Source organism: Equus przewalskii, chromosome 20 (genome assembly GCF_037783145.1).
Source record: "Equus przewalskii isolate Varuska chromosome 20, EquPr2, whole genome shotgun sequence".
In the NCBI taxonomy this organism is placed as follows: Eukaryota; Metazoa; Chordata; class Mammalia; order Perissodactyla; family Equidae; genus Equus; species Equus przewalskii.
In genome coordinates, this window is record NC_091850.1 from 50,673,346 (window position 1) to 50,745,434 (window position 72,089).

Consider the following 72,089-nt stretch of genomic DNA (forward strand, 5'->3'; position numbering starts at 1 on the left):
TTTTCTTAAGTAAAAGCTCTAAGAAAAGGGGGTGAGGGGGATATCTTTTTCCTTGTTTTCAACAGGGAGAATTAAGCCTCTTATCTTTAATTTGTACTGCCCTTACATTGAGGGAGTGGTAGGGACAACAGTTCAACAAACATATTTTAAGAGTGTTTAAAAGTTAAATTGGAACCAAGTCTTTTATACATTTCATATATTTAAGATCTACTGTTTGCTCTTGTAGAAGTTTCAAAAATAAATAGCATACAATTTATTTGTTTCCAGAGTCTGAAAATAATTATAATGGAAAGTACTAGAGTAGAGCAGATCTTGAACAGACTGAGCCCATTTTTGACGGGGCCATTCTACGAATCAACCACTAATACCTGACCAATAAAATATTATACTATAAAAAGCATACAAAAGAACTCTTAAACAATCCCTCTGTCAAGCAGATACGAAAGACATCTGTAATTCAAGCTCAAAACCGTGAAACTGAATTCTGTTTGGGTTCGTATTAGGGTAAGGATTAGGTGAACTTCCAAGTTTAGGGTATCCGTGAATTTGTTTGAGTAACTGAGCTCAAGTCACATCCCTGCTCTTCAGCTGTTACTGTGAATACTGATTCCCCACGGGCTTTGAAATGCACCGCTAGAAAGTTATGATTTATTATTCAGAAGGCCAGCAGTGCCCTTTGCCTGTTAGGTTTATGAAATGCAAATTACAGATTCAGAAAAAATATGACAGTGACTGAAAATAAAGTACAGAACAATGGTTACCATTACTGGAAATACCTTAAAAGTCAGCACATCGAGGAAGATTAGAGAGGAGGAGGATTTGTTCTTTTAAAATGAAACTTTCTCAATGCTAAGCCCCGTGTGGAACTTTTTCTACCTTCATTTGAAGGAAGAATTTCACAATTAATAGTACTTGCATGAAAGCAGCTTTGAGCTTTTAGAAGAGAACAGAACTGTTTCAAAGCAGGGTCTGCTGCTTGGAAATACAATATTGCCTCAGTAAAATGAGTGTCCCCAGCTGGGCGTGGGCATCAGCCAGGGTCAAAAAGAAGAGTGATCATTCATTAAGATTTTCTCACTAAAAATCCATTTTTAAATCATTCTCTTAGCAATCTTATCTAAAATGTAAATCTGTGATTATCTTCTCTTCAAAAGCTAAATGGTCCACTTCACTTTGTCTTGTCTGAGCCTGAACTATGCCAATACTTTTTTCTCTTCCAAAGGGATGGAGAGCCCTCAGAAATCAGTGGGAGGTCTTGAGGATGCTGAGTCTGGGTGGAAACCATGGAGTTCAATTTACCTGTCATAATGAGGTTTTTTGTTTTTAATTTCAAATCTCAGTATAGGTAGCTTAAGAAATCCTCATGGAATATAATTCATGTATTGCAACTTTTGTGCTATTTATATTTACATAAACACATTCCTAACAGTATATAGCAAAAGATATTTTTTTCCAGAATTAAAGTACATTTTAAAATACTATTCTTTATGCTTACTTCTCTGAGAAGTATTAGTACCGATTAATTAGCCCTAATGAAAGAAAATGTTTCCATGCATATATAGTGCCAGAATAAGTAATGAGCAGAATAGACGCTATTCTCTCTATATCACAATCTGTTAATTCTACTGAACAGGTGCTCAAGCACCACTTTCCTCCAAAATACTTTGGGAAAAATTTACGATTATTTGTTAAAAACATAAAATGCTTAAAAAATGTCTATTCACTCAAAGCAATCAAAAAAGTTAGTGTTGAGTTGGATTCTGTTTCTCAAGAGCAGGAGACAAGTTCTCTCATTTTCCGCCTTAAATCTTTGTATAAGTGAATGTTTGGAAATGTCTCTGCCGACAGAGTAGAGCAGCCTGGCATATAGTAACCTGGCAGTGTCTGGGGTCTACCACCACTCCTGGGGGAGTACAGATTTCGTGGAACATCTTCCTCAGGTGCGCGTGCCAAGAATGTTAGGATCTCAACTCTTATCTCTAGAGTTCAGTGTTCTCACCCGAAATATAAACTGTAGACCCAATGAACATTGAGTAAATGTAAGCCTCTCATGCTGAGAGGCTCCACACACATTATTCAACTTTGTGGGTCTTCCTTCTGGCTCTGTCATTACTCGTTAGCTCTTCTTCCTACTGGTAGAATCGTAAAGAAAAAAGAAAATCCTAATGATTTTTTTCTACCCTTATGCTTTAGTAAAGTGTTGTTTTGACTCACTGTAATCAGAATAGAAAAAAACAGAGGTATTTTTCCCCTCAGGTCACTCTTCCTATTTATTATTTTGCTTTCTGTTTGTTTGTTACAATAGGTGGTAAGTTTATATGGACACAATTCATAAGATACTGGGTGCAGTGAAAAATCTCACTTGTTGGGGTTGGCCCAGTGGCGTAATGGTTAAATTTGTGTGCTCTGCTTTGGTGGCCTGGGGTTCGCAGGTTCCAATCCTGGGTGTGGACCTACATACTGCTCATCAAGTCATGCTGTGGTGGCCTCCTACATACAAAATAGAGGAAGACTGGCACAGGTGTTAGCTCAGGGCCAATGTTCCTCAGGGGAAAAAAAAAAGATGGCAGGAGATGTTAGCTCAGGGCCAATCTTCTTCACCAAAAAAATAAGGAAAAAAAAAAAAAGAAAAATCTCGCTTCTGCTCTTATTTCCCAGCCTTGATGTTCCTTTCCCTGAAGACAACTTGTGTAACTGGTTTCTCAGCATCCCTCAAAGGTGTCCTCAAATGATTTTGGGAGTGAGGTGGATGTGATTTTTACAGGACAACTGAGTCACTGAGTGAGGCAGCATCATCTTGGGGGAAAGCTGGCCATCGAGTTAGTGGTGCTGGAAGAGAGTCCAGACATTCGTTTCACAAACGAGCAAATTGAAGCCTGGAGAATTTAAAAAAAACAAAAACTCTTGTCCAATGTTGCAGAAGATGCAAGCATTTACCAGCCAGGATTTGAACACAGGTCACGCGATTCCAAGGGTGACACGCTTTCTTACCACTACACGAAACTGAATTAATTAAACAAATTTATCAAAATCTTAAACGTAACCACTATCAATACTTCTATCATTTGCCATTACCATGAGTTATCAAGGTTGACCAGGTAAAGGAAGTGGAATTGAGTCCATTTTAACTTAAATGTGGCAATTTACTTGATAAGCAGATTCTCTGACTGTATAAATATATCTATTCATGCCAAACGAATTTATGGTTTACTCAAAAATCTATATAAAGTCAGCATTGGTGACAATTTCTTCTGGCCAGACATTTTCTATTCATCTACCTTAAGAGTGACGGCTAGAGGTACTAATTTTGCCAAAATCCTGTTCTCCTGAACCACAATCTCTCGCGAGCACATCTGTTTCACTTTTGCATTCTAAAGTACATCCATAACAGATGTGTCAGCCATCCCTAAAATCCACAGAGAGTAGGCGTGAACACTGAAAGAGGAAAGCCAATAAAAAGATGTCTTTTAATCACGGCTCTCTATGACCAGAGTCCTGTCTAACAGTGAGAGGAAATAGCCAAATCTCAAGGGTTTTCACAGTAGATGCATCACAGGGTGGTTGTGAGGGATAAGTTAGATAATTCAAAAAATTGTTTAGGAGAGGACCTGGAATTTGAAGCAAAATTTGTGTGAATGTGTATTTTTTTCTGGCATTAGTTTCATCCTTTGAATAAAGAGGAACAGAGAGTGTTTAAATCATGCCTCAGAAAGGAAGTAATCTTTTGCCTGCCAAAAGTCACGGAAGCTGGTAAAACCCTACCCAGTAGTCACAAATACAGCTGGAATTGGAAGTGCACTTAAGGAAAACTGTGTGCGATAGCCAGTTGCATCAAAAGTGAGAATTTGCAGTAGTCATCTATGCAATGAAGTTTCAAAAAATATGTGTAATCATGAGTATCACCTGCTGCTAGGAAGCAACAGTACAACACGGAAAACCTCTGAAATGCTCTTCCTCAAGATCTTGACAAGGCTCACTCTTACTCTAATCTTTGCTCAAATGGCATTTTCTCAAAGAAGTCTTCCCTAATAACCTTGTTTAAAATAAACTCCAGACTCATCACCCCCAGACTCTCTCTCTCCTCCATTTTTATATTACACGCACAACTTGTTTACTGTTCCCATGCTTTTCCCCCTGACCAAAATGCAAATTTCAGGAAGGTGGGGACCTTGTGCTCTTACTCTCCCATTCCCATTGCTTATACTGCAGGCAGGATCTCCATGAACATCAGTCTGTTGGTTGGGTGAATGAAATGGAGATAGCAAAAGAGAGTCATGGTTACTAGTGCAGACCCTGGAAGCAGCCTAGGTTTATATCCTATCCCTGCCATTTACTGCTATATAACCCAAGGCAATGGGCTAAGACCAGTGCCAATCTCAAAGGTTTGCTTTGGAGACTGGATTAATCCATGAAACGTCCTTAGCGTAGTGCCTGGCAGCTGGTAAATGCTCAGCAAATATTAGTTACTGTGTGATGGGCGAGAATTAGGACGTGTCCATTTATAAATCAGTCTCTGGCAGGGGTAGCAGCATCACTAAAATTGACCTGGATAACCATAGTTCACTCTGTCCGGAGAAGCATGGCCTGTCCAGGCACACAGAACAATGAGTGTCAAGACGGCCCAAAGCAGCATCTAACACCTGGTCAGGCTGGGATGCTTGGTGGTTGACGCCAGAAATGCATTGCATCCATGCTCTGTGTTATTTGCAATTTGCCAAAGATATCATTACATAAATCATTAATAGTTTGTTGCATAGTTTGATGAGTAGATTAAGGCTTTTCCAGCTAACATGTTTGTTATATTAATGAAGGAGCACACATCATTGCAGGACGCAGGATCAGGTAACATAAAGTTGTTTTTCTGTTTCTAGCAGATATCGTGAAGTCTCCTTCCTTACCAAAATATCTACACCCTAGATAAAACATATTTCTAATGATTTGCTAGGTTACGTAGTCCAAAATTTAGACAAACTACAGATTTCAAAAACATAATTAATGTTTGACTTCATAGGTATATATAGAATTGCCCACCTGAAAAATAGTGAATAAATATTCTTCATAAACACACTTGAAAATTTTAAAAAGATTGAACATGACTAGACCTAAATAAAGTTACAGAAAATTTCAGAGAATTGGTATTATATACACTGTATTCTTTGAAGAAATTTTAAAAATTAAATTAGTGGTTAATAACATACAAAAATATCTCATATATGTAGAAACTAAAACACACACTTCTAAATATTTAATGGGTCCAGGAAGAAATAATAATGAAAACTCTAATATAATTATAACTCAACAGTAATGAAAATTTCACAAATCAAAATTGGTGGAAGCCAAAACTTAGAGGCAAATGCATATTTAAAATACTCGTGTTAGAAAAGGCTGATAATGAATGAGTTAAGTATAAGTCAAGTTAGGTAAAAAAAACAAAAACAAAAGAAAAAGGCCAAGGAAAATGGAAGATAATGAAAATAAGAGCAAACAGCAATGAAATAGGAAACAAAAATATAATAGAGAAGATCAACACATCCGAAAGAAGTTTCTTTATAAAAGACAAAAGAAACAGATAAACTGTTGCAGACTAGGAAAAAAAAAACATATGCCCAAATAAATAATAGTATATATGAAACATTCAATACAAAAGGAACAATATTTACTTGTAAAAGAGGAATTAAAAAGATAATACATGAGTACTGTGAACACATTTACGACAGTAAATTAGAAACTGTAGATTAAATGGAAAATTTTCTAGGAAAATAGTACTTTGCTGGGGGCCCCCAAGACTGCTCCCAGATTTGATGATTTGCTAGGAGGACTTATAGGACTCAGCGTACAGTCATACTCCTAGCTATGATTTATTACAGCAGAAAGAGGCAAAGCCTAGTCAGCAGAAGGAGAAGGCTCATGGGGTGAAGTCAGGAGACGACCAGGCGCAACCTTCCACGAGTCCTCTCCCAGTGGGTCACACGGAACACGTTTCATTCCTCCAGGAATGAGCTGTGACAACACGAGTCAAGTGCTGAGTACCAGAGAAGCTCAGGAGAGACCCAGTGCCCAAGGTTTTCATTGGGGGCTGGTCATGTAGGTACTCTCTGACCAGCAAGTACCAAAATTCCAGACTCCCAGAAGGAAAGCAGGTGTTCAGCTCCAAGCACGTGGTTTCTACAAACAGCTTAGGCACAATGAGCCACTTAAAACAGTTTGGGGAATGGAGGAAACCCTCCCAAAATCTATGTTCCCAGATGCCAGCCAGGGCCAATCTTGACAGCAGGCCTTTGTAAGGATAGCAATCTCAGGCCTGCTATGTTAACTTTTTCAATGAATTATATCCCAAAACTAACTCAAAAGGAAGAGGAAGCATGAATAGCTATATAATCATTGAAAAAACTGGATCAGTGGTTCCAAGTATTTTCACAGAGGAAATACCAGGTCAAGGAAATTTTATGGTGAGTTTCAAAATTTCAAAGAATATATCATTCAAATCTTATACAAACTCTTCCGAAATTTTAAATAAGAGGTTATACTCCTCAAATCAGCTCATATGTTAGGCAACAAGCTTTATATCAAGCAATGATAGGATGAGGAAAAAAATACAGATCAACCTCATTCTTAAAGATGTAAACATTCAATACAAAAATTATCAAAATGAGTCTTTCAATATATTAAAAGAACATAACTAAACTGAATTTCTTTACTTGCAATGAGAATCTGTAACTAGAAACATCTATAAATGTCATTCCCACATGAACCAATTAAAGTAGAAAGAACATGATTATTTCCACAGATGAAAAAATGATATTTGATACCTATTCGTGATTTGTTAAAATAAATAATTTTAGAAGTCTAGGAGTTGAATGGAATCTATTTACCTGTTAAAATCTATCTATCAAGCATATATTGAAAGCATCATTCTTAATTGTATAACATTAGAAAATGGATTTAAAATCAGAAATAAGATATGCATGCCTATCACCATCAGTTACATTCAACGTTATACTGGAGATATACACGATGCTGTAAGATTAAAAACAAAAACTAAAATAAAGAAATATAATGTATATGAGTACTGGTAAGGAAAACAGAACATATTTACAGGCATACCTCAGAGATATTGCAGGTTCAGTTCCAGACCACCTCAATTAAGCAAATATCACACACAATAGATTGAGTTACAGGAATCTTTTGGTTTCCCAGTGCATATAAAAGTTATGTTGACACTATACTGTAGTCTAACAAGTGTACAATGGCGTTATGTCTAAAAAAACCAATGTATACACTTTAATTAAGAAATACTTTCTTGCTAACAAATGCTAACAAGCATCTGAGCCTTTAGAGAGGCTTCGTCTTTTTGCTGGTGGAGGGTCTCGTAAAAAACACAGTATCTGCAAATGGCAATAAGGTGAAGTGCAATGAAACAGGGTATGCCTGTACATACGATATATTTTCTGTGGATTAAACCTAAGTAGTCTATAGATAAAGTATTAGAATTGATGAGCAAGTGGAGCAACTTTGCTAGATATACAAGCTTAATTCAGAAAAGCCCATCATATTTATGTACACCAGTAATTATGACTGAGAATATGGAACTGTTGTGTGTTGGTTTGACATGATTTCAAATCCACTGGTTTATGCCTTAAGTGAAGTCATTTTAATCCACTTGTTTGTAACACAGACCAACAAAAGTTGTTTTGATATAAGAATAAAGTAAGCTGTGTCAAGATGTCATCATCGCATCTGTTTTCCATGATAAGAACTCAGTAGGCCCGCTGCTGAGGACCCCGCTGGAGCTGATCAGTAAGAACACATGGAGAAGCAACTATCACAAGGGGGCATTTAGACTATAAATACCCAGAGTTTGTGAGGATGATTCAAGAGTGTCAGTGTGGGAAAGGCAATGCTTTACTGACCTAAATGAACTCTCCTAAGACCTTGGGGCATTAGCTCTTACCATGGTAAAGGCGACTCCCTTATTAGTAGTGGTGACAAACCGTGCAGTGGCCCCATGAAGGAGATCAGCCTGTCCATCAAATCTAGCTCTGCCATTCCCTAGCAAGGTGCTCTAGCAACAAGGGACTTCTATTTGAGCTGGCAGCTGGACATCAGCTCTTGGTTGGTCAAGCCATCTCTCCCGAGTGCTTCTTCATATAAAAAAGTACACCTCGAACTGAATTTGGACCTTATTCCTTATAGCTCCCCTTGTCTGGAATCAGAGTGTGATTAATCTATCACCGGTTTGGAGTATGGTGTTTTCTTTCTTTATTGGCTTATTAAGAGACATTATCCTGTCTGCTATTGGCTTGTGAAATTATTATAAATCCCACAGTGAACCTGTGTTCAATAAACTATTGGCAAAGACAATCTCAGTCTCTGAGCATTAATTTGCCACCCTCAGAAACAAAACAATAACTTTTCAAGAGACACGATTTAAAAAACAATGGAAGGCATTTTATATCTAAGAACAAAATTTAGAAAGATGTCTGAAACCTATAAGAAAAAAATGTACAACTATTGAAAGTCAATAAAGACCTGTACAAATGGAGAGTTATAACCTGTTCAAGAATGGAAGCTGTAAGACGATAAAGATTTCAGTTCTTCAAAAGCTGACTCCTTGATTCAATACAATACCAATCAAAATTCCAGAAGTGTTTTTTGAGAAACTTGACAAGCTAGTTCTTAGTTGCATATGGAAGAAAAAAGACCCAAGAATTACCAAGATACTCTTGAAAAAATAAAAATAAGGTATTCTACCATAATATTGAAAAGATGGTTAAATTTGTCTGTATTTATGCCTCGGAATCATAGAGCAGTAACAATGAATTAAATAACTTTTATAGGCAACAACAACATGGAAGAGTCCCATGGAGGGGAGAATGAACTTGCAGGGAAGCCCAGTGTGCAAAGTCCATTCTTGGGGAGCATCCAAACCTACTGCAAGATGACGGAGCCAAATAGGGTGAGAAGGGTGTCAGGGTGTCCATGAGAAGAACCAGCTTGGCTTGGAGTGTCAAAGCCCTAGGTGGGTAGAGATGTCCACACAGGGAAGGGGGTCAGCCCAAAGAGAAATGTCAAAGACTGAGTAAGTGAGCAGGGCATTCATGTGAACGATCAGCTGGCATAGGATGCCAGAATTCAAGGGGGAAGTGTACATAGATGGGTTTAGCCTATCAAAGCCTGAGCATCATAAGGAAGGCTTTTCCATATTCCGTAGCTCTGTTCAGTGAGATCGCCTGGAGCAGTGACACCTCAATGGCTAGGAACACACCTAGAACCCAGATACTCGTTTAGAATATCATTCTCCACTAAAAGGAACCAGGGCTCCCTGGAGAAATGGCCCTACCAGGGCAGGAGTAGGGAACCAGTACAAGATGAGTTTGGAACATCTTGGGCCAAGAAACAAAGAAGGGATGAAAGGATGATGGTGACATGTCACAAAGATAATGGAGCCAGCATGAATGGCCTTCCACTGGCAAAATCTGAGATAATTCGAGCATCAAAACAGATAATGATAGTAGAGGATTATAACCCAATGAATCAAATAAACCAAACATGAGTCCGTATTGAGATAAATAATTAACTAGTTTCATGAGGAGTGTGATATGTGCATAGTTTCAAAGATATTCTTCACAAAATACTTAGGAATAATTTTGTAGTGGAGAAGCCTAATCCTTTGATCATCCCCTTAATCAAGTGATCAAAACGAACATCACCAGGACTGGGACAAATTGCAATTGCTCACTATGTGATAGAATGCAATGAGAATACAGTAATCATTTTGTGACATTCCTGTCAAAGATAAAAAACTTGAACTTAATCTTGAGGAAACATCAGACAAAGTGAAACTGAGGAAGCTTTACAAAATAACTGGTCTGGAATCTTCAAAAATGTCATCTTGAAAGTCAAGACAGTGGAACTATTTCAGACTGAAGGAGACTAAAGAGATATGACAACTAAATGCAATGTATGGCTCTGAACTGATCCCTTTCTCTATAAAGAGTGTTATTGGGACAATTTGTAAAGAATGAATGGAGATTGAGGATTAAAAGAGAGTAATGCATCAACACTAATTTCATGATTTTGATGGTGGCATTACAGTTAGGAGGAGAATGTTGTTGCTTATAGGAAATACACACTAAAATTTCAGAGGTTATGGGTATTGGGTTGGTAACATTCGCAAAGGGTTCAGAAAAAAAGTTCTTTGTACTGTACTTGCGATTTTGCTGTAAATTTGAAATACCTTCAAAATTAAAAAAGAAAGAAAGAAAAGAGGGAAGGTAATGATAAACATAATATATAGGTTACTGATTTCCTCTAGGGATGAAGTAGGGGGAAGGATGGGGAAACCTTAAGAGAGCCACAGGATCAATCTAACAGCCCTGTCTATTCTTAAATTGGGTAGTGACTTCATGGGTGTTCCTTTTATTAGGCGTTGTAACTTACATACATGTTACATTTAACCTTTTGTATGTATAAAATATTATAATGATTTAAAAAATGTATGTTTTAAAGACCATAGGATTGAGAGCACAGCAGACCTAACTTTGAAGCCCGGCTGTGTCATTTTCTACCCACATGAACTTGGGCAAGTTACTTAAGCTTTCTGAGCTTAAGATTTCTTATCTGGAGAATGAGAATAATGACAACTATTCACAAAACTGCTATGAAGACTCAATAGACAGTATACATTGTCAATGCCCTTTAGTCAAAGCCCACCAGGAATACGCCTGTATTTAAATAGGTACAATGTATTACTCCTCGTAATGAGGGAGACTGTGTATCGTAGGGAACTATGGGGGTGTCTCAGTAAGAGGGTGTCAGAAAGAACCTATCATCGGATTTGTGCTTTGCTTGGGTGATTTGGCAGAGTACCCGAGGAAGTGGGGTTTGCTCTAGATTGGATGGTGTCCCAAAGCTGGGGTGATTCTATAAGTGGGTATCTCAGTAAATCTTATCTAGAGGGAGGATAGATTAGCACAAGGATAAAGCTCTAATTGGTAAAGCAGCCAGCGCTCATTCAGTGAGAGGAATGTTTGGTGTTTTGTGTGGAAGTGACCTTGTTTGACATTCTCTGAGACTGTTCACGTCCCCAGGTAGAACACAGCGGTCTAGACTTGAGCATCAGAGCAGCTCGTTATAATACTGAGGTCTAACTGTGAACTTCAGATCAGTTCCAGACATCAGGGGCTGTTTTCGTTTGTTGTTTTCAACCTAAGTATTTGGCACAGTACTTTATCTCTCCTGATCAGCAGCATTCCTCAACCGGGCAGATCAAGCAAACATCAGTCACTGCACCCCCTAACAGAATCTGAACTGGGTCTTTTCCTCCTTGGCTTTGCTGCTGATCACACCAATGTGATCACACTAACGTAATACTAAGGGTAGATTGGTCAGACATAATCAAACTCATCTCCTTTAACATTCTCTCTCTGATAATTCTTTTTTTTTTTTTTTTGAGGAAGATTAGCCCTGAGCCAACATCCACTGCCAATCCTCCTCTTTTTGCTGAGGAAGATTGGCCCTGAGCCAACATCTGTGCCCATCTTCCTCTATTTTATATGTGGACACTACCACAGCATGGCTTGAGAAGCATGCATAGGTCTGCACCTGGGATCTGAACAAACCAACCCAGGGCCACCGAAAGCTGAGTGTGCAGATTTAACTGCTATGCCACCTGGCTGACCCCTCTGATAAATTATTTTAAAAACAAAGTATTTCCTATCCTAAGAAAACACATCATATCCTCTAGCCATGAAAATCTACAAGATGTCAAAGATAGTATTTGGATAATGTTAGCATTAAATAAATGTGGATGAAAATCTGCAATTGATCTAATATCAGCATACATTCTTAACAGGACTTTTATAAGCATTTGTGCTAATGTTTCTATTCTGGCTGGCAGTATTTGATTAGTTGAAGTATTTGAAACACATTTAAATTATTTGTTTTATGGTTTTGAGGTAATAAGCCACTTTGCCGTGTACTTTCACACACTCTCGAGTCTACGCTTTTAACCATGACACTCTGCTGCCTCTCCGAGGAGCTGCAGCTCCTAAGGTTCCTGACTGTGGACCCCATACTTTTTCCTCTATGTCATGAGGATGTAGAAACAGGGCCAAGAGATCATATCTAGTACTGCATATTCTTTTAGATTTAAAAAAAAAAAATCCCTTGTATCTATAGTTATAACTCCTTTTCGATCATGATGCTTATTTCTCCTCATTTTCTTCCTTGTCTCTATCAGGCATTTCGAAGAACATGGATTGGGGCTTTACTGATTAGCTTTCTTTTCCAGTCTCATTACCTAATCTTTCCTTATTATTTCCTTCCTTCTACTTGCTTTATTTCATTCTTTCTTTACCAAGCTCTCTAAATTTAGAGATCTTGCTTATTTACTTTTTCAACGTCTTGAACTTGAATTCACACATTTAAGTCTGTTGGATGTTAGTAACTGGGGACTCCCATTCTCCCCCTGGCATTCTTTTTTCCAACCACTCTAGTCAGGCTTCTGTGCCTTCTACTCCACCAAGATTACTCATCAGTCATCATGACCTGCGTGTTGTGAAATCTCACAGATACTTCTCAGTTCAACCCTTATTCCACCTAACTATCAACAGTGATGGACCCAGTTGTCTCCTACATTCTCCTTGAAACAATATATTGATAGTTCTCTAGTGCACCACTTGCTGAATTTCCTAACTAGTCATTAATCTCAATCTCATTTGCTACTTTCTCCTCCCCTAAGCCTCTTAACCAAAAACCAAACACATTTGGTCTCCGGAGCATGTCATTTAACACGCCTTTCAGTATACAACAAAAGTATAATCACATAAAAATCAGTAATAATCATGTAGTAACTGGTGATAATCATTACTTTCTTGATTCATTTATTAGTGTATAAAATAAAAAGGAGAAGTAAGTTCGTTTAAAGTTTTTATTGAAATTCAAAAAAGTATTTCATGTTTGCACTGAATTTGTACTTTCCAAACAAAACTCTACAAGTTGCAATTCATACTGTTTTAAAACTTAAAAACTTTAAGTTGTCACACAGAAAGACAGAATCAAAGTGCTTGCTATCCAGTTTGTGTCTACAGTCACTGTGATCTCCCCACCACCACAGTCAGGAGATACATTCCTTTCAGTCACTGAACCTTAGACCAGTGCATTCACGAGATTTTCTTCAAATATCACGCCGTTGGAATGGCCACGGGAAGTTATACAAAAACTAAGTGCTCACTTATCATTTAATATGGTTTACCTGGATATTTTCAACTTAAAATGACTGCTCCTTTTGCCTTCAGTTCTTTCCCATGAACCCAGGAAACCATAAATCTCTCATACCATGTAAGTCCTTGTGAAAGGAAACACAGGGGACTCGCAGGGTTAAGGGAGGGCCAAATATACGGAGGGGACAGAGCAAGTAACCCTTGGAACATTCTTAAGCAGAAAGAGAGGTCCTGTTTCGCACCTCTGCATGAATCTCCCTTAGAGTCCTTAAGGGTTCAATACAATGAAGATTACATCTGGCCAGATGACTTTCCTGTATTGCATTTCACACACGCTGCTACACACTTTCCACAAACTCAGTGATTTTAATAAAAGCCATTTATGCTAAGTACTTTATCCTCATCATTTTAATGAATACAAAGCCATTTTTTAAAAGTACAAACTCAGCCCAAATGAGAATTGTCAAAACCCAGATAAGACTTGATATATTATTTCCTTCCTTGTTTCTATTAAAGTGCAAATAGAAGTGGCTGACTTGATTCATTTAAGATTATTTTGGCCTGGCATGGAGCTTAAGTTTCAGTGTGTGTGTATGGGGATGGGGAGAAGTGATGAAGGAAGATAGTAAAACAAACACATCTGTCCGGTGGTGATGAGTGCAATAAGACTATAGAGGGTGAAGGGACAGTGGCAGTGAGGGGAGGCCTGCTCATTTACAGAGAACGGTGTGTTAGGTTGGAATTAACCCCTGAAGCTCAGTGGCTGAGCACAAGTTTATTTCTTACTCACATTATATGTCCACCACAGGTCAGCAATGGGCTCTGCTCCAGTCACTCAGGGACACAAATGATGAAGCCTGCACCATCTGGGACAGGGGGTGCCTCCAGAGTCCCTCCACAGCGGCTGCAGCAGTGGACACCAACCGGAGGGTCATGCAGGGCCCTTGAGTGTACACATCCAATTGGCCAGACCGGTCTCATGGTCCTACCTACTGCAGGGAGGCTGAGAAATTGAGGGGAGATCACGGGTGTTCCATGAGCAATAAACAACTCTATCACTGATGCTCAAAGGAGTCTCCTCTGACACAGTGAAATTTGAGTGGGAACTTTACAAAGGAAGAAGCTGTACAGATGTTTGGAGACAATTATTGTCATTTATGACTCCAACAAATATACGCTTCCTGCTATTTGTTTCTAGTGAGCAGCCACCCCAAATCTTTAAACTAGATATTCTGATGGGTATAACTAACTATCTCAACAACCTGTTCCTTTCTCTCTCATCACTGCTCATCCAAGCAGTAACATCAGACCTTGATTACTATAACAGCCCTACCTACCATGGAACATCACTGCCCTGCTTTACATCCTTTAGGAACATCACCTTCAGGATAAAATCGTAATTCAAGGACTGACAGGCACACTCCTGATCGACAGTAACCCACATCCCCAGCCTCCTCATTCAATAGTCTTCCATATATTTAGACTCTATTGCTCACTTATTACCTATTTAAAATTTAGCATTACAGATAATGCACAAGGCTTTAAACATTACTCCAAGGACTCCTAGAATAAAGTCAGAGTGAAAAGACTGAAAAAAGTTCACTTAAAAAATTAATGTTTATACAATAGCACTTTAAAATAAAGAGTCCCATAAACATTTTACAAACATTGTTTTGTTTTGGGGGCAAAATTATGCTCAGAGACTAAGACTGTCTTTGTCAATAGTTTATTTAACACAGGTTCACTGTGGGGTCTATAATAGTTTTGCAAGCCAATAGCATACAGGATAATGTCTCTTAATAAGTCCATGAAAAAAATAACACGCCACACTCCAAACCAATGACAGATTAATCACACAAAGGCAAGAAGAGATGAAACGAATAAAGTCCAAATTTAGTTTGAGGTGTACCTTTTCATACGAGGAGGCACTCAGGAGAGATGGCTTGACCAACCAAGAGGGGATGTCCACCTGCCAACACAAAAACAAGTCCCTTGTTGCCAGAGCACATTGCAAAGGAATGACAGCACCAGCGTTGGTAGGCAGGCTGATCTCCTGCATGGGGCCACTGTGCAGTTTGTTACCACCACTGATAAGGGAGTCACCCTTACCACAGTAGGAGCTAATGCCCCAATGTCCTTAGAGAATTTATTTAGGTCAGCAAAGTGGTGCCTTGCCCAGACACAAACTCTCAAATAATCCTCACAAACTCTGGGTATTTATAGTCTGAATGCCCCCTTGTGATAGTTGCTTCTCCACATGTTCTTACTGATCAGCCCCCAGCGGGGCCCCTCAGCAGCTGGGCTACTGAGTTCTTATCATGGACAACAGATGAAATGATGACATCCTGACACAACTTACTTCATTCTTAGATCAAAACAATAATGTTCTTTTTGTCTTTGTCACAAACAAGTGGATTAAAACAACATAAGTCATAAACTAGTGGATTTGAAATCATATTAAACCAGTACACAACAATCCACCCTGTGATTTTAAATCATTCACACACCAATTAATTATCAAGGCCTAATGCCCTGTAGAAATTTAAATTCACAAAAATATCAATCCGCCCTGTGATTCTAAATCACTTACAATCTTAATCACAAGCAATCATATTTTGTGGGTATTTTTTCCTTTGACACACATTCTTTTACACTATAGTTTCATGATCACTTTAAGGAACCATATTCCCAATATTATCAATAAAGTATAGTAAAGAACTCTTTAACATGATGCCATATCCAATCACCAAAAGATCAAATATTAAGTTTCTTCAACCACTCACAAGCTTCCTTGACCATTGCACTTCCATGTAAAAGCCATTTTTATAAAGCTGCAGGGGGTACAAGCTTGCATAGCATCATTAGGCACACGCTCAACTGTCATTACATCAGAATCTAAAGCTGTCATAACTTTGGGAAAAGCATATTTTTGTTCTGTTTTCAATTTCTGCAAAGTTATTTTGACTTTATTAGTCTCATCTTCTAGATGTTCTTTGTCTTAAGTTTTCTAATATACCATTTAAAATTATTAAATTAATTTTAGGAGGTCCAATGTGAAACATTTCTCTGGTTATTTTATGGTTCCTTTATCTTCTGATGACCTTAAATAATATCTTTTTTCTCCTACTGTTACATTCATTACCTGTTCTATTTCTACACATCCCATTATTTTGTGTTATGTTCCCCCCGAATCCAGCAGGTTAGGGTAAGGTTTGGCTTAGAGTATACTATCACTGGCCCAGTTTCCCATACTATATTTAACTGGTTGAGGAGGCATCAAGGCCATAGTCATGGGTACTTGTACCACAGGTATATCCAAAGGTCTAGCAATAAGAAGGACATTTTGATTCCGTTCCACTAACACATCCTTAGGAACACATTTTCCTTCTATCATACAGGGGCTTTCTGTGGCCTGTAGGCTCCGTCTCCCTTTTGAAATTGGGAACTGCAAAAGTGGGGTAACTCAATGTCATGTTTCCTCCTTTAGTGCCAATATTCTCATTTCACAGATGCCCAAGGAATCACGACCATTAGGATGTGTGGTATCTACTCTACTGCTGGTTGGACTGTCTTATCTCAGGTGACCAGTACTGCCCTGAGATTACAGCTGTTCTGAGTCTTCCACATATCAACCAATCTTAACCACAGTAATTGATAATCTACACTGAGAGAAACATTTTTTATGTTGTTTTTATAGTATTTTGTTATTTTTAGCATTTTCTCCAGTTGTTTTATGTAGACTCTCTATTGCTATATTTACTTCCCTATGAAATTCATTTATGTTTTATAATAAATTGCTAATTGTATCCATCTGTGTACCCAACTATGATAATGCTGCCATTGCACGTGTGTTAAATTGAGATTGTTTGGTTTCAAAGTTTTTAAAATCTAATGTGATTTGATCAATTTGGAACTGAGAAAAAGCAGCTGCCATTGCTCCTCCAATTAAACCTCCTAAGAGTCCAATAAGGAACTGTAAGGCTTTTCTTCCTTTCAGCAAATCTGTTTTGGGCATAGGTTGTAAATGAGGCATAAATGAAGACAGATAAAACTGAGCACAATTTGGGGATCCACATCCAGCTTGAAAGACTTGTATATTAAATTTCAAGGTATAGGTCACTACTGTGGGCTCCAACATGACCGTGAGAGGTTTTACTAACACAGGTTCCCAAGTTCTTGAGGTAGAAATCTGTGGTGTGAGCTAGAAGGCAGAGGTATACCCCTGAGTCTAATGAACGGCATGTATTATAGCTAGGTTTCCTCTGTGAACTCTACACACTTTATAAGGTGTCTCTGTTCTTTTAAAGTTGGACATAGTGTCCATGGATCTATTCTAATAGGCGAATACAGATTAAACAGCGTAAGTTGGGAGTGTAGGAAGTGACAAAATTTTGTCATATTTATAATTAAAGATATAACTGCCCAATTGTCTTCATGTGGATGCACTGTGACAATGTCTATCCCTAGAGTATCATCACGACCCATGGCTGGAACTACACATTCCATATTCCATAAACTCATCTCTATTAGTTTTTAACAGTTTTTCTAGGTTGGTTCAAATCTTCTAGTTTAATATTTTACTTCTCACTCTCATTTTTCACCAGTCACCTATTAATTTTTCATGTGGTCTGTTCCATAAAGCACGATTTTACTCCAATTGGCAATTTTTGACATATTATTATCATACAGTTTTTTTACACTGACATGACCATGCTCCTGCTTCCCATCTAGCAGTATTTATCTCTACATTAGTCATGGTACATCCCAGTGTGCATCCCAGAAACTGGTTCCGAGATTCTTGTCTCATCACTAAAGGAGCAATCTGCCTGTGGCTCATACTCACGAGATTTGTATGTCATTCATATGTTCTATTCAAGGATATATTGTTTGTAAAATTTAAAGTTGAATAGTTGACCTTAGGCATGGATCACCATTAATGTTTGGTTCACAGTTGCATTGTTTGGTACATCCCCACATGAAGATTTAGAAATATTTTGCAAGGTAAAAGTCAAGAAATAGTCTATAGATGGCACCAAAATATTTATATGTGTTTTGTTACAAGACCAAATTAATAATTTATAACCCTTCGGTATGAGTATGAAAAGGGTGATACTGTCTGGTCCTGCAAAAGTATTTAATACAGCATCAGAGCACACAGAGGAACTGTGTATAGCAACTTGCTCTATTTTCCCCAATCTTCATTACTCTGTTAATATTTGTCTGTGCATGTACAATACTCTTCTGTCTTGGTTTCCAGACTGTTTTGCTTTGATCATGTTTCCTGGCCTACAGTCATCTCTATAGCATTTGTTAAACAGAAAGGATCTTTCTGTTATACACTGTAACATTACCTTACTGTTTGAGTAAGCTGTTGGGTACTTAAATACATGAGATAAGCCACGTTTACATGTTTCATAAATTAGATTTGTTAGTACCAATGGAAAAATTCTGTTGCCACTTGAGTTAAGAATATGTAAGAGAATCACTGCATGTTGTAAAAAATGTGTAAGGGTTAAAGAATTCTGCTAGGGATGTGGCAAGAGGTGTTTCATGTATGGTTAGATTGCCATAGCGGAACAGGTTAGGCCATTCTGTGACACAAAGTCTAACTTCTGCCATCAGTGGTATTGCATTCCCATGGGACTCCTAAATATAGACACTGTTTGTATGGAAGTAGAGATAGTTTGTCATTTATTTCGGGTATCGTTTTGGTGGAATCAATAAGTACCTTATTGACTATATCAATTGGTATGGTGGGTGTCTGAGTGGCGTGAGTGGTATTTTCTCTGTTATTTTCATAATAAAAAAATAATAATCATGGTTCTCCACCTTATCCCATGCAGATACCCATTGCCACATAGCTAAGTGATACAGGCCTTTGAGTGATGTCTCTGAATATCAGTCACATGTCCTGTGAGTATCTAGTTGTGGTTCTCTGTCACTAGCATTGTCATTTTCTACCCTGCCAATTGATGAAATGTACTCAAAGAGCATTGTGCAAGGGTGTAGCATTGCCACATTTCTACAAATGAATCTTTTGAGGTCTGTGTGTAGAGAGCACATAGAATCTCTCCATTGTATTTCTTTTAGTATATTTGATCATATTCAACCAACATGGTATATGAAATTTTCTTCCTACTGCATGTTTAATTCTATCATAGCATGGGATATTAAACTGGTGTTTATACATAATGGTTTAATTATCTTTTCTAATACATCCTTATTAGTATGTGTGTATGCAGGCAATTTGGTAATTTCTTGTAGCCAAGTTTGGTCTATTGCTAAAGCCAAATATTTGCCTTTATATCGCACAAGATTTTGATCTACTGGGTAAGGATCAGTGGTAGTGTTGATATGCACAAGAAATGTAGCTGTGCTGGAACTGGGTGCATATAAGCTTTTTCCCATTAAACATAAGATAATAAGCAATTTAAGCAACATACAATGCCTAGGGATGCCAAATGGGTGAGTAACTAGTCTCCAAATTCTGAAATGAGCAAGAGCAGCAAGATGGCCTAGTATTTGAGTGGCCATAATATTTGAAATGGGTCTTGGCTGTGGGCACCCAAGCGCCCATTCTGTATATTGTGCAGCTGCTCTAGTGCAATAGTATGCTAAAACACTTAGTAGATCCGAATCAGATGTGGGTTGTTTTTAGTCAGTCCTTAAAATGTATCAGTGCTGATCCTACTTCACAAAGGGAAGGGAAGGGAAGAGTACAAAAGCCAGTACCTGGTTGTATTGGTATACGTGCTGGGGTATAATACTAAGAGTCAGTTAGAAGATCCAGGTCAATCTTCACCCTCCGAGCCTGTGTCTAATGGGGGTGTTCTTCAGGATCCTCGTTGAGGCTTGTGGAGATTGAAGTGGAGGTTTCTACTGCTTCCTTGGCTTCCCTCAGTATTTGCTTTCTTCGCTGACTGAAGGTTCCCCAGCCAGTAGATGGTGCTGATGGTGAAAGATGAGGTGGAAAGGATGGGCTTGGTGATGCAGGTGAGTCCTCAGATGCAATAAGGTGACAGGATGGTGTTCTGTGGAGGAAGTAGAGGATGTCACAGACTGTGGAGTTGTCTCTGGACCAGAGGTGGCATTCCATTTTGGAATGGTGGCACAACTGCTATTTCTGGAGCTGTTGGAGGAACATGCATAGCTGCATGAGTATGATATCCCATAATGAACAATGAGCAAAATAGTATGGCCAGTAGGTAGCATGCCACACTGACCCACTTAGCCATATTTATAGGGTTCAAGATGCAGAGCAGATTCATGCCTGCAAAATAAAAATAGTGTACTATAAATTTCTACTTCTTCCTTGTTGTTCTTGCTACTCAAGAAAATCTATAGCTGTTATGGTCATTACTGCCAATACCACCTTGAGCATAATCACCTTGCATCATGATAGGCTAAATATTAGGCATCTGATACAAAAATGTGTCTACTATTAAGTGCACTTAAAGTGCATCATCATATAAAGAGTAAATATCTTTTTAGCACCAGCATCCCGTGCTGATACAATTGAAGATGATGCTATTCATGCTGGAAAATTTTATAGAGGCATATTGTTTTCTTTAATTTGCTACGTCTTTTTAATTTGCTTTTTCAATTTTGTTTTAATTTCATATGTCTTTTTAATTTTTTTTTTAATTTGATACATCTTTTCCTTCGGTCACCCAGTAGGTTTTATTAATGGCAGATACTATAGTTTCCCTAGTACTATATATATCATTATGTTTTTAAATTAATATTTCTTTTAATTTAGATTCGAGGGTGTTAATAGTGCTAATTCGTATCTTTGTGGGTGCCTGCAATATTAGTTCAATAGGAGTTTTTCCATTCCTTTTACATCTATGGTTTAGACATGTTGCTGTTTCCCAGACGGCTTTAGTCCAAGCTTTCATATCTGGATTGTTAGTAAGCAACCTAAGCTTTTGCCTGAGCAAGCAATTATACCTTCCAATTGATCCAGAGGCAGCTGGGCTGTGGGATAACTGGAAGTTCCCTATTATGCCCTGGTTTTTGGCCCAATCTTGAGTTAGCTTTCCTATAAAATGGGTGCCCTGGTCTGATTCTATGATCGTTGGGATACTGTAGCAAGCAATCCAAATTCCAGTGCTCTGAAGAGAGAATTTTTGATCACTTTTCTTGAAGGATAGGGTAATCCCATTCCTGAGCATATGCCCACAATGGTGCATGCAGTTTATTCGCTGATAGAAGCAAGGGTCCTATATAATCAATTTGTATTATTTGCAGGGTTCTGTCAGCTTTAACCTTATCTGGAATATTCATTAATGACCCTCAAGCTTTAAACTTTTGACAATTCTCACATCTTAAGTTGAAATTGGAGGTATTTGGTAGGTATATAGATGTTTCTTTTCTCTAACCACGTTCTAGTGCTGTGTATGGTAGCATGACATGTTTTGTGATGTGCCCATGCAATGATCTTATCGACTGGCATATCTATGTGTTCAGGTTTTACATTCCATTGTCCTTCTCGTTTATGTATCATTGTGCTTTGAATTGGTTTCCTCCTTAGCCATGAATCATTGTGCTTCTTGAGAAAGGATCTTAGAAATCCTCATTAGTTTTCCTATTGAGTTTGTCTACAGGGTTATTAGTTATTTCAGAGTTGTCCTTCCGATGTGCAGAGACATGTGATAAAGATGGAGATGTCAGCCAGTGCTATTTTCTGCCATGTTTTTACCCCTTATGTTCTTATTTCCTATTTTCCAGTCATTTTCCTGCCACATTCCTGAACAAGAACTAGTCCATTAGCTACAGCTCACGAGTCTGAAAAAAGATATACCTCATTTTGAGTTTCCTTAACAGATTGTTCAAGTGCCAATTTTACGGCTATTAGTTCAGTGTATTGTGCTGATTCTCCTGAGCCTGGTTCTGTCACGGTTACACTGTCACTAGCCCTCAAGGCTGTGGCCTGTCAGCATGGGATGGTGTCATGGAGGCTGACCCATCTGTAAACCACGCACTGTTGAGTGCTGTGGACCATGGTGGTCCCTGCTGTCCAAGTGCTTGAGCTTGGATAGGCTCACTCCTCAGAAATTCTGGCAAGTCCACTACTGGCATTGCTCAGATTTCCTCAGTTAATGCAGATGGTCAACCATCCATTCGTATGGTCCGCTAGGAAATATACCATTTCCATGTTAGGACTTTACAGTCAGGGGTAGTCCCCCTGTCAGAAGTCTGTTTCACCCACTCCAGAATAGGCTGTAAGAGTTTAAGCATAATTGGTTTACTTTCTGTTAATGGTTCTGTATTTTGTAGTACCTCAAAGAGTATCCAAGTGAGCTTTTCAATTGGTTGGCATCTATTCTCGAACCATGGGAACTTCTTCGTCCAAAACTCAACTGGGTAAAATTTGGGGTTCTAGTGTTTTAGTCCTTGTGACTACAGGCACTCTAGTTTATATTTAGTCTTCATTAGCTGGTGCCAAAGCGTTAAAAGTTCTTACAGCATTTTTCAAATAAGTAGACTGCCTCTTGAGTCTCTGTCCATCTCAATTTCCTACTCTTCCTAGCTATTTCATAGATGGGTTTCAATATTATCCGTGTGGTATGTACTGTTTTCCAATATTCAAACAGTCCTATCAGTTTCTGAGATTCTTCTTTTGTGGTAGGAGTTGGTATGCAATCTATCTTGTTTACGACTAGGTCTGCTATTTTCCTACCTTCAGAGGACCAAATTATGCCTAGAAATTTTCTTGCAGTTTGGGGTCCTTGGACTTAGTACATGAGTTGGTTGTCCATCCTGAGCGTATGGAATTCAGTGAACTCTATCTTGACCCTAGCCTGTTCTAAGTTATCACCATAAATAAGGATGTCATTAATATAAGAAATAATGGTTTGTGTGTTTTGTGTTTTCCTGAAAGGCTTGTGTGTCTTGTGTTACTAGGTTGTGTGCTGTCACTGGGTTGGTAAGATACCCTTGTGATAACTTAGTAAACTGATACTGTCTACCTTCCCATGTTAATACAGTCATGGGTTGCCTCTTCTCATCAAATGGAACAGCAAAGAACAGCTCAGATAAATCCATTACTGTATAACTTCTGGATCCAGTGGTGATATTGTTTATGATCGTGCCTGTATCTGGGAGTGCTCCCTCAATTTTTGGAGAGTGTTTAAATCCTATAATTAATATAAATTTATATGATCCATCTGGCTTTTTAACAGGCCAGACTGGGTTATCATATGGTGAAAATAGTAAGCACAATAATTTGTTTCTTTAGGAGTTCCTGAATTTTTTCCTTGAGTATGTCCTCCCTTAAGATTGCATTGGGGTATATTTATTATTTCAGATGGGACAGGCAGCTTAATTGCAGTTCATTTTGCCATAGCCAAATTAGTTTTAGGAATTGTTATATCCTTGTTATATGGTGTCCTATTACATCCATTCCAAGAATGTTTTCTAAATTGGGACCTACAGACATTTAGCCTTAATGGGTGATCTATCACCAATTGTTAGGAATCTATGTACCCACGTATTAGTTTTCCTCTTAATCTTTCAGTGAGTCCCTTTTTATTGTTAAAGTATTCTAAATTAGTAGAATATCCTTCTATCATTGTTACTGAGACCCTGTATCTAATAACATAGTACTATATGTAGGGTTACAAATGGGGTTTCTATTTACATGGCCCCTGCAACAAATGACGGTCGCATGGGCCATGAGATGGAGAATGCTGAATCCCTATGGGGGTTCATTGGGTTTTCTCTCCTTCCCCTATCAGTGGCTTGTTTATTAATGGAATTGGGTTTAATAAAGGAGCTATTATTTACAGTAAATGCATTAGTGGACCTATTTTCCGTAGGTGTATTTCCTTTAAAAGGTAGATTACTTCCATTTGTCTGACACTATAAGTAGTTTCTGGGGTTTCTACTGAGTTTCTGTTTTTATAATTTGGATTAAAGGGTGGTGACCCAAATAGTTTAGGTGGCCAAAGGGGCCTCATAGATTTAGGTCTATATGGTTTATTTTGATTGGATCTGTTTACATAAGGCGTACGCCTGTTTTGTCTCTATATATTAGTGTTAAAGCTATTGATTTGATCTTGACTTTGCTCCTCCTCAGCTGTTCTCAGCAAGCCAATCAGCTCTGCTGTGTTCCTGGTGCCTGCAAATACTGTAAATAATGATGTTCTGTCCTGTGGTGATACAGCTTTTAGGAGGACTTTTTCAATTTGTTTGGTTGTTTCTGGTTGTAGCAGTGGATGCAGCCTTCAGGATGACTTTTTAAATTTGTTTGGTTGTTTCTGGTTGTAGCAGTGAAGGCGTCTGTCTCCGGCATAAATTATAGTCAATAGTCCTAATTTCATTATTATATTAGTAGCTTCCTTTGCTGTTTTCCATGGAGATTTTTTTTTTTAAAGATTTTATTTTTTTCCTTTTTCTCCCCAAAACCCCCTGGTACATAGTTGTATATTCTTAGTTGTGGGTCCTTCTAGTTGTGGCATGTGGGATGCCGCCTCAGTGTGGCTCGAGGAGCGGTGCCATGTCTGCGCCCAGGATTCGAACCGACAAAACACTGGGCCGCCTGCAGCGCAGCTCGTGAACTTAACCACTCAGCCACGGGGTCAGCCCCTCCATGGAGATGTTTTAAAGGATAATATATTAGGTAGGCCATCTTAATCTCCAGGTTGCTGCTCCCCAAACAAAGATCTTTGTAAACTAGTATTATGTTCTCCAAATGCTCAAAAGTGTTGATTAAATTAAGCATCAGTGGTAATGGGTTCAAGTTGTACAAGCTCTGCTCCTATGAGATTCAGGCTGTGTCCTCCTCTGGACAATAAATCTAATATCCACCGGGTTCTGTGTCCCAATCAGTTTGTTGGAATTTCATTCTAATTTTTGTAATTTCTTGTCTAGTATAAGCTCTCCCTTTAATAACTCTGATTAGTTCCATATTATCATTTGTTGTAGTTTTGTCTATTTACATGGGTCTAGCTTCTAGTAGGTTAAAGTTACGGGGGTCAAAAGGGTAATAAAAATCATAGTGCTCAGGGCGTAGACTTTTGCCCTTAGGAGCAAAAGGGTCTGAGTTTCTTCCTACTCTGGAGATCACTGTTTGTGCTAGCACTTTTCCTTTCTGCCTGTCAACATCTATGTTAGTAATGTTCCTAATAAGAGTGCTGGAATTTCTTCCTTATTGCTCTTTTTAATATAGGATATAACTCACTGCGTTGGGTGATCAGGCCGACCTGGAGTTTCCTTAATTTCAACTTTTGTCTGGACTAAGTCTGCAAGAGGTCTCCAGGGGTCCTCAGAAGTTAATATATAATCCATTCCACCCCTAAAGCAGCTCTCGAGTAATGCTGGTATGGTTAACGAGCAAGGCATGTTTGCTACGTCCTTCTGCCTTCCACAATTGTGCTCAAAGTATGTTTTATTATAGACGCTTAATAGAGCATTCCAAATGGTTTATAACACAGTAAAGTAGCAGTAATTATGTAGTAATTATTATGGCCAATGTTAGTATCTGAACAGCTCCATCAGTTTGTCCATTCACAGCTTATTTATAATTTTAGCAGGATGCCATAGATGGTTAAGTAGTACATTAAGTTTAAAATTTGTCAATCCAGTAATGGGCTTTACTAGAATTTGGTAAGTTATAAATTTAACATAATTTATGAATCTACATTTCAAATTTGTAATAGAGTATGACATATCCCACAGCACCGACCAATTTTAATTATTATTACTTTTGGGTCAGTTTTGCCAACTATGCCAATTGTTTCATTTTGGGGGCAAAATTATGCTCAGAGACTGAGACTATTCTTGCCAACAGTTTATTGAACACAGGTTCACTGTGGGACTTATAATAGTTTCACAAGCCAACAGCAGACAGGACAATGTCTCTTAACAAGCCAACAAAGACGTAACTAACATAACATACCATGCTCCGAACCAATGACAGATTAATCATACTATTGTTCCAGGGCATGTTGCTAGGGAATGACAGCACTGGTGTTGGTGGGCAGACTAATCTCCTTCATGGAGCCACTGTGCGGTTGGTTTGTCACTACTACCGACGAGGGAGTCGCCTTTACCATCATAGGAGCTAATGCCCCAAGGTCTTTGGAGAGTTTATTTAGGTCAGAAAAGTGGTGTCTTGCCCAGACCAAAACTCTGGAATAATCCTCACTAACTCTTGGTATTTATAGTCTAAACATCCCCTTGCCACAGTTGGGGCAATGCCCATAGCCAAGAACATATGGAGACACGTTCTTACTGATCAGCCCTCAGCGAGGCCCCTCAGCAGCTGGGCTACTGAGTTCTTACCACAGACAACAGATGAGATGACATCCTGACACAACTCACTTCATTCTTATATCAAAACAACTTTTGTTTTGTCTTCATTATAAACAAGTGGATTAAGACAACTTCACTTAAGTCATAAACAAGTGGATCAGGAAACATATTAAATCAATACACAACAATTAATATATTATTTCTTACACCTATTAATAAGTTATATACTACGTGTAATTGTCTTCACTTCAGGAAGAAATGAAGTAAGCCTATTTTGAATACCAACAGGCTTAGAAAACATTCATAAACCCTTGTGTTTAAGTAGCACAAACTCTCAGGAAACCTCCTCCCCCAGGCAGCACAGCAGAGCAGAGTGGAACTAATTTGCCTTCCACCTTCTTCCATAACCAGCACTGTGTGCTCAGACAAGTTACTTCATTTTGTTATGCACTAGTCTCTTTGCCTGTAATACAGGCATCATACCCATCCCACTATTTTAAAGGTTGTTTTATGTAATCAATGTGAGAAAATGCATTTATTATCAAGCATGTGTGTATGTTTCACAGGTTACTTCACACATGCCCTGAAATTGTATACATAAAAAGTTTGAAATTTGACAATGTTAACCTCATCAACCAAAACCAATGTTAGAAATGAATATTAAAAAATACCAAAATAAAATTTCAAAATACACTTTACACTTTCAGGCTCCAAAACATGAACTTTATAAGCACTTTCAAATATTAGCAGAAATACAGCTTTGATAATAATCTTTTGAGGAAGTTTTATTAATACATAATCAGGTATGCTGTACATGTGCACTTAAATCTAACAAGCCAAAAATTCAGTATATTACGAAAGGGATACCTCCTAAGAATTCTAAATTATTTTTACATCATCAAAATAATTTTGGCAGCATAAATTCACAAGAGTTAAATATCCACCTGATCAACCCTAGTATCTAGACAGACCTCAGCGATACTGTGGGTTTGGTTCCAGACTACTGCAATAAAGTGAGTATCGCAATAAAGCAAGTTGCACAAATATTTTTTGGTTTCCCAGCACATATAAGTTATGCTTACAGTATTTTGTAGTCTGTAAGTGTGCAATATAGCATTATGTCTAAAAAAAAAAGTACATACCTTAATTAAAAAATACTTTATTGCTAAAAAATGCTAACCATCATCTGCGCCTTCAGCAAGTCGTAATCTTTTTGCTGGTGGAGGGTCTTGCCTCGATGTTGATGGCTGCTGACTGATAAGCGTGGTGGCTGCTGAAAGTTGAGGTGGCTGCTGCAATTTCTTAAAATAAGACAGCAAAGAAGTTTGTCGCCGCATTGACTGATTCTTCCTCTCAGAAACGATTTTTCTGTAGCATGCAATGCTGTTTGATAGCATTTTACCCACAGCAGAACTTCTTTCGAAATCGGAGTCAATTCTCTCAAACCCTGCCGCCGCTTTATCAACTAAGTTTATGTAATATTCTAAATCCTTTGTCGTCATTTCAACAATCTTCACAGCATCTTCACCAGGAGCAGATTTCATCTCAAGAAGCCACTTTCTTTGCTCATCCACAAGAAGCAACTCCTTATCCGCTAACGTTTTATCGTGAGATTGTAGCAACCCAGCCACATCTGCAGGATAACTCGCTGCAGCTTCTGTATCAGCACTTGCTGCTTCACCTCGCACTCTCATGTTACGGAGACGGCTTCTTTCCTTAAACCTCATGAACCAACCTCTGCTGGCTTCAAACTTCTGTTCTGCGACTTCCTTACCTCTCTCAGCCTTCATAGAATTGAAGAGAGTTAGGGCCTTGCTCTGGATTAGGCTTTGGCTTAAGGGAATGTTGTGGCTGGTTTGATCTTCTATCCAGACCACTAAAACTTTCTCCATATCAGCAATAAGGCTGTTTCGCTTTCTTATCATTCGTGTGTTCACTGGAGTAGCACTTTTAATTTCCTTCAAGAACTTTTCCTTTGCATTCACAACTTGGCTGACTGTTTGGCGCAAGAGGCCTAGCCTTCTGCCTATCTCAGCTTTCGACATGCCTTCCTCACTAAGCTTAATCATTTCCAGCTTTTGATTTAAAGTGAGAGATGTGCGACTCTTCCTTTCACTGGAACACTTGGAGGCCATTGCAGGGTTATTAATTGGCCTAATTTCAAAACTGTTGCTCAGGAAACAGGGAGGCCCAAGGAGAGGGAGAGACAGGAGAACAGTCAGTGGAGCAGCCAGCACACACAACATTTACCGATTAAGTTTGCCGTGTTATATGGATGTGGTTCCTGGTACCCACAAACAATTACAATAGTAACATTAAAGATCACTCATCACCATAATAAATATAATAATAATGAAAAGTTTGAAATATTGCAAGAATTACCAAAAATGTGACATAGAGACATGAAGTGAGCAAATGCTGTTGGAAAAATGGTGTAGACAGACTTGCTCAACGCAGGGTTGCCACAAACCTTCAATTTGTAAAAAATGCAGTATCTGTGAAGTGCAATAAAGTGAGGCGCAATAAAACGAGGTATGCCTGTGTATCGTATCAGGAAGCCTTTGCATATAGATACAGACACAGATTTCTGCAAACTGGTCAAGAACTCTGCAAAGTTCTCCAGGATGCAAAGGCATCTCCAGGAGGTGCTGATGGAGTGAGGGCTGCCTCTCAGCTCAGCAAGCTACCTACAAGCAACAGGGCAGTTTGGGGAGGGTCATAGGCACAAGAAGGGAGGTGATGGCAGATGGCGAATTATGTAATAGCAGGAGGGTTTCTTTTTCACTGTTACGTGCTTACCCACCCAACTCCATACCAATACACCCTCCAGGAAATGTTAAAAGAAAAAGTCTTAGCTTCAGAGGAATAGTGTTTCAGAGTCTTCAGCCAAAAAGGTCTTCTTCTTGTCCTTTAATTTCTAGTTTTGTAACCTAACATCCTGAAGATACTATTTCTCTTTGCTTTAAGTAGTCAACATTTTCAATGCATCTAGTTTTTCAGCTCTGACTATCCATCACTTAAATGCTTGGCTATTTATCATCTCTAGAAAAGAAAAAAAGAAACATTACTATTTTAGGATGCATGGATTTTTACAACAAATCTCTGACCAAATCCTCCTTAATTCACTAAACTCCCTTGTTCTGACTCCAAGATCACCACTTTCCATGTTTTCTTTGGAAAACAGATCTGTCTCCTAACTGATGACCCCACTCACCCTCCCCACTTACCCTTAGGCCTGCAGTCACAGAGATGGTTCTAAAACGCAAAGCTGATGCTGTTCCTCTAGTACTTAAAGTCTTTCAAAAGCTTCCTATTGGGGCCAGCCTGGTGGTCCAGCAGTTAAGTTCGCAGGTTCCGCTTTGGCGGCCTGGGGTTCACTGTTTCGGATCCCAGGTGAGGACCTATGCACCACTTGTCAAGCCATGCTGTGGCAGGTGTCCCACATAACAGAGGAAGATAAGCATAGATGTTAGCTCAGGGCTAGTCTTCCTCAAAAAAATAAATTAAAAAAAAAAAAGCTTCCTACTTACTGCCCACAGGGTGAAAGTAAATTCTTTAATAAGAGTCTAAGGGATTCCAGGACCTGGGTCCTGTTAACCTGTCAGCGCATCTTTGTCTCTCGTCTCTCAAGGCACACTTTGGGACATATCCTCAAAGCGCCAAGCTCTTTTTTACACCTCTAAGCCTTTTTTCACTCTTGCCCCTCAGCTTGGAACATCTCCCAGCCTCAGCCATTTGCCCTGGCTTTAGCTCTCAGCTTGGACACATCTCAAAGAAAAGCCATTAGCTATTACCTTTACACACACACTTTCACATAAAAAAAGAGCCGATATAGCTTACAGGTAAACCAGACTGCATGGATACAAATCCTGGCTTTGCCACTTAAGGGCTGTGAGACCTCTGGTGGCACATTACCCTGTATGCCTCAGTTTCTTCATCTGTAAGTGGCAATAATAACTAGTCACTAATGGTGTAAAAATTAAATGAGTTAAATTATGCTTACTATATAACATGTGCTATGTAAATGTTGCTATTATTACTAACAGACATTTTGAGCACTCACTGTGTGCTGGCCCCTTTCTGGTGCTTTTATATGTCTTAAGTCATCTAACCTAAGGCATGGTGAAGTGCCCATCCTGTGCGCTCTGGCAGCCCCATACAAAACACTTACTATCTAAGTGCTTCTGTGACTTTCCCAATAGGTAGTAAACTCCCTGAGGGTAGGGCATGTATCACGTTTATCCCTGTATCTCCCCACATCCTAAGGGTACCTCACATTTGTACGCAATGAATAAATGGATTTGATTTCAGCCTGGCACCTCTCACCAAATACTCTGAAGAAGTTCTTTGTATTGTTCACCTTCTCCTCAGCCCCTCTGAGGTTCTATCCCTGCTCCACTGAAACTGGCCTTCTCAAGGTCACCAGTGCCTCCCCGTTGCCAAATCCAATGTCTTGGCAGCATGCAACCCACCTGACCACTCTCCTCCTTCTGAGGCATGCTTCTCGTAGATTCCACGTTGTAGGAGTACTAGTGGGATGAGTTTTGAAGTACCATGGTTGATAATCTAGTGGCTCACGTCTTGTGGGATAAAAGCCTATTGCAGCCTGAACTGTCTGAAACAGTATTTAACATGGAGGTCTAAAGAGAAATAGCTCAACTTAGACCATGAAACTGCTACAGGTCCTATGTAGTCCTGGGTAGTAACTTTTGCAGAGGCTTGACGGGCCCATAGTGTAGGGGGGCCACCAGACCACCACAGTAGTACATGTACATCTACTTTCAAACCTGAATTTACTACCATTCTCTCTCTCCTTCAGAGCATTTTAACACTAACTCCTTCAGCAATAACCTTGTAAATTCATAAACAATACTAGCTCCCACTCTGATGATCCCTAATGGGCCAGTATCTTATTAATGCCACCTTATATCACATGCAAACTTAAGCATGGATTCAAAGTTACGTGATTAGCAAGAAAGAGGATGAGGCAAATTCCCTGTGCCAACTCACACCAACGGTCCTCAACCCAAAATCCTTATCAAATTAAGCCAGGGGGCTTGAGTCTCTCAGTAAAGTTACCGAATCAGACTCTCTAGGAAGGTAAGACTTAGACACAGACAGTCTGTAAAGACTCCCACGGAGATTCTGATGAGTTGCCCTAGTTAAGAACCAGGCATCAGATGAAGGTGTCTGTGATTCTACACTGGGCTAGGTGAGGGTGTTCCAAGGACTGGAAAAACAATTCCTCTCCAGGAATGGATATACAGGCATGCCTCAGAGATATTACAGGTTTGATCCAGACCACGGCAACAAAGCAAATATCGCAACAAAGTCATACAAATGTTTTGGTTTCCCAGTACATATAAAAGTTACGTTTACAGTATACCATAGTCTATTAAGTGGGCAATAGCGTTATGTCTAAAAAAACAACATACACATCTTAACCAAAAAATACTTTATTGCTAAAAAAAGGCTAACTATCATCTGAGCCTTCAGCGAGTCATAACCTCTTTGCTGGTGGAAGTTCTTGTAAGAAATGTAATATCTGCAAAGAGCAATAAAACAAAGTGCCATAAAACAAGGTGTGCCTGTAAACACAAAACCACATATGGCCATTCCTTCAAGAAAGGTTTAAAACTGCCATAGTTGTAGCATGTCTGTACAATGACGAGGAAACTTTGATTGCTATAAGCCACACAGTATTGAAAATAGAAAAAATATATATTACACAGTAACAGACTTGCAAGATACCAAGTCCCTCAAATCTTTAAGACCGCAACAACATCCACACAAAAATACAAACAAAAAATTGTTTTAATAAAAATACTAGATTTATCTATCTCTTCTCTGAAATGCTTTTGGCCCTTCAAAGATTCTACAATACACTCCTATGCTAACAGGAAAATGTCCCTCATTTACTAAAGAAGACAGATAATATAGCACAAAAATTCTAGAGGAGGATGAATCTGTACCTACTCTACCAGAGATAGGCTAAATTAGCTTTTGGACTGGAGTTAATGGCATTAACACTCAATGTACTTAAAAAAGAGAGAATATTCACAATTAAACTAGGGGTAATAGAGAAGTCAATCCCTAATTCAGAAAAACAGCAGTTCAAAGTCAGAATCTAGAGTCAGACTACATAGGTCAGAATCCCGAAATGTGCCATTTATGAGATGTGTAACTTTGAGCAAGCTACTAAACTGACCTGATTTTGGATTCTTTACCTCTAAAGTGGAGATAATAAGAATATCTATCCAAAAAATGCAATTAGACAGTGACTGAAAGACAGCAGCACTCACAAAAGGGGCTTTTTTGTTGTTGTTGCTCTTTTCAGGAACGAAAAAAATTCAATTACAATTGCATGTTTCTTGATGGATCTTTCATTCTAATGCTGAGCAAAGTACCCATAGTACACAAGTGAACTTGCCTGTACTCTGAAAAAGAGTATATTATCATTGAAAAACATTTCAAAAACTCTCAAACATTTATGCTTTTCCACAGATCAAGAGTAAAATAAACTCACTCACAGAATTTTCATACTCATTACACTGTCCAAATCTAGGGGAACAGTCAGCAAAGATTTGTAAAGAGGGATTTAAACTGAAACTCAAACCATAATTTAGGCTTTTGGACTGGGACTAAGAGTTAAAATTAAGTTTATGCTCCTCTAGACAATTACACCCGACTAAAAGCAAATTAAGCCTTAAAAAAACGTAAAATAACCACGTTAGCCAACACATTAAAAAATAAATTCACTGAATATATCTAATTCAACTCTATTCTTAGGCATCAGACCAGCACCTGGCCAACAGCAGGTACATATTTCTTAAATGAATGAGTGACGTTAAATGTCAACACATATTTCTTAAATGCATAAATGACGCTCTAACTCCCAAAAGTAATATAGAAAAGCCAATATACAATTAGGCATGACCCAGTATTTTGAAACTAATGATGACAACCTTTCTTATCACAGCTAACAATTACATCCCTTCTGGGAGCCATGCACAGCTCTCGGTGCTTCAGAGGACCGACCCCTTAGTCCCACCACCACCTTACAAAGCAGGTACTGCTGCCCCCCGTTTCCCAGAGGCGGTTCCCCGACACCGCAGGGCCAAGGTCAGGCGGAGAAGCGCTGGGGCAGGACCCCCGCGCACGCTCCGAACACTCCCGCGTTTCCAGCCCCTTCCCGACACCCCACGCTTCCCCGCGCCCCGATGTGCCCTTTAACCCCGTCTACAAGAGTGTTTGGAACACACACGCCGACGAAGGAGGGGCCCACAGCGGCCTGCGGGACCGGCGCCGCCGCGGACCAGCTGCGGGAGGCCCCGCCCGAGTGCCCGGCGCACCCGCCCTCCGCCCGCAGCCCCGCGGGGCCGGGCTCCTGACCCAGCCGCGCGCTCCCAGCCCCGGCCCGGGGAGGGACGCAGGAGCGCGGAGGCCGGTGCCCTCGCCGACCCTGGGCCGCCTCCCCTCCGGCCCGTCTCCCCTCGGGCCTGTGCTGGCCAGGCGGCCCAAACCCAGGAAAGCCCCAGCCGCATCCTCACCTGCGGGTACCTGGCCGAGGATGCTCCCCGAGAACGCCAACTCCGCCAACCCTGCGCCCGCGCGCACGTCGGAGGGCGCGTGCTCGGTGTCGTGACCAATAGGAAGCTCGGGCCGTGGCCCCAGAGGGGAGCTGGGGCCAATCACAACACGCGTGGCAAGTGGGCGGTGCCTGGGCGGCAGCCCTGTCCGCCGCGTTCCTGGGACGGCGGCCGTCCCGCTTCCGCACTTGAAGAGTGGCGTCGTCTGTTCCTCAGGCCCGGGCGTCCTCGCCCAGGAGGGCGAAGGCAGGTCCCAGTGGTGTCCGGGTCCCTTCCTTCCAGCGAGGGGTGCGGCCGCTGGGGCTCCCTCCACGTGGAACTCGGCGTCGTGCTCCACATCCCCCAGCGGGCGTTTGGGCCTGGAAGGGCCGCTGCCTCTTCCCCACTCTTTGCCCATCTATTTTTGCTTTTCTTTCTGTCTCTTTTTCCTATTTACGAAGGCAGACCTCGTTCTTCCTCGGACATGACCCCTAATTTCTACGGTACCTCAGAGGCCACCCCTGCCTTGACTTAGCCAAAATTTTCTCCAAAGAATTACAACGTGTCTGGCACGTTGTAAATGCTCGGAAGGTAGCATCATTATCAGGTACCAGCCCCTTTTCTAGGCTTTAGGGTATAGGGATCAAAACTCCCTGGTGTCCTGTCCTGCTGCTTATAATATACTGTGGACACTGACACGTTTTTAAGTTATGCTTTTGTAAGCACTGATAATTTTTGTTGAGTCAGGTATGCTCTCAAATGAGGATCTTTCCCAGTATTTAACCACACTTGTATTCTTTTTTAAATTTAGGTACTGTTCAAGGCAAAGTGAGAATGACATGGTTTCGATAACGTTACAGAGAAATCGTTTTCATTCTTCTGGTCTTGCCACATGTGGACCTCTGGCTGCTCTGAAAAAATCAACCAATGAATCCTATTCGAAAGGCACACCTGTGTCAGTGGTTATTTTCTCTACACCCACAACATCTGTCAGGCTCAGGTTTTTCATCCCTGCTGTGAAAAGTTCAAGTCCGGAAAATGGAAATGAGCTTTTCTAGTTAGTGTGCTACTTTTGCACAAGTACACGATTGGGATATAGTGAACAACAGAAGGAAGACGTGGATGAATAGATGTTTTACTGTACACTAAAAAACAATCATTTCCTCAGAGGAACTGCCTGATATCCTGCAGCAGGAGTTTTGCAACAAATCTTTGAAATGGAAGAAAAAGAGCTACTACTGAGTAACATCTTTGGTGCATTGTCATCTCATTTTGAATCCTAAAAACTGTCAAATACTGGATTGGTGACTGTTTTGTAAGCTTTACCTCTGTTGCTTGTGGATCCCTAAAGTAACTTGTTAATAAGCCTGATGACCGAATCCCAAAATTGTCTTAAAAGGACTCGTGGATATTCACAATCTTCGTACAGGAGAAAGTATGATTAAACTCCCAAGGTCTAGTAGTGCAGCACTGGGAATACAAGGTGAAAAATTGAAGAATTTGCCACAAAAGATTTTATAGAATATTCTGGGCTGAAAAAATGGATATACAATCGACTTTTTTAAATAAGATAAATGTCTCAGTTGATAAGTTCTAACCTGAGTCCTAAATTAAAAAGCCAAGTGTGCAATGTCCCAGTGGTTCTTGATCAGGCACTCCCTGTGATTATAAAAATGTGTAAATGTGCTATAAAGCAAGTCCCTCATTTTTTCTAATGAAGAACTATGCCCGACAGGGTCCTTCAGAAATGAAGAACTACACCCAACAGTGTAGTTCAGAATCTTTCAGATACTTTGGACACAAGAATCATTTCCTTACAAAGTCCAAGAGCAACATGTTGCTGTATGTGGTGAGCAGAGTCATGTGATACTCCGGTAGGAAACATTCCTTCAAAACCCATTTTGGATGCAATAGCAGGAAGTTGTTTTTCTCCCTTGCCAAACAAAAACTTTCACCCAGTCAGGTTTCTGAGTTAATCAAACCACTTGGAAAAGTCAGTTACTCGCTACCAAGAGGAGTACTTTGTTTGGAAAACTAGAAAACTTGTTATTTCCTCATTTCAATTCTTTTTTTGCCCGGGCATTATTGAAATTTCTTAATTCATATTTGCTGATCACATGCCATCTATTTGACTTTTTGCTAAACATATTTATCCCTTATTTTCTTCATTAGGTGAGCTGGTTGTAATTTCTAAGACTAGAAAAACATGTGAAATTTTGATGTTTGAGGGTCTAGGAAGTCTTTATGTTGAGCGATGTTTTGCCTCTTTTCCATAATGATTTAAGGAAGAGATCATGAAGAGGCACATTGCTTGAGGTATAAGAAAATGGTTTGGCAAACTAAACCATCTCATAGAAAGGGAATCTGGCAGCTTGTGGAAGGGCAGGCTCTTAACTGACCTAGTTGAAGAATTGCAGTATTGTCTTAGGGATGGTGGTGGTGATATTAACCTCAGTAACAGATGTTAGAATCTGGTGAAAGAGCAAATACCACTTTTTTTTTTTTTTGAGAGGATTAGTTTATTTTTTCTTATCAACTCAAGTCTACCCAAATATGTCAGATGGCTAGATCTCAGGTAAGGGGTGTGTATAGTGATAATAAAAACAGACTATAATAATTTGGAGGTTTGTATGTATATTAATATAAATTTATAAAAATATGTGAGTTAATATTTATGATTATTGAAATATTCAGAAAGTTCTTTTCACTAGTACCAGAAGAATTTTCATATTATTGTGAAATATGAGGAAGGGCAGATAAAAAATACAAAGAAGGAGAAAGCAACTTGATTCAGTTAAGCTTTTTTTGTAGGGGTGGACTCAAGGGAAACTTCTGACTTTTAAGTCAAAAAAAGGAAGCAAATTTCATTTAGTCAAATATAGATGCTTTATTAACTATGTTCAGGTTGAGGGCAGTAGAGGAGAAGGCAAGACTGAGGGCTTATGAGTAGAAAAGGCTTTGGAGTTGGGAAAATTGAGTTCTAGTCCCTCCTTCATGAAACAGTTCTATTGAGAAAGAAAAAGAAAAGAAACTGCTATTAATTATGCACCTAACTTCTATCTATGTCAGACCCTGTATCAACTTTCATCACATCCCAGCCGTGTGACTTGTGACAAATTAATTTACTTCTCAAGCTTCAGTTTGCTTAGATGATAATGACAGGGTTGGGTGAGAATTAAATGACAATACTTGTAAAGCACTTAGAACAGTGTCTGGCACAAAGAAAGTAAGTGCACTGTAAATATTAGTCATAATTTTTATTTTTATGTCTTATTTTCTATCGTATCATGCTTGTAACTCACCTTTTGGATTTGTTTCTTCATCAATAAAACCCAAGGCAAAGGAAGTTAGGTTAGTTGATCTCTAAGAGCATTTACAAAATTTTGTGGTTGTTTAGTTAAAGAGAGTGAACAAGGCAAAGAGAATAAAATAAAGAGACTGAGTGGGAAAGAGACTGAATAGATTCTGGTTTGTAAATGTATCCAGTTAACATGCTGCTTATTTGGGGGCTAGGCTTCAAAGGATTTTAACTTCCGTTTGAAATCTTGTAATTAGTTGATTTCCAATTGTTCATATATCTGTATTATTTAAAAGAGATTTTCTTGACCTTGAGTCAAAGAAGGTTGTAGATATGTTTAGAAGATTTACGAACCTCCAGAAAGTGTACAGTATGTACTGTATGTGTTTTTTTCTGGAGAGAAGATCTGTCTACCATGAAGTTTTTAAAAGCGTCTGTGACTACCCCTTAAAACCTGAGAATTACTGATTTAAACCCTTCTACATATTCCATCCTATCCTCCTGCATTTCTTTCTTAGCATTTACGATGGGACAAAAATATCTTCATACTGTGACCAGTCAGAGAGTTCTGACCACACACCTCTTCCCCAGACCTCTTTGTCACCCATTTTCCAATTCTGTTCCTTTGAAGTTCATAATCACCCAGCCAATCTATTGGCCACTGCTTATGAGTCAGTATGGATATGTGCTTCTGATCATCTCCGCCTCCAGGTAAAATGAACAACTAGGGCATCGCTTGAAGTTTTGCCCACTGAAAGGGTTTCCCTTCATCACAGTCCTTCATGGTTCCTGAAAAATGGCGCTGCCGAAGGGTCCCCTAGAGTAGGGATGTAGTGCTGTAGCTGTCTACTTTCAGGTGATGCCAGTATATTATGCAGAACTATCTATAAACTAGACTAGAATTTTTCTTCCTCTGTCAAGAAAGTCCCTATGTAGCCATGTTCGGGTTGAGAGAACAGAGGCAATGCCGCAGGAGAAGGAGCCATGCAAGTCTAAGTTGCTTGTGTTATCTTAATTTTACCTCCAGGTAAATCTCGTATATAAAACTTCACCTGGATGATAGAGTGCTGCTATGCACACACAACTTTATTACTTGGTGGCTTAGACGTCTCCCAGTTCTTCGAGGGCAGATCAAGTTGAATGGTTACCTAGTGGCTCATAGTCAGATGTTCTGTCTTTATTGGGGTGCAGTAGCGAGCCAGAAGCTATCAAAAGAGAACACATCTTCAGATGATGACTGAGCTTTGCTCCAAAATTCTGAAGGTTTGCAATGTGATTCTATAAAGAGTTGTCAAAGGCTTTGTACAGCATTTCCATCTGCTGCAACCACTTCAAACAGTTTTGGATCTCCTGGGTTATCAGGCTCCAGTGGCAGATCAATTTGTACGGCAGCTTGGACCTATTACAGAGCATTGTTTTGATCTGGTCCTCATTCAAAACTGATAGGCTTTAGGTCTCTTATTAAATAAGCCAAAGCTGCACACTGCAAATCCGAAGAACCCTTCACCTTGGAAAATATATCTCAACATACCTCCAGAACATTGGACCCTAGACATTTTACCAAAATAGTAGGGCCTTGTGTTTTGAGGTGTTTGTTTCTCATCTCTGGCATGTATGTATCTAGTCAAGGTATCTAGGATATCTGCTATTTTTTTGCTCACCAGATAAGATCAGCATGATATCATCAATGTAAAAGGCCAGCATGATATATCGTGGAATATAGAGGCTATCAAGACCCCTGTGAACTAGATTATTACATAAGGCTGGAGAGTTGATACAGTTTTGCTGATCTTGCCAGGTGAAAGCAAACTGCTTTTAGCATCCTTTATTAAAAGGCACAGCCATAAAAGCATTCACCACATTAATACCTTTTAACAAGGCATGTGTTCATTGCTTCAGTGAAAAAACCCACAACTGGATTGGCATCTGCAATTGGAGTTACCATATGATTAAGTTTATGGTACTCCATTGTCATTTTGCAAGATTCAACTGTCCTGTACAACCACTACATCCTTTAGGTCCTTGGTGGAGGCCCTAAATTTCGCATTTCCTCCAAGAGTGTTATATTGCTTTTAGTTTATTATTTTGGAGGTAGAGCCAGTTCAACTTTAGCTTTCCTACTATAATAGTCCTCACTCCACAGGTCAGGAACCAATATAGAAATACTACCAGAACTTGAGTATTTTTCTTCTAACTTTGCATTTTGGAATCGGAAAAACAACCATAGAATAAATTTGGGGACCCAGTAGGCTCACTGTGAAATGGAACTGAGCCAAAACTACATTAATCACATCTATAAACTCCTTTGACTAGTGGACCATAATGATATTATACATCCCCAGGAATGAGTATCACTTTAGAACCAGTGTCCATTAATCTCTAGAAAGTGTAATTTCCCTTCCATAATGCACAGTCACTCTGGTAATAGCTGCAGGTCCCTTTGGAGATGAGGAAGAGGAAGAGTTACAGGACTAGTTTCTAGCAGTGTTGCACAGTCCCTCCTCAAGATCAGGCCTCTGTTTCATTCGAAAGGCCCGAGGTCTGTGAACTGACTCGATTCTAGAACCAGTGGAGGGGCTGTGGACTCTATATTGTGGTGATTCAAGTGAAACATCTATTCACTAGACATAAAAAATAAGTTAAGAATTTAGTAGGCTTCCATTTTCCAAATCTTTCTCAAGTTCTTCCTTTGGACTCTAACTGAGCTACTCAAGTAATGGGATTCTGGGAAATGTAATTCACCACCTTAGCCAAGTTGAAACAGCACAGTCCAGCAAGAGATAAATAAGTGTGCATTTGATTACAGTTTAATGGGATGTGCCTATTCCCACAGCTTTGTGCAAAACACTGTGGTAGTACAGAAGAAGAATTTAGGACTCCAGGGGAATGAGACAAGGATGGTTAGTGAGTGATTTATGAGCTGAATTTTAGAAGGAGGAAAGGTGATGGGGGCAAGAGGGGAACATTTCAGGCAGCGTTTCAGATATTACTCATTTGGCAAACTGCGAGTAGTTTACCACGACTGGAAGACGTGATTTAATGCATGCAGGGTAGTTACAGGAGATGAGGCTAGATGTGACTTTTTAAAAACAATCTTTAACCCAGAAATTGTGCCTGTGTTTTATAAAGATAATTTAGGCTTATAAATAAATTAGGCTGATAAAAATTAACCTACATTCATCAAAATAGAGACATACAATGAGAATTTAATTATGTCCATTAAATTTGACCAATGGAAAATATGGAGGCAATAGCAAATTGATTTTCTCCTAATTTACTTTATTTTTGAGGTACTAATAAGTATTAAAATAGCAAATAATCATACAAGAGAAGAAACTTTCTTCAAATTGGGGACGCAGACTATGAATAATAATATGGAATACATATATTGCAAAAATAAGGTAGTATTATCATAACAAAACGTATAATTATACAAATTTATAGTCGTTATGGATCAAATTGTGTCCCATAAAAATTCACATGTTGAAATCCTAGCCAGAGTACTTCAGAATGTAACCTTGGAGATTATTTCCTTATGAAAAGGCAGACACACATTGGAGACAGACATGCATATAGACACCCTAAAATAAAAGCAGAGATCAGGATGACACTTCTACAAGCCAAGGAATGCCAAAGATTGTCAAGAATCACAAGGAGCTAGGAGAGAAGCATGGAAGAGATTCTTCTTCACAGCCCTCAGAAAGAACCAACCCTGCCAACATGTTGATCTTGGAACCCTAGCTTCTAGAACTACGAGACAATAAACTTCTGTCGCTTAAGACACCCAGTCTGTGATATGTTACAGCACCCCTGGGAAAGTAACTCAATAGTACTAATTGATTTTTTTAGATAAACATAATAAAGAAATATTGTAAAATTCCTGATTATTCAACTAATCTCGGATCTATTATTTATGAACTGCTGTTTTCTGTTTATTATTTTCAAATTAATATTCAGTTATTGGAAATTAATAATTATAATGATAGTAGCTAACTCTTATGGAACATTTATTATTTGCCAGGCACTGTTTCAAGTACTTTAAGTTTATTGATTCATAGATAATACTATTAGCCCCACTTTACAAAAGAAACCCAGAAACACAGGAAAGTGAGTTGCTTAAGTTTACATATATAGTAAGTGGTAGATCCAAGGCATAAACTCAAACAATTTGGTTCTGAAATTTCCTGAAGTTTTTGGTTCTAACCACAATGCCATATTACCTATTGGTGACATAACTAATAAAGATTTTCCTGCCCCTCAAAAGAGCTTTTCCAGCTCAATGACAGGTTGTGTTTGGGATGCTGGATTCACAACAGATATCTACATGACACCAAGATGTCTGCCTGAAAATACTTAGATCACATAGTTCTAAAATATCCATATATTTTCACATAACACACATTATTTTGGACTACTTACTATATTTGAGATTTATTTTAACAGAAAATAATAATACCAATCCTCTATATTGGTTTTTATTTCTGTTAATATTTAAGTTGATTTCTTTATTAAAGAAGAAAAATCTATAATGATAATTTGGGCCTTTGTAATCGAAAAGCATATACAATAATCTTATTTCAGTGAATGGTATTAGTTTCATGTTGTGTGGGTATTATGCAGTTTAATGCCATGGAGTTCAGTAACTGCAAAAAGATTCCCATACACATGCACACACAGAGAGGGTCATTGTCTATCCATGACTATAAGCAATTATTTCCATCAAAGTGAGAGTAAAAAATGTCTTTCACTTATTTCATGACCTCTGGAGAGCTTATTGTAAATTCTTCAATTAGGATACTGATAGATGTAACTTACTAACATCATTAAAGGGGTTTCCAGTGAGGAATAAATTTTTGGTTTCTTATCCCATTCTGCAGTTGAGTAACTTGACCGAGATGCCCGCTACAATTCCATGGCTCTCCTTATGTTGAGCAGGGAGCTCTATGCTTCAAAGGCCCTGGATTTCCTGGCACAAGCTCCTACATTTCCTGAATTCTGGGCACCTTACCACCTTTCTGCACCATGCAACACAACTGCACAATGACTCAATAATAAGACTTTTCCAGTTACCCCTCCTATTTTTCTATGATGCCAGCTCCTAGTGCTTAGAGGCAGATTTTCAAATTTCTAAAGAAAAAAAGACTAAAGAAATCAAAGTGTTACATATTTAATACTGGGAAGTTATGTATGGCTCTTTTGCAGAAGGAATACAACCTATGTCCAATGTCCAATAGCATAGAACTGAAGGCATTGGAAATTTTAATGGGTTAGAGTTTAAATGTTAATCATAGATTAAAGTTCTATTTCTTCCTACACAGGTCTCATCTTTTAAACTCTTATATAATACATATATATCTTGAAGCATGTGAAATTCAAGGTTGTGCCAAGGATATCTATCATCTGTTTATCTATGTCCCTTTCTCCCCCTTGTTTCATCTCAGGGAAGGAAAATAAGCAACGTTTTTAATGAAATTTGTAGATACTGTCATATCTGTTAAAATGCTTTTGGTTGTAGGTGACTCAAAGTTACAGCCTCTTCTACTATGCACCCTGCCTGTCTCCTTCCTCTATCCTTCTTTTAATCCCTTCACAGCCTTCAAAATGCAAATGACGCTTGTGAGAAAGCTTCCTAAACCTCTTTGTGTCTTTTCTCCTCATCGATTCCGTAACTCCTTGTCCATCTCTCTCTTTAGCTTTTATCCCACCTCTCCATCACTTGTATCGCATAGACCACTTATTCCAGGAATTGAGTTCTCTTTGGGGACAGCACAGCTTAGAGGTAAAAAATAGAGTCTTTGGAGTTTAATCACCGCAGCCACTTAGATAAGGTGATTTGCTCACTGAGTCTCAGTTTCCTCATCTTTACTTCAGTGATAAATACTAAGAGAGTGTATATGCAGTGGTTCGCACACAGTAGGTACTCATTAAATGAAGGTGATTATCAATTGCCCGATATCTGATGCAATTTTTGATGCATAGTAGGCAGTTAATAAGCATTTGTTCAATGGGTGAGCGAATGACCATCCTGAGCTCTGGTTCCTGAATTACTGACACTTAGGGTCTCCTCTCTGCATGCTGTTGTGCTCTCCCTGCTGTGTGATTTGCTGCCTCTCTGGCTAAGCGGCCTTGGGTGCTGACTTCTCCTGGCTTTCCTGGCCTGTTGTGAGCCACACCCAGGCCCCCACAAATCGCATTTAGCACAATGCGCATCACTGCTCACCCTTGTCTAGACTTTTAGCAGAACTCAGAGCCTCTGGGAGGCTATCACTCATCATCGTAATGGCTGATTATAAATTGTGAGGAACAAAATTCCTTGTCTTGGGAATTATCCAGTGTTATATGCTGAAATGTGTTCCCTCATATTCATACATTTAAGTCCTAATCCCCAATAGCTCAGACTGTGACTTGATTTGGGGTTAGGGCCTTAAAAGAGGTAATTAAGGTACAAATGAGGTTATTAGGGTAGGCTCTAATCCAATATGGTGTCCTTATAAGAAGAGGAAATTAGGATACAGATACACACAGAGGGAAGACCATGTGAAGAAACAGAAAGAAGACGGCCATCTATAAGCCAAGGAGAGAGGCCTCAGTGAAAAGCAACCTTGCCGACACTTTGATCTCAGACTTACAGCCTCCAAAATTGTGAACAAATAAATCTCTATTGTTCAAGCCACCCATTCTGTGGCACTCTATTTTGGCAACTGTAGCAAACAAATACATTCAGTTTGTCCTACCCTTCACAGTTGTGGAAAGAAGATTGTCTCAGCACCAGAAGATCTAGATTGAGCCTGTTAACTATGGCAATGAATCAAAACCAAACTAAAACACGATCTTGTCAAAATAAGAATGCTTGTAGATAGGTAATAAGGAAGTGGATTTCACATAAGATCATTTCCGTATGAGATCATGACCCTAAGAAGGAAGAAAACAGTGGAGTTCATTGTGACTACTGTGGACAGAATAATAATGATTTTTCCACAAATGGAAGACAAATTAGGATCATTTAGCGCAGACAAAACTGATGTCCATGTTGAGCTATTACAGACTTGTGAAGCAGTTTTTCTAAGTTTCCACTGATTTTTCACTCTGTTGACAAGCATGTAGTTCATTCTGAACTCAGGAGCTCAACTTTACATTCTGACTTGGAAATGCCATTCTTGGTTCCTCAATTCCCGTTTACTTGAAGGCAAGTTCTACAGCATCTCAATTTTAGGTATTACTCATTAAACATTGACTTCTTTTTAGTAATCCTGCCTTACAGAATCGTTTAAAGAGGGTTATTAACTGATCAATATTTTAAGGCATTGAAGCCGTGTAGGTAAGTCCTTAAGCACATACATCTGATTTTAAGAGTGATTTTGGTAAAGAGAAGGGATCTGGTTTTGAGATTCAGATTTATTACCAAACAAATAACTTGATGTTCTTGTTTTCCTTAGTGATTTATCTGGATAATTCTACTGCCTTCAGTAAATAACTGATTAAAACAAGGGTACAAAAGATGGTAAAAGTAAGAGTTGTCTACTTTTTGGCCCTAATTTTTGAATTAATTAATTAATGACTGTTTTATGAACTCCTTGAGGTCCAGGGTGACATCTTATTCATTTCCGTGCCCACACCTTACTCATAGCCTAAAACATAGTCCAGAGTCAATCAATAACTTTTGAATAAGTAAGAGAGAAACAAATTATCTTGAGAATCAACAGAAATAGTAAAAATGTTGTTAAACAAGAATAGGAAAAAGCTCCATTACTTATGTCCAAGAATGAAATAACAGATTAATCTATTTTAAACAATAGGTCATAAAAATAATAGGTCTAGTTTATGCTTTTAATTGTCCTGGCATAATTACAGCATCTTGTTTCCCTCTCAAAAGTGTGCCAGTTTGGATCATATATTATGCTTTCACTCTACTTATAAATGTTAAGATGTAAGTGTTTCAGTAAAATTCTTCCAAATTGTTTCAGTATTTGTTTTCTAGTAAACGTCATGAAACAACCATTCAACCTTGTATTTGGGGAAAGTATCTCTACCTGCTTCTACCTTCTCTTTACCCTGGCCTAGATCAACCACCTAGTTTCTCAAAATCAGTTTCTTTCTCAAAGAGCTAGGAATCAAGGCCTGAGCGATGAAATGGATTATTTTCTTGTTGAATGCTGAAGAGGGCATTTGATAAAAACCAAATAATGTTGTTGTCCAATATATTCTTTCAGTTAAACTTTACTTTTTAAAAAAATTTAGACTTTTGAACTATAATGATATTTACAAAATACTTTCAGAACCCTTGAATCTAAGTTAATGTTTTCAAAATTATTTTTTGTAATCTTTCACTTATAAATGTTTTCTATATTTTTAAGTGCTGTTGTTTATGATCCTGCAGGTTAACTTATAAAAAACAATGACAACAACAACATTCATTTATAATTTTAAAAATAAAATCAGGAAATTTAGGTCATACTAAATAAAATGAATTTATAAAATATTCATAAATGCACGTTGCAGAGAAACTTACATATATAACCAGGCAGCAAATAATACTGGATTCTCTTCCATGTTTTGTATGTTTGTTCATCTTCTCAATGCCACATATTTCTGTAAATTTGTGATATTTTTTGAGTAATCTCATAGACCTTATTTTATATGACCATTTTGGAAACAAAGCAGTAAAACAAATTCTTAAATTATATATAATTCCTTTTCTGCACATGAATTTTTATAGGAAATGAATTTTTATAGGAAACTGTTTAATTTGTATGTAAATTTGCTATCCAAGGTCGTGTGATAAAATCCGCATTTCCATCCATATATCCAGGCTCACACAAGCACATGAAACCATCCTGCAGGCTGCCATATTCTCATGCCTATTTTCAGCCTTGCTTAGTTTGCCCATCTATTCATGAATAGCCATAAGAATTATGTACAAAGTCCCCTCAGATTTTTCACTCACATTCGTTGTAAATTAGGTGATGCCTGCTTTATGATTTCTTTGATTAACTCAGAAGTGACACAAATTAGATTTGTGGCAAATTGCACTTTAGCAAGAAACAGATTGAATATTTAAATAAATGGGGGAAACAACGTGCATCAACGTGCCCCCTCACCTTCCACCCCCCCACCAGATTGTATCTGTAAATGTAGGCCTCTGGAGATGCTTGCTATCTGAAGGCTCCATGGTACAGTGGTGGCTTTAAATATTGCTCCTCTTCCTTGATGTCTTTGAAAAAGGATAAGATGCTGCTGGCTTAGTTTCAGGAGGTTCTGCTTCTAAGAAGGGGGGCTTCCCAATTCCACAGCAGATCATGCAGTCAGAGGCCCATCCCTGTCCTGCAAGCTCACGATGCAGGGCAGCATAGGCCTTCCCAAATATCATTTGGCTCCTTGACTAAATGGCCAGTATATACTAAAACAAACTCTTTTTTTGTTTACTTAGTAGGTTTAAATTTATTTGAGTATTTCTGTTAAAAACATCCTTAGTTACAACATCATAAAAACAATTTCTGGAGACAGCAAGATCAGGGAGGTTTGGAACTGTCAGAAGAAGCTTTGCTATGGAAGGAGGATAATGTGGGGCAAACCTACCAGCAAAATCTGAGAGATTGTTTAGCATAGTGGATGACAAAAGTGCCACAGACACATGAAATACTCATCATACCGAGGTCACAGTGGGCGTCATTTGGAACACCTTGCCTGGAGCCAAGTCACACGCTCTCCAACAATATTCTTGTTTAATAAGGTCTTGAGTGATTGCTCCTTCCTCCCCCCTAGATTTTTCTGTGGCATTCCCTGGAGCCCTTAGAGCAGTGAGATTCAGTTCTATCTGCACATTTTTATCCCTCTGCAGTTGGGGGTGGGGGTGTCCTACAAATCTTCACAGCTGATCCCTATAAAAACCTGCTCACCACACCACGTGTAATTTAGGGACTCCTCATCTTAGAACTTGCCAATTTGGTGACGTAAGCCGTTGGAAAGAAATCCACATCTGTCCTTGAGTATTGTTAGCATATTGAAATCCTCTTTGTTTGAGAGGCTTTTCTGAGCGTTTTTAGATGCAGGGGCTCTGGGTCAGATGGTGTGGATTCAGACAATGGTGAAGCCCAGTTCTGTGTTTCAGTCTTTAGGTGAGTATTTCTGAGTGTCTTACTCTAACATTGCAGGCTTTTTTTGCAGTCCAATGTGTTTTAATTGTTCTATTAATTATATATCAATTGGTATAATTCACTACAACCTACCAGAGCAGATGGCTAATTCAATTGCCCCAACAGACATCTAATTATCCCTGAAAATATGCTCTAACAGATATAGTTGTTGTCTGCACCTTTCCAGTCATTTTGAAAACAAAAGGTTGTTGCTATAATTATCCTAATTGCCCTGTAAAATTCAATCAGTTGCTTATTAAATGGAAAGCTCTTAGAAATAGAGAAAACAATAAGAATCAAATCTAGTTGTTACAATTTTCAAAAATCTAAGAAACAACTGTGCTTGTAATGGCATAGATAGGTTCCATGCATATCCTATCCAACATAATATTATGCAAATAACATTTGAGAAAGAAAGAAAGAAAGAAAAAGAGCAGCCTCTGACATCTGGAAGCTGGCCTGGCACTCACAGCTAGGCCATGTTATTCTCCTGTTGGATATACATGATCTCATAAGGAACTGACTTACTCTGAAGCTGTGATGAAATGAGACAAAGCAAGGCCACTTTATAATTTTGTCTAAACACAGACAAAAACAAGGTCCCTGTTATGTACTGAATGTTTATGTTTCCCCCCGCCGCAAAAATTCATATGTTGAATTCTAATCCCCAGTGTGATGGTACTAGGAGGTGGGTCTTTGGGAGATTTTTAGGGCATGAGAGTAGAGCCCTCATGAATGGGATTAATGCCCTTACAAGGAGACCTCAAGAGAGCTCTCAATCTCTTTCCACCACGTGTGGACACAATGAGAAGTTGGCAGTCTACAACCCAGAAGAGGGCTCTCACCAGATCCCAACCATTCTGACACCCTAATCTTGGACTCCCAGCCTCTAGAACTGTGAGAAATAAATTTCTACTATTTATAAGCCACCATGTCTGTGGTATTCTATTATAGTAGCCAGAACTGACAAAGACAGTCACAGAATACCAAACACTACCCCTTCTTGCTGAGTGACTGTTACTTCTTTACTTAATCATAAAATTGCCCCAGCTTTCTGACAGCATCCACTCTATCGTAAAGCCTTTAGACTCTACCTTGAATTACTTAACCAATAGCTATATACTGTCATATTGTAAGAGCCTCATTTTAATAGTTTCTTACTGAGCCACCCACCATTCTCGAGTGTATGTGCTGGCCCTTGCTGCAACAAGCAATAAACACAACTTATTCAACTACACATGTGTTCCTGGTAATATTTGGCTTTGTTTAAATGTTAAAAATAAAATTTGATTGGAGGTCTATTTAATTCCCAAATTCCTCTTGAGTTTTCTCGATTAAGGTAAACACTTGACACAATTTTTTCGGCTCTTTCTTCCCACTTTTGGGGAAAAGCCTCTGACTGCTTTCAAAATTTTTCTTTGTCTTTAGTTTTCCGAAGTTTGGTTATGGTGTGTCTTGGTCTAGATTTCTTTGGGTTTTTGCTATTTGGATTTTCTCAACTTCTTGAATCTGTGATTGCATATTTGTTGACGTATTTGGGAAGATTTCAGCCATTGTTTCTTCAAATACTCTGTTAGTCTCACCGTCCTTCCGCTTTCTTTCAGAGGTTCGGAAAATAAATGTGTTGGGTCTTTTGTTATTGTCCCACAGGTCCCTGAGGCTCTGTTCCCTTTTTTTTTTCAGTCTGTTTTCTTCTGTTGTTCTGATTGGATGAATTCTATTGATCTGTCCTCAAGTTCATTCTCTGTCATCTCTATTCTATTGACCCCATCCAGTGAGTTGTTTTCTTAATTTATGTTATTGCGTTTTTCAGTTCTATAGTTTCCATTTTCTTCTTTTTTATGACTTCTATTTCTTTGATGAGATTTCTATCTTTTCCATCATTTCCAGAGAATGTATAATAGATTTTGGAAGTATTGTTATGATGGCTGCTTTAAAATCCTTGTTGGATAATTCCGTCATGTGTTTACCTTAGTGCTGTTAGCTGATGGATTTTTTCCATTCAAGTTGTGATTTTCTTGGTTCTTGTGTGCCAGGTGAATTTTGATTGTATCCTAGACATTTTGCCTGTCATGTGAGGAGACTCCGGTTAGATTTTTTAGTTTGGTAGGCAGTCTCTCTGTTTAGATGTAGCACACAGGTCCTGAACTACTTTTGAGGGTTGAGTTTCCAATGATAGTTTACTTTTTATTGTACTAATGGTGTTACTTTGATCTGTTTGATTTATGTGGTGCTATCTGAGCCCCCCTATTCCTTGCTAGTGCTGCCTGATGACGTGTAAGGGGTTTCCTCAGACCAGACATAGGATGTCTTTCCATGGGGGAGAGGAGTCTCAGGCCCGCAGGGACCAGGAGGCTTGCCTGGGTAGGCACTTGCTGTGGAAAGTTGCCACAACCTCTTGGGGGTGGAGAGGGCTTCACAAGCTGGGTAGTAATTGTGCTGGGATCCCCTTACTGGTGTTCCTTGTTGCCCCAGTGTCTCTGGTGTAGGGGTGGGGTCTCAATTCAGTAGAATCAAAGAGTTTTCCTGGGCCAGGCTTCTTGTTGTGGCCGGGTTCCCCTTTCTGATTCTGCCTGCACACCTCAGTATTTCTCAGTAGAGGAGAGGAATCTCACTCACAGCAGAAGAGAGCTTCCCCTGACTGCTTACTGTCGGTGAGGGTCCTTATCACCCTATTGCCAGTGGTATTGAATGCACCTGATCTTGCCAGGGCGACTCCTATTCAATCTGGGGGAGGAATGGACCTTCTGTTGCTTGGTTAGAGGGGAGGAAATGCCAAGCCTGAATTGCCTTCTTCTGTTGAATGGAAGGTTGTAAGAATCTTGCCACAGTGCTTTTCTCCAGTCCTGGTGTCCCAGATCAGTTCATCTTCTTGCCACCTTTCAGAGTTCTCCTCTGGTTGTCTCTTGCACTACTCTCAGGGTTTACAGTTGTGTTTGGTGAGGTGGAACAGGGATAAATGGGTCTACAACATCTTGTCTAAATCAAAAGTCTCCATTTACCCAACTGAATTTTGACAAAGGTACAAAAGCAATTGAGTGGAGGAAGGATAACATTTTCAACAAATGTTCCTGGAGCAATTGACATCCATAGGCAAAAAAACACAAAAAGCAAACAAAAAAAGACATCCTCAACCTAGATTTCACACCTTATACAAAAATGAACTTGAAATGGATCACATACTTAAATGTAAAACTATAAAACTTTTAGTAAAAAAAAAGAACAGAAAAGTTTCATGATATAGGGCTAGGCAAAAACTTCTTAGACTTGACATTAAAAACATAATCCATAAGAGGAAAAATTGAAAATTGTACTTCATCAAAATTAAAAATGTTTACTCTCAAAAGACCCATTAAGAGAATGAAAGGAGAAAATATTCATGAACCACGCATCCAATAAAGGACTAGTATGTAGAATGTATACACAAGTTTCAATATGCAACAGTTCAAAAAGACACAAAAGCAAAAAAGAATTCAATTTGCAAATGGACAAAAGTCATGAAGAGATATTTCACCAAAGAGGCTAAACCAACGGCAAATAAGTACACAAAATGATGTCCAACATCTTTAGCTGTTAGGGAAATGCAAATTAAAACCACAATGAATAATGCTACACACCTATCAGAATGGCTAAAATGAAAAGCAATGACAAGATCAAATGTTTACGAGGATGCAAAGAAGCTGAATCATACATACCTTGCTGGTAGGAATCTAAAATAGTGTAGTCACTCTGGAAAGCAGTTTGGCAGATTCATATGAAACTAAACATCTAACTTTCGTATAGCTCAGCAATTGCATGCTTGGGCATTTATCCCATGAATACTACTCTGCAATAAAAAGGCATGAACTGCTGATATATTCGACAACATGGATCTGCAGGGAATTATCTTAAGTGAAAAAAGCCAATCCCAGAAGGTTATATACTGCTCCGTTCCTTTTATATAACATTCTTGAAATGACAAAATTATAGAAATGGAGAACAGATTAGTGTTGCCAGGGATTGGGGTAGGCAGAGGGAGGGAGATAGGCGTGACTATCAAAGGTCAAATGGAGGGATTCTTGTGGTGATGGGACTGTTCTGTGTCTGGACTGTATCAACGTCAATACTATGGTAGTGGCATCATACTATAGTTTCACAAGATGTTACCACTGGGTAAAGGTACATGGAATCTCTCTGTATTATTTCTTAGAACTGCATGTTTTATGATGACCTGAACATTAAAAATATAATTAAAAAGTCAAGGCCACATTATCACCTCAATTTCTGATAAGAGACAGATTGGTTATGATGGATTTTGTATCAGCTATTGGTGGGAAAATCGATATAAAATGTGTCTAGTCTTTTCTTTTGGTTTACCACTCTGTGCTAGTTATGTTAGAATATGTACGTACATGCACTTACATTCAGGATATCATCTTGACTAATATATAGTAATAAGTTTTAATCTAAGGATCCCTCCATCAGAAATGTATAAAGTGCTTGTTTTGGCAATAATCAGCATTAATAAGTGATTAGATTTTTCTTCTCCTTTGTTTATACACTAGAATTTCCAAATTTCCTAACATTTATACACTAGAATTTCCAAAATCATTAGAGACATAGAAAAGGGATTCAAGTATAGAAAAAAAGAATAGTTAGGGGAGATGCTTTACTTTCTTTCGTTATGTAAGTACAGACATCTCAATTAAACCATTATGAACTATTCCCCCTATGTATCAGTTGCAAGTTAAGAATTATTGTAGACAGCACCTTAAAACTGTGCCAAATTTGAGGCTGCAGTAGTACAATAGTAGTACAAACAATGAGCTTCATTATAAAATATATCAGAAAAAAGAAGTTTTTACAAATTTAAAAATTGTTTGAAAGTTCAGACCCAACCATAGAATGCCTGCATGTGGGATAGTCTGTGCAGTCCTAGGTATCACAAATCCTAAGTGATGGAGGTGACATGGCCCGATTAGGCAACTGAAAGGATCAAGCATATGAGTGGGCCATTGTTGGGGGTCTAACAGAAGGGAGTGGATGTTTTTGATCAGGACTCAGTGTATGACTGAGGCAAGATGTTTGAGGAGGAAGTAAGGAAGCCAGTAAGCAAAGGGTATGATTAACATCGGTCAATCCTGAAGTATAGAGTTGGGTGATTGCGGACTCACTCAGTGGAACGTGGACTTTGCCAAATCTAGCAATACTAGAACCGGGATGCATCTTATGTATGTAGAAACAAATGAACTAAATAAAACTCTTACCTTATTCAGTGAATACTAGGTATTAACAACTTTATTGCTTTAAGAGGTGTTATCACATCAACAATTAGGAGTTTTAAGCAACATGGGCGCAGTTGTTGAAGAGTTTCTTTTGTCCTTTTGCTTAGGACATAATCCCTGAGACACGACCGAGTGCCCTAGAATATGACCTGTAGCTTGATGATCAGCAGAACTATGTCCAAGGCAGGTCCTTTCATCTGACCTCATGAAGCCTCTTCACCTGACCAGTGGGATGCCACAGGAAGGTTTTGAAATTGAATCAGCTATTGGACCTGGCAGGTAAAACCCATTCAGCTCCAACATTTTAAAATTCTTCAGTTTCTTTTCTGTTATTTTACAGCCCAGGACAATGTATCATATGCTACATATATATTGGGGGGTTTTTTGTTTTGTTTTGTTTTGTTTTTGAGGAAGATTGGCCCTGAGCTAACTGCTGCCAATCCTCCTCTTTTTGCTGAGGAAGACAGGCCCTGAGCTAACTTCCATGCCTATCTTCCTCTACTTTATATGTGGGACGCCTACCACAGCATGGCATGCCAAGCAGTGCCATGTCTGCACCCAGGATCCGAACTGGCGAACCCCGGGCCACCGAAGCGGAACGTGCGAACTTAACCACTGTGCTACAGGGCCAGCCCCTATATTGTTTATTTTTTAAAAGGATTATACTCATGTACCTATAATGTATTATAAAAGCAACTATTAGAATGGCATGTTATAAATAGTAGTTTCATATTGTTATAGACAAGGAAATTCATTTCTATCAAACCAACTTGTATGAAATTCTGATGAGTATCACTCAGTATTTACGTCAGGTTTTAAAGTTTATGAGAACAAATTTAAAAACTGTTGTGGTTTCCTGATTCAGTCCTCTGCTCCAGGAAAGCTTAACCTTCTTCTCTGTACTGTTTTAGTCCCTCCTTGCGGATACTCATCACACATGATACGCTCCCAGCCTTTCTGCAATGCAGCTCTGAATTAATCTCAGCAATTTCCAGGTCTTTCCTTCCCATATACATATCATTTTTTGTTTTTCCTCTACTTGAAAATCTCTCTCTTCCTTTATTCCTCTTTTTCCTCCTTCCTTGCTTTTTCCCTCCCTTATCTCTCTCCTTCCCTCCTCCTTCTCACTATGAAAAATTTGGCGTATTTTTCAGATTTCTAGTAAGTTTATTATTCTCTGAGTTTCTTAGTTCTTATAACTCGGAATAACAGTGTAAGGCAATAAGGCAAGCATAGATTTTTTTATAGCCCGTGTGAATGATGTTACAACAATATTATATGCTCTCCAGATGAAACTGGCATAATTCTCTTTTCATGGCCTCATAGGCCCATTGCTCCAACAGGGAAAGTAATAAATCTGTGTGATGTTCTTGATTACTGCATTTTTAATTTGGGCACCTGCTTTATCAGACAGATATAATAATATGTACTTAGACAGACAGCTCCCAAGTGACTTAAAATGTGCAGAGGAGTTTTTATACTTATGCTGTTCAAATTAAAGTCAGCAATAACTTCCACTCTTTTTCTACTCTGATCATTCATTTTATGGTGGAGCTGAGAGACTCCCCAAATATGATGAGTTCAAATTTAAAGTGAGGGGGACACTAGGAGGGGACTTTGAGGAAAATGGAGAAGTTGGCATGTTTGCACCTTTCAGGTACTCAGTTTCCAAGTCTGCCTCCGTCTGGGTGGCCAGGATCAACTGTAGGTGCCCAGATGGCTGGTTCCATTAATGGCCTCTGTTCCCTTGCAGTGCGGCACGTTGGACCAAGGTCTGTACGTGAACCTGACGGAAAGGAGCGTGCAGGATGCTCAGAAGCTCATCCTGATGCATGAGATGGTGCAGCCAGTGACTGCAGTGCCCTCCTTCATGGAGGACAACAGCCGCTTTTCGCACATGGCCATCGACGTGGTGCAGGGCAGGGACGTGCTCGTCCACATCATCTATTAGGCCACAGGTAGGAACTCTCCTTGAAGACTTTTCTACCATCTTCTGCTTTTGTGTTTTAAGTTCTAAACATGCAATTTCAACGTCAAGCTTTGGGTCTGTCACTTTCCTCACAAGAAGCAAAACCCACAATACTCCCTTATCTTTGTCGTCATCTTGTGCTTCTTAATTTTCTCTCTTTTTTTTATTCTTTGTTCACTATAATTGAAAAGACATACTTAGTACCTTTGCTATTGTAAGGTACTAACTTTTCATAATAACGTTTCTTGCCAGGACTGTTTTAATTTGAGTAATTTAAGACAATAGAGCATTTTGTTAGATGACAGTTTTAAACAGAATATAATCCTGTGTTTGTCCTGGTAATTTCGGACTGGTTCAAAGATAATACAGCAAAATATTTTTGTTGCAGGATGGTACATGGAAGCATTCTTAGAACTACTCCCTTAGGGACAAATAACAGACATTTTATGAAAAATCTAGGGAAAAATACTGATCGAATATGACAACTAGATCTGTTCAATTTCCAAAGTAACTTAATTCAGTAGCACATTAAGTAGTAATTAATTAAGTAATAATTAAGTAATGCAGGAATGTGCCATCTCTTTGTTAATTACACATGCACGCAGGGTACTGGAGGTCAGCTTCAGGGGCCTCGTTTCAATTCCACACTCTCGTCCAGCTTTTCCCTGCCTCTGATCCTCCCATACTGAACTCCTGACCTGCAGTTGTACCGACACCCTTCCCAGCCCCACCTGCTCTCTGTCCAGTAAACAACCTATTCACTCTTCAGGTTCAGTATGACTGGCACTTTCGAAGGAGACAAAGTATCCATTATTTATCGTAATAATAACTTAACATTTTCTTCTCATTTTGTAGTTGTGCATTAATTAGTTTGTTTATTTTTTTATGAAGTCACTAAGGTTTGTTGAATTGTTCCTATTTTATGGTTCATCTAGCACTGATGAGTAAGATGGTGAACAGACTAGCAGTGCCCTGCTCCCCTGGAGCTTCCTTTCTAATGGGGATGGCAGATAATAAACAACCAATGACACTCTCCCTGACAGTGGCCATTTGAAGGCGATATTTGCTTCCATCGTGTTTATAATGACATGATTTTGGAAACTTCTGATTTCTAATGAAACTGGGTTTGTAGTCTAATTCTGGGAGAGTCAACTTGTTCAATCTCTATTCAAAACATCCCTATAAGCGAGGTAATATATATGAAGATTTTTTTTTTTTTTAAAGATTTTATTTTTTCCTTTTTCTCCCCAAAGCCCCCCGGTACATAGTTGCATATTCTTCGTTGTGGGTCCTTCTAGTTGTGGCATGTGGGACGCTGCCTCAGCGTGGTTGGATGAGCAGTGTCATGTCCGCGCCCAGGATTCGAACCAACGAAACACTGGGCCGCCTGCAGCGGAGCGCGCGAACTTAACCGCTCGGCCACGGGGCCAGCCCCTATATGAAGATTTTTATTCCACATAATATTTTTGAACAGAATCCAAATCTAGTCAAACAGAACAACTTACCTAAATTATAGACTCCTAAGTGAAATTATCATCAATATTGGTTGCTTTTTAAACAGGACAGCCATGTAGAATCTTGACTGCAGAGTCCGTTTTGAGTGATTTCTTGACTGGACCACTCTTCCTCCTGGACACTGTAGTGAGGGGATGAGCTCAGGTCTCTGTGGTGAGGATCCCAGGCTGTCTGATCATGTCAGCGGCAGCAATGGACTCTTCCCCAGGCTTGTTTTTGTTTGTTTATTTGCTTTCAATTCACAGCTATTTACAAATTGAAATTGTGTGGCACACATAACCAAGATGCTGCTAATCCAATTCGAAGGTTAGGCTTGTCAGTGAAGATGCCTATGCATGCATGGAACGCTTCTGCAGTTTGTTTCTCACTGGTCAGGTTGTTTGTTCAATTCAAGGGGAAGAGGCATTTGCAGTCGGTGAAGGTCCCTTCCAGCAGGAAAACACTGGATACACGGGGTCCTCAAGTTAGATCCCTGCTCCTGACCATATGCAGCGGTTCAGGGCAGGTGCATAAACAGTTCTACTAGCTGGATTCCCAGACAGCCCTTAATTTAGAGTAGGTTGACAATTCTAACTACATCACCTCTATAAATTACAAGTTTCATGTTTGAACTAAGTCCTGGATCTTCATTTGAATTATCATTGCATTTTTAATGCATTTTGAAGGAGATGTCATCTTTTATAAGAATCAGTTTGAAATCTTGGTTTTGGACTTTAGAAAAGGAATCCAGGTTTGGAGATAAGTTTATTTTCTCACACTTTGATTTTACTTGAACAAGCACAAATTGGAGAAAACTTACCAATGGCCATTTAAAGAGTTGGTCTATTTTATTTGTCAGTATTACTGAACAATCGGAGTGAAATAGACCCCTGCTGTAGTGCAGTTCACAGTGCATCTCGTGGCTCATGTGGCATTTCCCCACTGCCGACCCTTGGGCTGGGTCGAATGGTCTTTCCTTGGTACATTCTGGGTCCATTGTCTTGCTGCACCCATGTCTCTCTACTGCTGGGAATCCAGCCAGGTTTGGACACATTATCTGGGCCCTGTCTGTGTAGATATTTTTGCAACTGCTTTGAAGGTCTTCTCAGTTAGAACTAAGGCAAAATAGTAAATGGGAACTCCTCTAGAATGTTGATGACTGCAGTTCTATAAATGACTGAGCTGTGTATCCAAATTGCTGCTCAGTTCCTCTCTACAAACATAAAATTAACATTGTGTTGTGTTGGGGCCCAGGGCAGGCCACCCCAAAATATCCCACAATAGCATATTGATTATTTTGAGTTAAAATTACTTGAGAAGCAAAAAGGCCATTCTGACCCTCCTGTCTCTGTTCTCCTGAAAGCAGGAAATCCATCTCCCATGTGAAAGCTGCTCTCCCCACAATCTTATCACCAGAGCTAGGGGATTCAGGGCCGAGAATCCTGCATAAACAAACCTTGCTCATTTGCCACCTGAAGCCTAAACTCTGCTTAAATTCCTCACTATTTACTTACCCCAAACCTAAGATTCTTTGTCCTGTCAATTCTGCACAAATTTCTTGTTTCTTTGTGTAAAAGATTTGTATACTGCCCGCTCTGTTCACTCTCCGAGCATCATTTCTTTATGATCTCCAAAACGTACATATTAAACTGGGTTTTTCTCCTATTGACCTGATCTCGTGTCAGTTTTATTATTGGTCCAGCCATAAGAACACAAGAAGGGAAGAAAGGGGATTTTCCCCCACCCTGACCATTGACTATCCATGTATTCTGGAAATTGTTTCCTCACCTGGCTTGCAGAACACCATGTCTTCTGGCTCTTCTCCTACCTCTGTGGTTATTCTTTTGCTGATTTAACCTCATCTGACTGCCTGTCAACCAGACAGCAACCAGATATCAGTGAGTAATAGAGATTCCAAGTTGCCTTTTGTCCCCACTCACCATTCATTGCCATCTTGTCCATATTGATGTCTATTTGGATGTAAGTATAATTATGTGATTGTGCTGGGATAGATAGCTTCAAGAACAGGGACAATCATTTGTTTTTAACTCTATTATACCCAATCAAAAAGGATATGAATTATGGTAGACTTTGCTTCATATGAAGAGCTTTAATAAATAATCATGCAATATTATTTTACTTTGACACACAAAGTTCTACATCTTAAAATATAACATCATAAAGCTTTTTCAATTCTACCATTCCACACTTTGGCTGCTAAGGACACTTCAGTCCAGAAGCATTTACTTTGCAGTAGAGATTAGCCTAAGATGTAGTTGCCTGAACTCCAGAAGGAAGTTTAATTAATAGAGTAAAAAAGGTCACAATTATGCAGTGACCCTGAATGCATGTCTCTGCACTGTGGCAGCATACTTTATGCATACAATAAATGTTTAAATTAAAGTTGTGGTGCACTTGGAAACTCTGGCTATCCTTTCAGTCTAAAGGTTTTGTCGTAACTATCAGGAGATGGACTCCATTGTGTTAATTTAAAATAATATGATGCAGAAGGCTAGTTAAACCATACGGAAAATAAAGCAAAAGAAATAAAATGAGGCCATGAAGTGAGGGAGGGAGGTGGCATCCATTCATGGTTTAAATGAAATGTCTCGGGGGGCTTGAGTGTTGATCAGTCTCAGCAAAGCTTTGACTCTGCAAACTTCTTGGAAATAAGAGCACAGTCTTTCCTTATCATTTCATCACTCTCTTTGCTGTTTAGAACTTTGTAGTGCTGAGATTAAATAGGCTTCAGGACTTCTCACATGCTGCAGAGTTGGGGAAATCTATGGAAGGAAATGGGGAAATGTATATCCTGACCATTAAATGAAAATCAAATTAGTTCTTTTTTATTGTAGCTTGTTCCATTATTTGCTTCACCTATTACCCTTCCCACTGTGATTTTGGCTGATTTATTACTAAATTTGGCATGTTGAAAGAGTCAAACAAAGTTGGACATATTCATAAAAATATATTCACATTAATTTTTTTAACAGATTTAAAATTATAGAGAGCCACTTCCATTTTCTAAATGCGTGTAATAGCTGACACAACTTGGAATAGAAAATAGCTTATAAGCTACTCAACTTATATAGGGGAGAAGAATTTGCTAGCCCAAAATATGTCTCTTTGTCTTGATGATTTTCAAAGACAAAAGACTCAGGAAGAAACTTTGACTTTCCCCCTAACTGCCTAAAAGAATTTAAGATAGAGGTCTGTTTCATTGAGGAGCTATCATCATAGATAACAATAGTTTAAATGATTTAGGTGTGATAGACAGGGAGAAAACTAGCAAGACCTATTTGATCCAAGTCCTCTCCATGTCCCTTTGTCTGTGCAAGGCATGATAAACATTTGTTTACCAAGCATTTGCTTTTCCATCCCCATGTAAATTGTCTTCCTCCCCTTTGAAAAGTTCCAATCCACTACCCCCAACATCCTCTTTTGTCTTTAGCTGAAGATAGTATACAAGGTGGCTTCAGTCATTTCGATGAGAGTTACTCAGTTTTCCTGGGTTTCTCCCAGGGATACATGTTATTAAACTTTGCTTGATTTTCTCCTGGTATTCTGTCTCATGTGAATTTAATTCTTAGACCACTCAGAAGAACCTAGAAGGTAGAGGAATAGTTCTTCCTTCCCTACAGCACTATTATAATCTCCAAGTTACAAGTGAGGAAACTGAGACCAGAAGCGATTAAGTTACCTGCAAATATCGGTCAGCTAGTCAGTGGCAAAGCCAAGTCTCAACACCAAGCAATGGGACTGCCCAGCTCCAGTTCCTAACCACTGTGGTTAATTGTCCCACATTAAAAGCTAGGCAGGGCAGCCAGAGGGGATGCTGATAATGCAGACAGGCTTGTGTTACTGAGGCCTGTCATCTCTAGATAGAAGGGGTACACCTTGCACTGTTCAATGGCAAGGGCTGTCTCCCCTACTCTGAGTGCTCAGGATGCATATCTGCTGTCAGAAAACTAAATGGGGTGAGGTTATTTGAACTTAGCTTGGAAGAGTAGAGCAAGGTGGAAATGTGCAGAGGCTCTTTTGCCATCTTTAATTTCATTACCTCCAACTCCGGAATGTGTAAAATGTCAAATATCTGTCACTTCTTCCTTTCAGTTCTCTCTCTCATCTCTCCCAACCCAGAAGTGACTGATGAGGGCTAATTTGGTAGGGAGAAGAACTGTTCCTTAGCTTTATCTCCACATCAACTCCTGAATCATGTGAAATCGTTTTCTTTTATTGTCCTTACAAAACATCTGTGACTTCTAAGAAAGAAGATTAACTTTTTTTTTTTTTTATCAAACTACTCTTAATTTTCACTTTCTCCAAGTATCTTCTATTTGATTTTGGGGAAAATCATTTCAACATCATTTTGATGATTTAGAAGACACCATCAAGGATGTACAACGTGATGATTTGATATACTTTTGAAAGGGAGTAGAATTTGCTACCCCAAAATATGCCTCTTTGGCATAAAGATGGTTTTAGGCTGGTTATTTTTAAGAAAGAGCCCACAAGCTCTGAAAACCTAGTAGAAGTTACCCTTTTGTAAGAGACATTTACATTTATCAGGGAAATCTCCCTTTGCAAGTGTGTCTCCCTCTCTGTAACAGGAAGAGAAGGATGACAAAATCTCTAGAAACTCTTATCAATAATGGAGAAGGCAATGACCTAAATCTGAATAAGAACCTTACCCTTGTTTCCTGTGCTTTTCCTGGTCATCTCCCTGAACTGCACCCCACCCCAAACATCTTTCTTTTGTCTTTAGTTTGAGATGGTATTTAAGGTTCTGGGAAGGACAATAGCATCAAAACAGACCTAGAAATAACACACTTCAAAATTTGAGTCTCAGTGTTTTTCTAGTGAATAGCCAGTTTCTTGTCAATGTTTTCTTCCCTGCAAATCATTCAGTCTCTCCCAGAGCATTTCTACAGCCAACACCGTGGAGTCCACAGGGTCTGGACAGCATCAAAGTGTCCATGAGCCCTCTGGTCTGTTTCATCTCTCTGTCTAGGCATTTCAGCTAAATTGTGGCTAACATATCGATATACACTTTAGTGGGGCAAGGCAGCTGCTCCCCAGTTGAAACTAGTAAGTGAAGGAGAAAATAAAACTATTCATGTGTCTAAAAAAAAACCTCTTGCTGCTTTTTTAGCTGAAATTTATAGGCACAGAAGTGTTCCATCCCATAACCAACTCAGCTAGTGTAGAATGATGACTTGCCCATGAAATGGCCCATGTAAGCATGGACTGGACTGTGACTGTCATTACCGCCTGTAGCTGAGAACTGAGTATTAAGTGTTGGCAGAGACATTGCGTTAAAAAATAATGGACTCAGTTCTTTGAATCAGAGAGAGCCTGTTCTTATAGATTATTCCATGGATGTTGGGAGAAATGGAGAAAGAGTGGGGTCAGCAACTTCCAAAAGTGATATAGCACTGAGCCTGAGTAGAAATGGAACTTCTTATCGTTCTCATTGTTATTAACTTTAGATCGAGCACATCTGTAAAAGTCTACAACCTTAACACATCAAACACTCATTTCTTAGCCTTGATATTTTAAAAATTTCAAGGGCTATATTTAGCCTGTGCCCTGCATCTTATTAGCATCTTTACTTTGGGCAAATGACACAAGCTTCCTGAACCTCGGTTTTCTCATCTATAAAAAGGAGGTTAGCAATAACAGGATCTGCATCTTAGAGTTAATGCGAGCGTTTTATGAATAAATACAAGCAAAAATAAACAATGAGACTGGCTTAAACTAAAAAGCTTCTGCAAAGCAAAGGAAACCATCAACAAAATGAAAAGGCAGCCTACTGAATGGAGAAAATATTTGTAAATCATATATCTGATAAGGGGCTAATGTCCAAGATATATAAAGAACTCATACAACTTAATAGCAAAAAGCAAAGAATCTGATTGAAAATGGGCAGAAGATCTGAATAGACATTTTTCCAAAGAAGACATATGGATGGCCAAGAGGTACATGAAAAGATGCCTACGTCATTAATCATCAGGGAAATGCAAATCAAAACCACAATGAGATACCACCTCACACCTGTTAGAATGAATATTATCAAAAAGAGACTAGAAAGAAGTTTGGGCAGATATGTGGGAAAAAGGGAAAAAAAAATGTTTTTAACAGAGTCTGATATAGAGTTAGCAGTACCCACACGCACACACACATACAAACACGAAAACTGCTACTAAGTTATTAGTAGTAGTAGCTAATTTTAAAAGCCTAAATTTCAGTATAAATTTCCATTTTTACTGAACCATTGTCCACTTCTTAAACAACATATTTGAGGTATTTGACAGTTGCCATCAGTGGCAATGGCTCAATGATTTAAAGGCCGAGATAGCAGTGTCTGCATTTCTTCTGGAATAATAATTATTGCCCACTTTTTTGTGACTCTCGTGTGATAATACACCTTAAACAAAGAACAATTACCTTGAATATGAACTTTCCTCTAGAAGATGGTGCACATCAGAAATCAGTGAAAAGAGAAAAAATCTAGCACTTTTTTAAACTATTGTAATATAATTTAAATAACATCAAATTTACTCATTTAAAGTATAAAATTCAATTTTTTAAAATATGTTCACAGAGTTGTGCAATCATCACCAGGACCAATTTTAGAATATTTAATGACCTCAAAAAGAAACCCCACAGCCTTTAGCAACTGCCTGCGTTTCCTCCCAACCCCTCTTCCCCAGACCTAGGCAACTGCTAATCTATTTTGTCTCTGTAGATTTGCCTATTCTGGACATTCCTCATAAATGAAATCAAACAAGTGCCTTATCAAATAAATGATCTGCAAATGTTTTCTCCCATTTATGGGTTGTCTTTCATTTTTCCGACTATGTCCTTTGAAGTGCAAATGATTACTGTTGATGATGTCCAATATACGTATTTTTTCTTCAGTTGCTTGTACCTAGTGTGATACCTAAGAAACCATTGCCTAGTGCAAAGTCATGAAAATTGATACCTGTTTTCTTTAAGAATTTTATACTTTTAGCTCTTAATTTAGGTGGTTGATCCACCATTTTGAGTTATTTTTTTTTTTGAGGAAGATTAGCCCTGAGCTAACGTCTGTATCCATCTTCCTCTATTTTCTATGTGAGACTCCTGCCACATCATGGGTTGATAAATGGTGGATAGGTCCATGCCCAGGATCTGAACCAGTGAACCCTGGGCCACTGAAACAGAGCACAGGAACTTAACCACTCTGCTGCCGGGCCAGCCTCAAGTTATTTTTTAATATGATGTGAGGTAGTGATCCAACTTCATTCTTTTGTATATGGATATGCAGAGGTCTCAGTACCATTTGTTGAAAATATTATTCTTTCCCTCTTGAATTGTCTTGGCACCTTTATAAAAAGTAAATTGAGTGTGATTTTGAGAGTTTATTTCTATTCTCTTAATTCTAACCATTGATCTATATGTCTATTCTTATGCCAAAGCCACACCATCTTGATTAATATAGCTTTATAGTAAGTTTTTAAATTGGAAAGTGTGAATCCTTCAACTTTGCTCTTCTTTTTCAATATTATTTGTCTGTTCAGGGTCCTGTGCATTTCTATATGAATTTTAGGTTCAGCTTATCAATTTCTGCAAAGATTTCAGTTAGAATTTTGGTAGGGATTGCACTGACTCTCCAGATCAGTTTGGGTAGTATTGCATCTTAATGTTATTAAGTCTTCTGATCCGTGAACATGGGATAGCTTTCCATTTATTCGAATCTTCTTTGTTTTCTTTCAACAATATTTTCTAGTTTGCAGAGTGTAGGTTTTGTCCTGTTTCTAAGACTTTTATACTGTTTGATGCTATTATAAATAGAACTTTTCTCAATTTCATTTTCAGATTGTTCATTGCAAATGTATAGAAATACAATTTTGAGCTTGTATCTGCAAACATGTTGAACTCTTTTGTTAGTTCTAATAGTTTTTTAGTCAATGCTTTAGGGGTTTCCGTGTATGAAATCCTGTCATCTGCAAACAGAGATATTTTTTCTCCTTCCTTTCCAGTTTGGACAACTTTTACTTAATTTTCCCATCTAATTGCCCTGCTAGAGCTCCACTACAATGCTGAGTAAAGGTAATGAGTGTAGACACCCTTGTCTTGTTCCTGATCTTAGTGGGAAAGCATCAGTCTTTCACCGTTAAATCTGATATTAATCTGTTTTTTTTCATAAATACTCTTTATAAGACTGAGGAAGTTTCCTTCTATTTCTAGTTTGCTGAGTGTTTTTATCATGAAAGACTGTTGGATTACATCAAATAATTTTTCTATATCAATGGATATGATCATGTTTTTATTGTCTGTATTTCTATTGATATAACACATTACCTTAATTAACTGTTAGATGTTACACCTACCTTGCTTTCCTTGGATAAATCACACTTGGTCATGGTGCATAATACTTTTTCTATGTTGCTGTATTTGGTTGCTAGCATTTGTTGAGGATTTTTATGTCTATATTCATAAGAGATATTTGTAGTGTTCTTTTCTTCAGATGTCTTTGTCTGGTTGTGGTATCAGTTATCACTTCTCTTTAAATAAACCTTCACCAAGGAGATAGGAGTTGAGGATTTCCTTAAGTAATAAAAGAAAGAGATTTGACAGACCTAGGAATAAAAGAATGATGCCTAATTCTTTCATTTTTTTGTGAGGAAGATTGGCCTTGAGTTAACATCTGTTGCCAACCTTCCTCTTTTACTTGAGGAAGACTGTTGCTGAGCTAACATCTGTGCCAATCTTCCTCTATTTTCTGTGGGATGCCACCACAGCGTGGCTTGACCAGTGGTGCTAGGTCTGTGCCAAGGATCCGAACCTGTGAACCCTGGGCCACCAAAGTGGAGCACCTGAACTTAACCACTGTGCCACCAGGCCAGCTTCTGATTTGTAATTCTCAATATTTGTTTCCATTTAGAATCCACTAGAGTAAATGGGCTTTCTCCAAGTTGCCATGGATTACTCAGTGCGTTGCCAGTCTCCTTTCCACCAGGGTGCCTGCAGTAAGCTGTGACTTGGAAGAACAGTTTTACAGTGGTGCAGGGATTAACAGTGCCCAAGTCTAAAAATAAACCATTTCTGAGCATGTGGAAAACAATATTTTTCACTTGAATATATATCATCATAAGAATTCATATATTTTCTTTCCTTTTTTTTCTTTCTGTTCCTCTTCCCTCCTTCTTCCTTCCTGCTTGGTTTTGTTCAAAAAATAGCACCAGAATAATCCTACAGTGATGTAACAAACTGACCATTTTTATGTTGGTTTATAATATTTTCATCCCATTTTTTGAAACATGTAATTATTAGCCAAAATATAATTCTCACAATTTACATCTTTCTGGTCTTTAAATTGAATTTTTCTAACTAAAGGGCATTGCTGAGAATCTTATTAGATAGCCCCATGATTGTCATGGACATAATAACAGATTAGTATAGTGCTTAGGATGGATGAAGCCAATGTCTCTGAGAGCAGCTGTGCAATGGGAAGCACTGTTTCTCTATGAATCTCTCAGATTTCCCTTTAAATGAAGCACCTTCCCCCTCAGAGAAGCTGAAAGCATGAACTTTGCTAATGAGATGCTTATGAGGAATCAATGCAGCCTTTACTTAACCAAGTACCTGAGACAAGAATATCTGAAATTACGATTATGAGGGAACTGATCCTTGGAGACCAAATAAAAGTCAACACGAAGAAAAAAGTACTTTTCATTTCTTTATGCTGGCTGAATAATTGTGCTAAATAATTGTTGGATGGTTGGGATGAGTAGAAAGCAGCTAGTTGTTCATCTGTCTATCATCCATCATTAGCATCCTCACTGGCATTATTTTAGCTAGCCCAAAGTATGAAAAAAGACTTGATATTTAAGTGCATTCAGTGCACACTTTTGATTTCTGAAGCCTGTGAAACCTAAAGTATGTTTAACATTTTTGGACAATTTTGAGAATAAAACAATGTTCAGATTATAGTCCTAACTACCTGGCTTTTAGTCCAAATCCTGAGCCCCAGAAGAATATAACAAGACTGATTAAATATGCAACACTTCAGAATTAAAATTGAGTTGAGAGACAGAAGAAAGGAAAACTGGGGTAAGAAAAAAGATTTCTTTCTTGAAGTGGAAAGTATGTGTCAACATTGCCACATTGTGAGGATAAAATTTTGAGCATTGGCTAGACTTAATAAGAGGAGCTTAAAGTAATACTGATTTGAGTGCAGTAGAAGTTGGTTTAAATTGTCACAAATTAGTGTAAAGGCTCTTACGGACAGCATTTTTATGTAATTTTGCAATGATAAAACCTCCAGTAGTTAATTATTTGAATGTCTAAATTTCTTCCCAGAATTTTGGAGAAAAACTCCGACTCTGAGTATTGTAAGTGTTCTCCAAGCTTAATTAGTGGGATTTAGAGCTTCATTTTGAGACTTATTGATATGGACTTTTAATTAATTTTTGAAATCTGACCTTGACCTTAGCAAAAGAACACTAGCTCAAAGTAAAAAATAGTGTCAACCTCAGAGACCTTGTCTTGTCCTTGATAAATTGAGTCTTTCACAGTGAGCTGCTGCACTTTGAGTTAAAATATAACTTTTTCCCTCAATTAGAAATTTGATAGATTCTGTAGTGTTTGCATTTTTAAAACATTTGTGACAGTGTTAATTTCTCTCTGCATGGACTGGATAGGAGCCAGCTGTCTTGGCCTTTACTGAATTGCTCACCTGTGATGATTCACCTGGCAGCTTGTCTTCAGGAATTTCTGACTTTCAAAATTTGGATCCCTTAACCTGCACCTCTGGGTTCCTCAGATTCTGGGCCTTCCAGGACTTGAGCACAGAGTATGCCAGGAACAAGAGGGCCCAGGCTCAGTGACAGCTAGCTCATCTTACCCTAGCTGGGTCTGACCTCTCACCCAGTTTTAGTGATTGTGCCTTTGACATCTTCTCTCGTGACCTGTGATGCAACCTTTTCTCTAGTGTCTGAGTTTTGTCCTGCATCCTCTGACACAGCCCCATCCCAGGAATCAGAGGACCATTTGTGTGCCCTGTGGCTGGTCCTGCCCTATCTCTAGACACCAACCCATTCCCCCTGCCCGGTACTCTGTCTCCTGCTGCCTGAGTGGGATTCTCACCATGGCCTTCACGGTTGGAGGATGTATAACTGGTGTTGGGACTGGGCTGCCCTTCAGCCACTCAAATCTCAGTTAGGGAAAAATAGTGAATTTTGTTAAGACTCATAATTTGCCTCTGTGTGAGTAAGAACTGGGCTGGGATGCCATGTAGATCACAAACAAATCTACACTCACAAAAGATTTGGGGAGTCACACTGGAAATTCAGCACTGAAGTCAGCAAGCTGAGAGGCCCTGAAATCTGCATTATTAGTGTGGGGCATCTAAATATGCCACTAAATTGGCTGAATATTTCAGCTTTTTATCTCAGTAATGTGTCACAATGTAAGCCTATTTCACTGCGTATTAACATTTAATAACATGTAACATGCCTGCCCACTGGATGCCAGCTGGAACTTTCCTGCCCCTCAGATATATGGTTACTTATTTCAGACTGCCAATTTCATGCCTTTGGAAGTCCACAGCCCTCCCCACAATTTCTGTTAACTAATCTCTGGGTTTATGCTCTTGAAATCCTATCTATGCTCCAGTAGAATGTGTTTTTATCACTGTCAAACAAACACAAACTCAGTCCCTTTACTCATTTCTCTATTAAAAAAATAAATTACAGTAAGTATCACAGGAGTTTGGAAGCTATTGTTGAAGGTTCAGTGGTCACAGGGAAAGGATTTATTGAGAAGTAGGTTTTCTACCATTCTCTGGCTTCTTCTCTCTCCCACCCACTCTTTTTTTACTCTTCCTATTTCTTTTATCAGGAAGGCACTAAAACTACTCCTCCCTCTCAAGCAGAGTCTCTTCTCTTGTCTGACCCCTTGATCCAACCAACACTCAACCCTAGTTGAAGGGGTTCCATGTCAAATGCAGTTCAGGGTGTCCCCTAAGAAAGCCAGCATAGTTCCAAAGATCGCTGCTGTGAATTGTAGCTTGTCTACCCAGCACATAACTCTGACCCTTATTTTGTTATCAACACACACTCCCATTTTAATATATTTACTTCTAAAAGTAGCTTTCTATCTTGTGATTATGTATGTGTATATGTGTGTACATATGTGTAGAACATGGTCCAACTCATGTAGGTCCCAGCTACATTAACATGTAATTTGACAAGGGTCAAGACTTTCGTCTTATGTGTATCTTTCTATTTTTAAGAAAGTTATTTGTTTTAAATATTGAATTCATAAATAATACTATAATAAACATAAGTATTGGCTAAAAGTAATAACAACAAAATAAATACACCACATTACCAACCAGTCAGCTTAAACACTAGAACATCACTTGAACTTTTGATGTTTGCTTTGAATCCTCTTCCAACCCATTATTCTCTACCTCAAGAAGCGACTTTCCTGCAATGTTTATTATTCCCGTGCTTTCTTTTATTTTTTTACAACACAAATCTGTGGCTACAGTATCTCTCAGTTCTGTGTGGTTTGATCTAGAGGTAAATGGAAAAATATGTATGTTTCTGTGACTTGCTTTTGTTCGTTCACATTTATGAGAGATTTATCCACATTTATGCACATAACTAAGGTTTCTTCATCTTCACCACTATACAACATTCCTTTGTATTCCTGAATCTCATCTTATCTCACTGGCATTTAGGTTATTTCCATTTTTTTGCTATTAAAAACAGTGTTGCTAAGACCGTCTCTGTCCACATCTCCTGGGGCAAGATATTTCTCCAGGTCAGGGCTTCCCAATCATGACAACCAGAGAAAATGGTACTATTTGTATGGCCCATTGGGAAACAAAGCCTCTTGTGATGGCCCCAGGAATGGAAACCTTCTCCAAGAGTGGAAGGGATCAACATCTTGGTGTACCTGAAGCCTATTCATGGCCCAAGGGTTGAGAATCTGTGCTCTGGGGCTGGAGCTGCTGGTTCATCAGGTAGATGAAACTTCAACCCTGCTACAGTATTCTAAATTGTTGTTCAAAGTCTTTTTGCAAATCTTGGTACAGTTTTTATGACTGCCTCAGTCGTATTATGAAAACACATTATAAAGTGTTGGGATGTTTCTGTTTATTCAAAATAAAAATTTTTGCAGTTGTTTATAACAGCATTTTGTGGTTTTTATCAAATGCTGAAGATTCAAGTGATATATGAGCTTTTAAGAGGCAAGAGAGGACAGATATGATGATTCCCTGGCTCCAATCCAAGGCACTGCCCTTCCAAGTAACACTGAACCCTACATGTCCACAAGCCACTGTCCCTAAGCTATTATTCTTTGGTCCGGCCACTCTCCCTCCCTCACATGCCGTTGTTTCCTGTCTCTGCCTGGAAAATGACTTCTCATCCTTCAAGGTCCAGTTTAAAAGTGTAGGCCTTTCCCTCCCATCCTCTCCCCAAAGACTGGTTATGCATTTCCAGCCCCTCAAAGCACTGTCTCCATTCGACTTTCCAATGGTGGACAGTAACTTGTGTGGCCCTCCCCTCCTTTCTGCCACGCTAAGGGCCAGGTAGAGGGTGCTGGGAGGAGGAGGGCAGGACACTGAAGCAGTTAGAATCTCTCAGAATGGCCAGATCCTGTTCATGCTTAGGCTAGAAGAACATGGCCATTGTAATTCCAGGCTTGTACATGAAAACATACTATTTTCTGCAGTTCGCACACCCAGGCAGAAAGAAATTCTTACATGTAACTCAGTTCTTCCAACCAGAGGAAATTGGTGGACACTGAGCCCAGTTCCAAATATCTGAAAAGCTTCTAAGTTTGATATTTTAGTGGCAAGAGCAGCTATACCAGAATATGACCCAAAGTAAGCTCTCAACAAATACTCACTAATGAATAAATAAACTAATTAGTATTTGTGTCTGAGGGCAAATATTTGGCAGTTCTGAGTCAGGAGGCAACGGAAGAACAGTATCACCTGAGCAGTTCACCTGCAGAGCTGAGCAGACTGTGGGCTCCTTCTTATCATAAAGCAGCCATGTCCTTTGTGCACGAGGAAACTAGTAGAAGGACTTCAGTCCTGGTTAGAGGCCACACCAAAATTGCTCAGCTGTGTTGAAGGGACTGTTGCTGCCAAGTGGAGGGGAGGATGGGAGAGTGTCTGACATGCCAGGGTTTCATTTGTACAAGGACCCACGGGAAACAGTAGAAGAATGATGACAGGTGAACAAGCCCCATTAGTCCAGTGTGAAGTTCCCATCACATGCACATTACACAGCTTTGCTTCTGGAGGAAAAAATCCAGTTAATGAATACTAAGCTATGGGATGCCACCCAGCATATTCAACATGTTTACATGTCATGGATATCATCCAATTCTCTGAGTATGGCCAACCTCATTACATATGCGTCACTCGTGTGGTTAATAAACAAGCAAGGATAAAAGGCATACTTAAGTTGAGGTTAAGTTCAAGATATATGAGAAACATGCGAAGTGGTACCTAACTTCAAGGCATTTGCCATTATGGTGTTGAGGGGTGATTATATCTGGGCATAAGAAGTCATTAGGGAATGGTGCACATTTGTGTTAAATGTACCTCATTAGAAGATAATTAACGCACCAGTTCAGACAAGGTTGAAATCGTTATAAGATGGTGGAACTGGAAACAGTATGGTCTTATGGGAAAAATACAAGCTTTGGTTCCAGACAAAGCTGAAATCATGTATCCTTATTCCACCTAATATAAGCTATGTGACATTAATAAATTTCTAGATCTTTGTAGGTTTCAGTTTTAATATCTGTCAAATAGGAATCACAATATCCATTCTGCAACATTTTAAATGAGCGTTAAAAGAGGAGATGTATATCCAGCCCCTGTCACCCACAAGTTTAAGCACGAGAGGTTTTTAGAGGTGTAACACCTGTGGAAAGAAAAAGGAAGGAAGCAGGACTGGGAATGAGGAGCAAATAGACCATGGTACAGACCTGTCAAAAGCCTCTACCAGCACCATATGGATCTTCAAGCAAAGTTTTTTTTTTTGGAATAATTGAGCATAAATGTCTAGGACCTTGCCCCCCTGCCTTACCCAGCCACTGGCTGTGGGTATCCCTGAGAAGAACATGCCCTTGGCTGCCACCACCTTCCTCAGGCTGGACCCCCACCCCCCGAGGATATTTTGACCTCTGTTGGACGGCTGAGGCAGATCCTGAAGGAGTTAATAGCAGGAGGCTCTTAGCTAACCACAGTCCTTGCAGCTGGGCAGAGAGTTGCAGTCCTACCTGATATGCCTCCATGTCTTACCCCAGAGTTATAGAACTTGTAGAATCTCCCAAACGTACTGTGTACGAACTTCAGTCCTCAATTATCTGGCTTACTGCCTGGGTAAATTAGGTGATGAAGAAAATCGGATTAATTATCTTCTCATTAATTGGACATCACCTATAATTCTCTTAATATTCTCTCATGCTCTAGACATCAGTTGTTCTCAACTGTGGATCCACGTTTTACTCACCTTGACAGCTTTTAGAAAATACTGATGCCCATTCTCTACCCAGACCAATTGAATCAGGTTTCTGCAGATGAAGGCAGGACCTAGGCATTTATAATGTTTTGCAACACCTAAGTGAGTTTACTGTGAAGGTCTGTTCGAACGTCCACAGTACCTACTTAAGTTTCTGATCTCTTAGGGGCTATGTTTTAATGTATGGAAAGAAGAGCCTCTGGAGTGGAAGGAGAGCCTGCGACCATGGCATCCTCCTTCTCTTCCTCAGCAGCATCATGACAATGGCTCAAGCACAGTCAGCACTTCTCACGGTCCAGGCACTGGGCTAAGCACTTTCCATAAGGTAACTCACAGGTCTTAAG

The 72,089-nt window shown here is 39.0% G+C and overlaps 1 protein-coding gene and 1 long non-coding RNA gene across 7 annotated transcripts; one reads left to right on the forward strand and one right to left on the reverse strand.

The window, feature by feature from the left end:
• Positions 1-14,933: 14,933 nt before the first annotated feature.
• LOC139077873 (tigger transposable element-derived protein 1-like) lies at positions 14,934-34,127 on the reverse strand. Of its 6 annotated transcripts, none has more exons than XR_011530469.1 (4): positions 34,031-34,119; positions 27,623-29,522; positions 19,956-20,352; positions 14,934-15,192 (listed from the first exon to the last, which is right to left on the reverse strand). XR_011530469.1 is itself a non-coding variant. In XM_070587219.1 (3 exons), exon 2 carries the CDS (start codon positions 28,724-28,726, stop codon positions 27,656-27,658), a length of 1,071 nt encoding a protein of 356 aa, XP_070443320.1. In that variant the 5' UTR covers positions 28,727-29,522; positions 34,031-34,127; the 3' UTR covers positions 14,934-20,352; positions 27,623-27,655. The 6 variants fall into 6 exon arrangements, 4 of the variants coding, with proteins under 4 accessions (XP_070443320.1, XP_070443319.1, XP_070443321.1 ...); XR_011530470.1 differs by having other exon boundaries at positions 19,956-20,493; XM_070587219.1 differs by having other exon boundaries at positions 14,934-20,352; positions 34,031-34,127.
• Positions 34,128-34,187: 60 nt separating this feature from the next.
• On the forward strand, positions 34,188-37,837 carry LOC139077874 (uncharacterized). Its single transcript, XR_011530471.1, has 2 exons — positions 34,188-34,315; positions 34,860-37,837. It is a non-coding gene; the product is annotated as an uncharacterized lncRNA (long non-coding RNA).
• The last annotated feature ends 34,252 nt before the right edge of the window (positions 37,838-72,089 follow it).

Excerpts from the sequence above, each read along its gene's own strand:
- LOC139077873 (XM_070587219.1), bottom strand. The coding sequence starts at position 28,726 with ATGTTGTGTGTGCTGGCTGCTCCACTGACTGTTCTCCTGTCTCTCCCT.